Source organism: Mixophyes fleayi, chromosome 8 (assembly GCF_038048845.1).
Source record: "Mixophyes fleayi isolate aMixFle1 chromosome 8, aMixFle1.hap1, whole genome shotgun sequence".
Taxonomy (NCBI): domain Eukaryota; kingdom Metazoa; phylum Chordata; class Amphibia; order Anura; family Limnodynastidae; genus Mixophyes; species Mixophyes fleayi.
The window spans coordinates 36116097-36177049 of NC_134409.1; the positions used below are offsets into that span (position 1 = coordinate 36116097).

The window sequence follows — 60953 nt, forward strand, 5'->3', positions numbered from 1 at the left end:
ATCTTTTTGGACTGAGGGAGGAAACCCTGGCACATGAAGGAAACACACACAAAACATACAAACTCCACAAAGATAGGACCCAGATTGGAAACAAACTCATGACCACAGAGCTGTGAGGCAGCAATGCTAACCATTATGCCACCATGCTTTCCATAATAATCAGTTCTATAATTCACACAATGATGTTGGGAGCATGAATACATAAGTGTGATCCAGTGGCGGATCCAGGGGGGGGGGGGGGGGCGATCGGGGCGATCGCCCCCCCCCCCCCCCCCCCCTACCAGGGGCTTGCTGCCGACAGCTGCACACTGTGCAGGTCTGTTCAGCAGTGACAGTGTGCTGCCCGGCTGCTCTGATTGTGTTTTAAACACAATCAGAGCAGCGGGACAGCACATTATCACTGCTGAACGGACCTGCACATACTGTGCAGCCGCCGGCAGCCTTAGAACACAGAAAGGGGGCGGGGCCTAAATCGCCCTCCCCCTAAAATTGCCCCGGGTAGGACAAATGTCTGGGTCCGGCCCTGGTGTGATCTGAGGCTTAAGTAATTTTCAATCCAGACAGGTCATGTAAGCAATGGCTTCTATCACTATCATGATCAAAAATTATATTTTCATCAGCAATGAGCCATGTTTGAAACTCCATAAGGGACTTCTGGGTTAGATAAAATCATCTGTTATATAATGCTATCTGGAACCATATAATAAATTATAGAACCAATGCCAATGGTACAACATTCCATTAATGCATATAAAGACTTGGCGTACATCATAGCAAAGAGAATTTACCTCACTTGAAGCATAGCTTTTAAATTAGATATAATAGGCCCTTTAAAGAGCAGACTGTGGGGGTTGTCTGCCACAACATCGTTCTGCAATTTCCAAGAGAACACTATAAAGCAAATCTAATCCCTGAGTTGGTAGATTACTTGGTACAACTGCCATTCCAATATAATTAAATGGTCAATTAGTTACAGCATCAAATCTGTTGACAATGCTAATTAAACATATATACATCTGGAGTAAGGGGCTAACTGAGTTTCATATGAGTTGTTCACAGTAAAGATGAGCTACAGTTAGTTAAAAGCTGAACAGAACAATGAAACTGAAAGAGGCACATAGAATATAGAACGCAGTGTCAGAATGATAAAGAATCACAACATACTGCATACCATACAGAATAATTACAGTGGAAAGATTATATCCCACCAACCAAATAGAAATCTCCTCTTTGTTAACAGTACACAATGGTGGCTCTTAACAGTGCAAAAAGTGGAAAATGTCACATTTTACATTTAACCCTTTAGGGCAAACAGTATTAAGTATAAATATCCAAAAGGCTTCCAAGCAATAACCTATAGTGTTAAATGTAAAGCACTTAGGACCTAAAGTTTGGTGCCACTGGTAGTGTCTAGGAACGCTGAGTATTTATTTTATTCTGAATGTTATGAATATGCTCTTGAGTCCTCAACTTAAGTTTTCTCTTTGTCTTCCTGTGTACTTGTTACCACAGCCACTTTCCAGCAAATGTATGAAGTTTGACAATTCACATACATTAAAAAAAAATAATCTTCAACATTTTGAAATCCCCCTCTTACAGAAGGGACTTTCCTTTGCAACTACATGAGATCCCACTAAATGTAATCTATTTATGGTGTCAAATTGTTTTGTATGAATTTTAATTCTGAAGAGATATTTTTAAAATTAGGGTAGTGAGTTGGAAATACTAATAATTGTTTTTTTAGTTTGTGGTATCAAGTCTAGCGGGTATATTCACTAAACTGCAGGTTTGAAGAAATGGAGATGTTGCCATTCTAGTTACCATTTATTTAGTGCATTCTACAAAATGACAGCTAGAATCTGATTGGTTGCTATAGGCAACATCTCTACTTTTTCAAGCCCGTAGTTTAGTAAATATACCCCTAAATTTAAATTTTACCCCAAGGAGTCAAAGGGAAGTTATGTGGATCTCTTCTCAAAACCAGTGAAAAGGGATTTTGAGAAGTTATGTGTAAGTAGGTCTTCCTGTATGTCTAGTTTAACACTTAATGGAAAAGAAGGCTTGAAAAAACTAACTGAAAGACAAAGCTATTAAAATGAAATAGTGACACATGGTAGTGGAGACAGAAAGACTATTATGAGATTAAAATTAAGTGCAGATCCTACAGACATGTTTGTTTCCCAACTAGAAACACTTTTAGAGCAGTGATTTTTTACTAAAAAATTATATTTTTAAAGGCTGGAATCAGGATACAAGTTATATTCATTGGATGTGGAATTCATGTATACCTCTATCCAACATAAAAAAGGTTTAGTTGTGATTGCAGAAGTATTAAAAAAGGACAATGAATTGCTATGTTCCCAAAGGTATTCATTCTAGATTGTTTCAAATTTGTTTTAGTGCAGTTAAGTTTTTTTTTGTTTTGTTTTTTTAAATAATTCTATGCAATTATGTGGCACGGCAATGGGTACAGTTTTTTCACCCATCCATGCTAACATATTTTGGGGCAGCTGAGAACTATTTGTGATGTGCTTATATTTTGTAGAGGAACTGAAGAAAATTTTAAACTTTTATATTCCTACTTAATGAAAGCGAATGGAACTTGAAGTTTACTCATAAATGTCATAATATAAAAATGACATTTTTAGATAATGTTTAATTTAGACAAAAGTAATACTGATGAATTTAAAGGTTTGATATCCATACTTTTGTTTTAAAAAGTGGACAGCAACAGTTACCTACATTATGCCAGCTGTCATATAAGCTGTTTGTTTTAAAAATGACATGTATGTGTGTATGCAAGTAAGATAGACTACAAAAAAACGCATTGTATGTACAGTATGCCTTGAAAGCTTCTTGATTTACGTATTGAATGTAAATAAATGTCAAAAAAAAATCTTTGAAAATCCATATTTGTATTATTGATTACACTGTTAATAGTTGCTCATTTATTTTATAAGATAATAATGCTATATGCGTTCTGATGTAACCTTATATTGCATATACATTTGTCAGCATACTGCAGTCTGTTCTTTCTGTCTATGTAAGGCAAGTACCATTTAGGCAGAGTGTACTTAAATCTAGATTCAAATTGAAATATATAATGAGATCAGTTTTTTATTTGAATATGGTCAGAACTATTCTCAAGTTCTGTGCTGGACAAATGGCTGAGGCTTTACCATGATCGGGACAGTGCAGCCTTGTTTCACGATGGCTTTCATTTTGGTTTTAATATACCGGTGCAGGCGCACCTTAACTACGTCAGCCCCAGTTAATCTAAAGTCAGCACTCGCCCTCCCCGAAGTTTTAGACGAGAAAATAGGGAAAGAAATTAGTTTGGGTTGCATGTTTGGGCCATTTTAACAGCCTCCTATTCCCAACCTAGTGTTGTCCCCAGTTGGTGTAGTTCCCAAGAACGCTGAGGGAAAGTTTAGAATGACTCAACACCTTTTCTACCCCGCTGGCCGATCCGTGAACAACGCCATTGACACCTCCCTTAGCTCAGTTACTTACCAGTCCTAAGAGTCCGCCCTGGCCCTTGTGCAAGAATGCGGGAAGGGGTACCTTTTGGTTAAATTCGATTTCCACTTTCCGCTTGTTGCCCCTTCAGCTGGACTTGCATCGTTATATGACTTTTAGTCACCATGGCGGGTACTACATTGATTGCTGTTTACCAATGGGTTGTTCAATATCATGCGCCCTCTTTGAAAAGTTTAGTGGATTCTTGTACTGTGCATCCAAGTTGCAAGTGGATTGCGCACTATCTAGATGATTTCTTAGTTATCGCCCTGCCCGACTCTTCCAGATGTCAGGATACGCTGTTCTCCATTCAAGCTTTGTTTGCAGTGCTAGGTGTCTTCATAGCCGCGGATAAAACTGAGGGTCCTACGGTTCGTTTGTCATTCTTGGGCATAAAGATAGATTCGGTGGCTGGGCTCTGTAGTCTTCCCGCTGACAAAGTCATTAAACTTTCTGACGTAATAGCGGTTGTGGTAAGTTCCAATTCATGCTCATTGCGGCGGGTGCAGTCGTTATTGGGTTTGTTCAATTTTGCCTGCCGGGTGATTCCCATGGGAAGAGTCTTTTGTAGAAAGTTGCAGAGAGCCACGGCTGGTAGAAATAGGCCACACGCTGCCATTCGGTTATCCAGAGAGATCAGGGAAGATTCAGAGATTTGGCTCCCCTTCCTACAGGACTTTAATGGCAGGCGAATTTGGCCTACCCCTCCCAATGAGAATTTTAAAATCAACTTGTTTACTGACGCTTCGGGTGCGTTCGGTTTTGGGGCGTATCTTGACGGTCACTGGTGCGCGGAGAATTGGCCGGATATTGGCATCAGGTAGGTATTACTAAGAACCTTCAGGTCCTTGAGCTTTTCCCGATTGTGGTGGCAATAGAGCTGTGGGAGCCCGCATAAGGGGAAGGGATTTTCCTGGTGTAAGCCCTGATTAGTGGTGGGCTTCCAGGTTTTTCCTTGGGTTTTTTTACCTTCTTCTGGGTGGCCTGCTCCCTCATGTTTCTCCTTACCCAACTCCCTCCCCATTTCCTACGCGCCTGAATTTTACTATCCTTCATGGTGTTCTCACTTTCGTCAATACTGGGCTGTCTGGATGAATGTGGGTATCTGGTTTTCCTGACACTTGTTTTCTCTACCTGCAGGTGAAGGTGCTACGGCTAAGCGTGTTTGGATAATTTGGCACTCTTACGTTTTTTTAGCCTGCCAGCCACTCCAGGGCCAAAACAGTTTTTCCATCTCATGCTGGCACTGATATTTTATGGTAGACTGAGCCTGTGTTGGCCCGACTTTATGCCTTGGTTGGCGCAGCTTATTGGTCGGCACGCCTGAAATTTTGATAGTCCATGTGGGGGGTAATGATCTGGGGAAAGGTAAATCTCTCGAGCTAATAATTCGGATTAGAGAGGATTTACGTCAGATTAATGTGAGCTGGCCTACCATTACTATCGGTTGGTTCGCTCTGATTCCCCGTTTAGTGTGGAGAACAGCTATCCCTATTAAGACCATGTCGGTTATGGTTAGGAAGCTGAATAGCGGGGGCTGTGATAGATCATCCTGGGATTGGGACATGGTCACCGCATTTATTTAGAAGGGATGGTGTTTACTTGACAGGGGAGTGCATGGGTCTCTTCGTGGATTGGATTATCGAGGCGGCGGGGGCAGTGCTTGGTGGTGGCCGGCTGCGGCATCTGTGAGGCGCAGCGTGGTAGGAAGGCACTGCGTTCAGCGGCTGATTAGTAAGGCGATAGTGTTGGTTTCAATAGATCTGGAGTACTTGTAATGGGAAATCTCATATACAAGTTATATCGGTGAGCGCTCACTAGTGGCCGTCAAACATACAAGGGAAAAATAGGAAATGCTGCCACTATTCCCAAATGGAAGAGTATCCTGAAAGTACTCAGAAAACAAAATGAAAATAAAATATATGGGATGGGCGCAGAATAGGAAAGGGTGGAGGGAGGGAAAAAAAAGAGACTCAGAAATTTTGTGTATCTTGCAAATTTAAGCGGGTAATACCACGTTGTTTGGGTTCCACCCGTATTTGTCAATAAACATATATGTATAGTATAACCAGTAAATGGCTTAGAAATGTAGTTTGCATAGGGTGTATATCATTGCACCACATATATATTACGTGCCTTCATACAAACAATAATAATGTCAATGCCAACTTGTGGCTTTTCAAATAATAAACAATGTCCAGAAATACTCAGACTTCAATAGTCATATAACAGATCTGTCTTAAGTGGTGTTTCTACAATGTCACTCATATGATAGTAAATCCTCCTTGTGGTCTTGCATCCAACATTAATTGATGTACTGATCCTCAGATTCAATCATGTTGTGTAGATGATTGTCTCATAAGATAAACGATATAGAAAGGGAGGAGGAGAAAGAGCGCTAGATAGTGTAGTACATCAGACACAATTTATTGGTATAAAAACAACTTAAAAACAACTCACATTTAAGTATGGAGTACAGCACATCAAAATGTTTTTTTAGTCAGTGCCTCCTATGTGCGGGCTGGCGTCTACCGACCCATAAGAGTAATTTCCCGCTTGGTATGTCCGATTACGATGGGTACAGGGTTCCCGAACTTCCGGGAATTCCCGTAACGTCAGGAGGCGTGACTAAAAGATGATTGGCTCCAACGCGTTTCGTCACTAGTAGTGACTTCATCAGGGGGTGTGGTTTGGCCGCAGGTCACTGTCCCCTTCGAGGCAGCAGTAACTCTTTGGTCCTTCGTTGACGAGGGTCCCTTGTCCAGCTCGGTGAGGGGGGCCATCGTGAGTTTAGAGGGGGTAGAGTCACTCTAATGCTAATTTAGCGCATGCCAGTTTTAGGGATGAGATCCCCTGTTAGTGGATGTACTGCGGTTTCACCAGTTCCCACGTTTATTTGGTTGCATCAGCTTAGTAGCTGTCCCACAGTGCTCTTTCTCCGCCACCAAAGGTTATTTAAATTAACAAACTGTGACCTCCATTTTTTGCCAACCTTATACAAGTCTCTGTGTGTTTATTTTAGTTAAGTTGATAAGCTATAAAGGTTTGTGAAGGTGGGGGGACGTACACGGTGAGCCATTTTAATAAGCAGGGCAGACAACTGTATTAATGCTATTAATATTGTGTAATCAGTTATCAAATACGTACAGATAAAACAAATTGTGGTCAAGAGCTCTTCCCATTAAATAAACAAAGTAGCATAAATTTTAATCAAGATAAAAATTTAGTGACTCATTTCCTTTACAAAAGTGTCTTGGCAAAAGTTACAAGCGGATTAAGCTGGCTGCAAAAATGACATGTCAACATTTGGACATCTCACTTCCTCCTTCCTTTGACCAATTTGCTACCTTGATACCTTAAGGGATAATACAACCCTTGTGGGAATTTATCTAACATATTTAAATGTAAAAAACCCAAAAGTTTTGTTTTTTTTAAACCTGCTTTTTTAGAGTGTACCTAATTTTGCATGACTTGACAAATACTATGCTTCTCTGATGCTTCATAGGGCATTCGCTGTGTGTCTCATTGGCCTGAAGTCAGAGTATTTGTCAATGTCCAGACCCATATAAACTCCTGGGGGTAAATGTATCAAGGCCCGATTTTTTCAGCATGTTAAAATTGCGGCAAACCCGCAAGCTTAATCAAAAAGTTCTCAAATGTAATATGCTGCAAATTTTATCCTGATCTTCAAAATCGCTGGTCATCTCTGCGGTTTGCTGCGATGTCAAATACTCCCATGTTCACCTAACTCTCCTGTATTGTCCTTATCTAGCTGCAGAATTAGTAAACACATCACTGTTACACTGACCTGCCTATAGAGCCGGAGGTCCCGGCAGCTGTCAAATATTTAAAAATAGATAAAAGTCGGAAAAAAAAAGCGTGGGGTCCCCCGGCCGGCCACTATTAACCCTAGTGCTGCCAGCCTATTCCACAAAAGTACTACCCTGTGAAATCCCTGTCTTTTTTTCTTCTAACAATTGCCCATTTGGAAGAATAACAATACTGCTCGCCAGAGTGTACAATGTAAATTGTACAGTACACCAGGCATAACACATTAAACATATATTCCATGTGTTTCTTTTATAATAGAAGTTTCACTTCCCTTTTCCTGTATATTGTATAAATGTTTTTGAATCGTGACAAAATATGTGACGAATTATGACGTGAAATAAATGAATCACATATTTTCCACTGGGACTGTATCTCACTACTTTAAAAATACAGAAACAGCGCCGGAAAGAGAAGGGAATGCTTTTAATGTTGGGGCTGGTTGAGTAGCAGAGGCTTATATATTAAACGTAAACACTAAATTTGGGTTGGGCACAAGGAGGCTTAATAATTAAACGTTGGTGCTTTTAATTTAATGTATGTGTCACTCACCGGACTGTTAGTGTCACTAAGTTGGGACATGGATCTTTCTCGCTCCTGCCGGCGCCTCTCCTGAGCCGCCATCTTGACGAAGATTGCGCATGTGCAGTAACCCTGAACTGTTAATACCTCGCCTCTAGTCTCATTGGTCAACTAATCACCTCTCAGTATTTAAAGCACCTGTTGCCTTATTACCGTTGCCTGTTCTTGGTTCTCATTCCTTGAGACTCTGAGGTGTTTCCTGTTTCTGCTCGTGTTACCTGCCAGCTCTTGGACAAGTCTCCTCTCCTCATCGTTAGTGGAACTTACCCGCTGCAGTCTACTCTCACTACCTTCATTACCTGCCTGCTCCTGGACAAGTCTCCTCTCCTCATCGTTAGTGGAACTTACCCACCGCAGTCTACTCTCACTACCTCCGTTACCTGCCTGCTCCTGGACAAGTCTCCTCTCCTCATTGTTAGTGGAACTTACCCGCTGCAGTCTACTCTCACTACCTCCGTTACTTGCCAACTCTTGGACAAGTCTTCCCTTCACATCAGGTGGTACAACTTGCCTATTGCAGACCACTTACGTTTCTTCATTCCACGCCTGCACCTGGACAAGTCTTCCCTGCACATCGAGTGGTACAACTTGCCTATTGCAGACCACTCACGTTACTCCATTCCACGCCTGCACCTGGACAAGTCTTCCCTGCACATCGAGTGGTACAACTTGCCTATTGCAGACCCCTCACGTTACTCTATTCCACGCCTGCACCTGGACAAGTCTTCCCTGCACATCAAGTGGTACAACTTGCCTATTGAAGACCACTCACGCTCTTCTGTTACACACCTGCGCTGGATAAGTCTTCTCTACATATCTGTGGTGAAACTTACCAGCTGTGGACCATCCATGTTTCCTTGTGATATAGCTACTACTCTGTATGATATCTATTGGCTGGACTAAGTCTACAAGTGCCTCTGTATTGTAGCTGCAAGTCACTGACTTTTCCATTATAGTTTCACGGTGCCAAGACTCAGCATTTATACTATTGACATTCCTTTCCCCTATTCCACTGTATGGTTCCATCGATTCACCACACTACCCAGAGGTCCGTACTTCTGGTAAGTGTAGCTACATCTGGTGAATTCTGGGTAAAACTCCTAGTGCCCGTGACAGTCTGTCTGGTTGGGGTTAGAGTGGCCTAGTGTTTCAAACAGAACCCAAACATTCTGGCCAAGCAGCAACTGACCTGAAGATACCATCGGTAGCACCAGGTACTCAGAGCTGCAGAACAGGTAGGAGAGCGCAGAATGGGGGGGGGGGGCGAGGGGCTGCCGGTTTCATCTGTACTGTGCCCCATAATTTCTGATGGTGGCTCTCTATGTATGTTTGTTAAATTTGCTTCCTGTGCATTAAGATGTTTTTACAAGCACATTCAATCTGTGTTTTTTAAAAGTAATGCATACAAAATGGAAGTTGAATAAAATAGGTTACGCTTAATGCTTAGGATGTTTCAGAGTAAGCATTGTATTAACTGACAAATTAATATGTTATCATTTAGCAGAAGTTGCACACATTAAATAATCTATTAACCAGTATTATATTGTAACTTTATTCAACAAAATGTACCCCCCCAGGATGAGAATAAGTGTGGTAAGGCCTGCTTGGCTATAGGCCTGTTACTGAGGGATGTTGGGTGGGCCTATAAATGGAGTTGTGACGGGCACTAGGAGTCTTTACCCAGTATCACCCGCTGATGGTCTTATCAGAGCAGTAGAGTTGGTATATGATTCTCTGATGGCAGGGTGATAATGGAACTGGAAACAGCAGATGGTTAGAGAATGCTCAGAAAGTCTATGACTAGCAGCACTGGTAAACAATAGGTAACTGAACACGAGGATCCGGATGGACAAGGACACGTGAGGGTAGTCAGTGGTCTGCGCACGGCAAGTTGTACCACTGCTATAGTGAGAAGAATATCCAGGAGTAATAAGGAGGTGGAAGTCAGCGGTCTGCGTATAGCAAGTTGTACCGCTGTCTGTAGTGAAGGAATGGAATCCAGGTGAAGGTAACGGGGAAGTCAGTGGTCTGCGAGTAGCAAGTTGTACCACTGCTTATGTGAGAGGATATATGCAACAGGTGACACAGGGAAACCGGAATCAGTGGTCTGCCTCTAGCAAGTTGTACCACTGAATATATATGTGAGGAAGGACACGAGGAGATAAATGCTATGCAGAGTCTACACGGGTACACTGAACTTGATCCCACGTTGAACTGCACACAATGATAATAATGAATGAACAGCACTGCACAGATAAACAAAGTCACTCAAATAGTCCAGCAAAAGGAAACACAGTCAATAATAGCAATAGTCTCAGAGGATGGAAACTCCGGAGGAGAACAACTCAGTCCAGATGGATATGCAATACACCAGCACAGTCAATGAGAAGTATGCATACCGTGGTTCAGATGAGCAGGCTGTTAGAGATAGCTGCAGGGATACCTGAGCGGCAGGGAACAGGCGAGATGAGAAGTCCTTGCAGAATGGAAGCGGCAGGTAGGTGCAGCGCACTTGTAGGTAGGCCAGCAAGGACGACAAATACTCAGGAAGCAGTAGTATATCGAATAGAACAGCAGGAGACCACGGGAGAGTTGAAGCGATGTAGCAAAGCTGGAAGCCGAGGAGCGTAGACTCGATGCAACAGGCAAGTTGACACAAATGGACACACTGTAGAAGCAGTAGGCAGCGGGTCAGCTGACGGCAGGTAGAATGCAGACTGGAGCGCTGAGACGAGCAGACTCTGTAGACACGCTGAAGTAGCGAACAGGAATCAGCTGCTGGAGTCACGATGAAACACAGGAGAGTTTGCAGTAATCTATAACTGTAGATACACAGAGGCAGCGGATAGGAATCAGCTGCTGGAGTCACGATGAAACACAGGAGAGTTTGCAGTAATCTGTAACTGTAGATATACGGAGGCAGCGGATAGGAATCAGCTGCTGGAGTCACGATGAAACACAGGAGAGTTGCAGTAATCTGTAACTGTAGATATACGGAGGCAGCGGATAGGAATCAGCTGCTGAAGACACGATGAAACACAGGAGAGTTAGCAGTAATCTGTAACTGTAGATAACGGAGGCAGCGGATAGGAATCAGCTGCTGAAGACACTAGGAACACGAGGAATAGAAGTGGTCTGGAAACCACAAACGGCAAACAGGAATCAGCATAAGCTGAACACACGAGCAGGCACTGGAACACCTTCAGAGACTCATGAGGAATGAGACTCCAAGATCAGGCAACGTGGTATTGACCACAGGTGCTTAATATAGGGAGTGTTGCCTGATCAGCCAATTAAGTTAAAGGGACAGAACTGAAGGTTAAAAGGGACTGCACATGCGCAGTACCTCATAATAATGGACGGACACGGTTCCTAGCTACCTTAGAAGTAGCACTCACAGTCCGGTGAGTGATAGGAGTGATATTATCGGTTAAAAGTCTTGAACAACACAATATTCTACTTATAGTCTTGTGGTTTTAATCAATTTAATAAAAGATATGTGAAATTAATTAATAATAATTGCAATTATTCATTTTGATTTTAATGGTCTGTACTCTACATACAAAAGAAACCAGCTTATACTGAAAATACTTCAGCATTATATTTCCCATAACAATACATCGTTGATTATCAAATATCATTCCAAAAGATGTGTGACTACTGCGGTTTTTCTGTACAGTGGCCATCTATACTTCACAAAACTTGTGCATTTTTGTCCCTAAGTACACAGTGCCACACTGATTTTCCAAAACATGAAATATGAAGGCATTCTCTTTGAAGTTAATATTTTTTATAGTTTGTATTCGCCTAGAAGGTTCTCTGGATACCTAGCATATGGTTTTTCCTAATTTACACCTAGTAGTTGTTTTTACAATGCCTTACTTCGATAGTCTACTCTAATGTTAAGTACACACTAGATGTTTTCCACCAAATTATCGGGCCAATCACACAATAAATGACTGTTAGGTCCGATATTGCATTAGTGTGTATGCTCCCATGATCATATTTTGCCAAACTAAAGCACAACATTTGATTTCATAAACTGACTAAAAATCAATCACTATGAACGATGGAACGATGTCGGGCAAATCCTGCAGTGTGTACGCACTCACGACTGGCCATGTAGGCAGATCTCCATTAAGTTTACAGAGTCACAATATTGTCAGCAGATGGATATGACAGATGAAGAGCACAGATCTGAAGGTAAATCGTATAAAATCATGTAAGTGTGTACACATGAATCGGCATGCTGATCGGGACTTTGAGACTTTGATAACATCGTTAAAGATATCACACCAGGAGAAATTTTCTGTAGTGTGTATCCAACTTAAGTAGGAAAGGACATGACTAATCAGAGGGAATGCATAGCTGTGACCTGCACATGTTAAGTGAGTTTCCTGAAAGACCGTCTGGGCTCTGATGAGCTTAACCTATTACCGTCCACCACCACTTTTGTCCGAAGGGGAATCATGTACATTCATATAAATTAATCTAATATATCCCTCACCCTGACAAGGAGGAATTAGCAGTATGATGTAAATACGATACAAATAGATTGGAGAATAAAGTTGCACTGTTTAAACAGAATTAATCTTCTCAAATATCTCATCATAATCTATTTATATAGCACCATTAATTCCACAGCGCTGTACAGAGAACTCACTCACATCAGTCCCTGCCCCATTGGAGCTTACAGTCTAAATTCCCTAACATATATACAGAGAGAGAGAGACTAAGGTAAATTTAATAGCAGCCAAATAACCTATTAGTATGTTTTTGAAGTGTGGAAGGAAAGCGGAGCACCTGGAGGAAACCCACGCAAACACGGGGAGAACATACAAACTCCACACCGATAAGGCCATGGTCAGGAATTGAGCCCATGACCCCAGTGCTGTGAGTCAGAAGTGCTAACCACTAAGCCACCGTGCGAGCTATCAGGAAACATATATTGTGACAAACTGTATCTAATTTCAAAGGACAGTCCAAGCTTTTAAAGCCATGCAAAGTTTGGAAATGTTCAATTAGTTCCAGCTCTCACCAAACGTTCACTATAAATTATCTTATTCTTCCAAGTTCTATTGAAAAAGCAAGGGAGGTGAAAACCCATGCCAGCACCTTTTGAACTCACTTGATACAAGTTGACAAGGTTTTCCAGCAGACAAGTACAATTGTTAAACATGACGTGATATTTCCAACAAAATGCAATAGAAACGACTTTGAATGGATGGATATGCAGTTCCCCTTTAAGACTTATCTTTGCCAATGTCTGACCTTTAAATTCCAGGTGCTAATTTGTCTTTATATTGTAAATGCTTTTTGTTCTACCTTTCTATTACACGGGTTCCACAGAAGAAGAAACAAGTATAAACAGCAAAGTGGCCACACAGAAAAATCCCTAAAGAGTAAGATAACATGTTACGAGAGGTTCATGGCTCCGTTCTCAGAAGCTGCGTTTAAGGCAGAGGTTTGGAATTTCTCCAACACGGAATTAACCTTTTAACTTTGTTGAATGTTTATAGTGCTGAAACGCCAGCCAGCAATCTGTGCTTTGGGGATATAAATTTGATATAAATGATATGTCTCACCAGCATGCTGTTAATGTTTGTTATGTATCGTGCAGACAGAGATAACAAGCTGTATTACTTCATGTTTTGTGATTTTAATATGCAAGGTCGTTGTTTTCAAGCCCTTAAGGGACCTATAAGTATTCATTTGAGAAAGTAGACATGACTTATGGATACAAATGACCATAAAACACAACTACAAAACATCATAATAAGCCAAAGTTTTAAAATATTTTCTAGAGACACATTACTGCTAACCCAGAGTATCCACTCATGTTACGTGCAAAACTGTCCTGTTGGTCTTTGGAAGGCTACATGCAGAAAAATCTGAATTGGTTTTTTTTTATTGCATAGTTCAGTCAATATTGAAATACAGGGACATATTCAGAGATCAAAATTTCCAGGGACAAATCGTTACAGCCTGATACTGTCCCCGGAATGTAAAGATAGTTGGCAACTATGTAAGTACAACAATGCACTGCACTAAGTAGTAATATTCATTATAGATTCTATGAAAAATGTAGGCGACTATCAGACTCTATGAGGTATATTTACTAAACTGCGGATTTGAAAAAGTGGAGATGTTGCCTATAGCAACCAATCAGATTCTAGCTGTCATTTTGTAGAATGTACTAAACAAATGATAGCTAGAATCTTATTGGTTGCTATAGGCAGCATCTCCACTTTTCAAACCCACATTTTAATAAATATACCCACTTGGAGAACAACTGAGGGGTTTATCTATACAGACCTAGACCATACTTGCCAACTCTCCCTGAATGTCAGGGAGACTCCCTGAAATAGGGGTGATCTCCCTCACTCCCTGAAGAGTCTGGTATTCTCCCTGATGCTGAGCCAGTACAAGACGTGGTTGGCTTCGCCATCTGTGGCATGATGACACAGTTCTGAAATTGTGTCCTATTTCCATGTATTGATGCGGCCATGGAGGTGGCCATTTTCATGGAGACCAAGATTTAAACAAAGACTGACAGGTAAGACAACATGACTTCAGTAATGGAGACAGAAATGTAAAAGACACTTCAATCTCTAGAGATTCATTAGCTGCTTTTCTTTAACGCATAGTTGCCTACTCACCCGGAATGTCCTTGAGACTCCCACATATCTGGGAGACCTCCCGGGAGAGCAGGGCAACCTCTCGGTTCTCGCTCCGGCAATAGATAAGTGGCGGGGGGGGGGGGGCCTTAACTACGCAAGCCCCACTCTCGCACACCCACCTCCCCCGGGATCTCCCTGAAGTCAACGAGGAAAAGTTGGCAAGTATGACCTAGACATGAAACCTAGGAGATAGACAATATGGAAAAAAAAACACTGGGGGATTTTTGTCCAAAACAGGGACAATTTGGAAGTGTGAAAATTACTATTTCAAGACCTACTTGACAACATATGTAATTTACAAACCAGAAAAGTGTGAGACCACAACACAAATGCTCTTTTGTGTCATCACATGACTAATGTTACACAAGATTTATGGGAAATTGTTTGGATTTGTGCCAAGATGGTGACTCCTGCACCAGATCGTACACCAGCCCATGGGAGGAGCAAAAGGACTTCTCCCCCATATCTGTGGTCCTGGAGATTGGATCTTGTCCCTATACTTATAATGGGACAATCATTTTATCATAATTTGTTCCTTCAAGATGCACTTCTGCTGGAAAGCGCATTTCTAGGTGTAATTTGACCAACGTTATAAAAATTTTCAAACACGCAAAAGTGACAATAAATTATTATTTATTACCACAATAAAGTGGTAATAAATTCACTGAACTCCCACGAATAATTGAAGCCATAAATGAAGCTACTCCGAGAAGCATTTTAGGAACAAGAGCAAAAAGTTCAACAGTATAAAGGAGATTTTGACTTTTTATCGTTTACACGCATTAAAGTAGGTGCACTTGCACAAATAAAAAAAAATGGGTTTTTTTCAGTTTGTAAATTGCCATTTCTTCCCTCAGTGTAACTTGCACATAGTGGATAGCCTCAGTTTGATAAAAAAAAATGTAGCCAGCCCCTTTGAACTTATAAGATTTATGCACATTCCAAGACAAATTCTAATCTCTGTCTGTGATTTTCTTCTCAATGTTCTCACCCAAGGCAGAATTTAGCATTGGCTACAGTAGGTGTGCGCTTAGGGGAGAGATGGCCCTCCAACTGCACATGTACACAACTTTTTGTATGAGAAAAGGAAAATGCACTCAGTACAATTAAAAAAAAATAACAAACCAAAGCAATAAACTAAAGTAAATATGAGTTTATCTAAGGTGTGTCACTATATTCTGCTTTGTGACAAGACTGTCAAAGCTAGAGACAGTCAGGGCTTACGGTGCCTGCAAGTTTTAATTGAGCACTTCATCGCTGATCTCTTAACAAGTTGAAATCATTGTATTCATTCCTTAATCCTTAATAAATTTACCAGCCAAAAGCATAGCAAAATATAACAGTACTAAAAAAAAGTACAAAAAAGATTTGTCATCTCTGAACCTATTAGTTCTATAAATTCACTATCGAGATTAAATTAAAATAGAATGAAGGAGATGTAATCTATAAGTCAGAGATCATGATACAAGACACATGATTATCTTCTTTTATCAGCAGCTTGAATGTAAATATCAAACATCCAAGAATTCCTTAGTGCGTGTATAATATTCTGTCCGACTGAAGTATCAAAGTGGCTTTTTTCATCCCAGATCATGTACACTTGCAGAGGTCTTTATGTCAACCCCCCCAAGATTAATCTGACTTCCTCCAACGTTTATGTGTTCTGAGAGAATATTTTACTGCCATGAGAACATCTGTCTTCCTATACATTGAGCAGATTGCATAGCACAGCATTCAGCAAAGGGGGAGAAGAAAACACATTCCTATAGCTTATTCAGTAGCCATCTCTGGCTGGTACTGTCTTGTTATCTCTATAATAGCACAAAGCTGGCCTGTATGGACTTTTAAGACACATGGAGGGGCCAATAGCATTGCCAAAAATCTGCTTCATGTCAAGACACATACATCACCTGTCACCTGACCACCCTCATCACTTAGAATGGTATTCCAGGATCTCAGCTTCCGCACACAGAGCAATTCCTGTACCTCACATTAAAGTCTTTGATTGCCGCTGGGTGCTATTGTGGAGACTAAAATAACTTGGTGGGCAATATGTGGTTGAAATGTCACATACATGTAATATTCCAGACTTTATCTTAAAACAATCACGGTGGTATCCTGATTAGTCAATCCTTACTGTTACTTCCTAAACTCCTACCCGCAAGAATTCTCCCACTTCGGCTGCTCATCCCTTGTACATGCCAGAAATTCTTGTTCCCACGATAGCCTACTATCTAAGGCTGGATTACAGCAAAGTATATTGCAGTGAGAATAGTGACTGATATAATTAAGGAATTCAATTAAGAGCAGAAATAACAAAAAGATAACCAGAGAAATCTCTAAACGTTTTCTGTGCACCAGTTTTTGGAAATTTTCAGTCAAGTTAAATAGAATTCTATGAACACAAAAGTTATATATATCCCCTTATGTAAATACATAGATCATCATCATCACCATTTATTTATATAACGCCACTGATTCCACAGCGCTGTACAGAGAACTTATTCGCACCAGCCCCTGCCCCATTGGAGCTTACAGTCTAAATTCCATAACACATACACACACACAGACAGGCACAGAGAGAGACTAGGGTAAATTTTTGATAGCAGCCAATTAACCTACCAGTATGTTTTTGGAGTGTGGGAGGAAACCAGAGCACCCGAAGGAAACCCACGCAAACACGGGGAGAACATACAAACTCCGCACAGATAAGTCCATGGTCGGGAATTGAACTCATGACCCCAGTGCTGCGAGGCAGAAGTGCTAACCACCAAGCCACCGTGCTTGAGCAGTGGCGGGAGAGACAATCCTTGTGAACAACAGTTAGTATGAGCAACATACTACAGTATAAATTAACAAACTCAATTCCAATACATTTGGGCTGTTGCTCAAACATGGTCGTGACCACGTTAAATCCACAGCAGCTACAGTATTCCCCTATGTAATGGACACGTGGGAAATCACCTGACTGACATGCAGTATTTATGGAGACAATCCTTACGAACAACAGTAAGGGGCCTATTTCCTCCGATAACTAGATTTTCTATCGCTGAGCATTGTAGCGATACAAAATCTTTTTATTGGACAATTTATTAATAAAATGGCACCAGGGCAGCTGAGTAATACCCAGCTCCCCAGAGATACTGACTGGCAGCGGTAGGATGAGTTTTACAGCTTGCCAAGCCAGTCCTGGGACCCTCTGTGCATGTTTGAGCAGGCATGCAAACTGGAACTGGAAGCTCAAGTCTGAGCCTCCAGTTCCAAATGCCACAAAAAAAATGTAAACGTTCAAAAAGAAGAAAGAAACGGAAAAAAAAAAAATTAATAAATAAAAAAACATTTAGTCCTGTGGGCACCTCGCGCTAACACCAACCTGAGATAGCAATCAGAGGACAGCAGTGGTGCTTGTACAGCTCCCTATACTCTGCATGGAATCTTCACCGGAGGCCGCCGGCGATGGCTAATTGACTGCGACAGCAAGCCATAGACATTACAAGTTTATAATAAATAGACCCCTTGGCATGAGTGACATTTTACTACATACATGATCAATCTCAATTCCAATAAATACAATCAGTAGACATCTATATAAAAAGTAGATTATATTTTATTTTTTATAAAGGACTTTTCAGAATCCAAATCCTATTTTTCCTATGAAAATTAAAAAATGGGGACTACATAGTGAAATGTAATCTGTAGTTTTAGCTACTTGAAATGGAAACTATGTATCTTGCATGCTAAAAACTCAGGGAAATCAGGATTCAAATTTGATCCTGAATCTTCTTATAAATCCTATTTAGATGTATGTGAAGCCATCATTGCTAAGTGTAATTAATACGTCACACTTACCACACAGAAACGTCTTTTGTCTTTCTGACTCATTAAAATAAATAAACGATTTCTCCTTTTGTAAATAGTCCAGATTACTTTTCTTACAAATGCCTCTGAATTTTATTATACTATTAGCTGAATTGGGAAATAATAGGGAATTGCAAATCGAAATTAAAATATAGTCAACAAGACATTCTTCCCTAATTTAAATAGTTGTAGAGTTCAATTAAGTTTTAATATTGGTCCTTACAGAGAAAACTAAATTGGAGTCCTAGTTCCATTTTTTTTTTTAAAAAAAAAATCAAAATACAACCTTTACATACAACTTGTTAGGATGGAAATGCCAATTAGTAATGATTCTAATGATGTCAGCTATTACACGATCTATATCATATACAACATATCATTGCTGGCATTATGGGAGGCCTGTCAAGTATAAAATAAAATAGTAAAAGGAAGCTTACAAAATAAAAGTAATACTAAAAAAAGTTTTTTGCAAAAATAAAGTGTATGCAGTTGTGAAAAGCACAGCACTTATTCTACAAGAAATGTTCTCAGCATAAAAGATAATTTGTCTTTTATTGTCAGTCTTCATTGTAACAGCAATTCAATTTATGACAGCTTTACTGCAATTCACACAATTCTGTTTAAAACAGCTTCAAACAAACAGTTCATAAATATAAAAGTAATACTTTATAAAAATGGCAGGCGTGCATTCATTTTAGAGTTTATAACAGTATATTATTTTACTTAGTAAGTTGATAGAATTTTGGAGCTCGATTAATGTAGAGGCTACTGCAGCACTAGATCCTTACTAGATATGACCTTAATCAGCACTTATGTTTTTCAGATTTGGTTGTAAGGCTACAGTAGTCACAATAGCAACTCATTTTAATTAGGAGAAATAGATCTACTATGCTATGTATCCTCGAAACAAACAAGAGTCATAATCTGGACCCTGTAACAAACATTAATTCTACAGAGTTGTGCTGAACAATAGATTTTTAGTTGAGCTTTTGTAAGGATAGTTATGTTTTACTTTATAATTTCCAGATCATGTATAAGGATTAGTGGGGCTCATTTACAAAAGGGCAAAAGTGCAAACGCTCTGTGCAAAATGGACTTTTGTGATGCAAACTGCCTACACTTAAGGTGAGTTTCAACTGATGCATATAGAGAATCAGTCCACATTTTTGCACTAATAAATGACTGTTAATGACTGCAGAATAATATGATTTAGTTTATTATAAATGACTAATAACATAGCTTTTTAAAATGGGGATTGGGACAGAACAGTTGTATTTTGCACTAGTGTTTCAGTAACCTATAAGAGATCAGTGTACTTTGCAAACATTTTCACATCATAGCCTATGAAATACCTTCCCATACGCATGAAGGGGGTCATATTTCACAGATTAACACTACATTTTCTACATTTTCTTTTTCATAACTCTGTTCTATGCAGGAGAGGTAAAGGGAAAACAAACATAAAATATGTTGATAAGAGATCAAATAGGGGGTAACGCAGTCTGCTGCATAAGAACAAAGAAAAGTATATCAGAGATCAACAATTGGTAGCAAATCATCGCATGTAAGCATGAAACAAAATAGACAAATATTTACAAATATCTCTGAATAAGGTCAAACAAAATATCTGAGTTTCTAGTTAAACACTAAGGGGCACATTTATCAACACTCGCAAAATATGAAAAATAGTTTTCAATCCTTATCGCATTGATAAGGATTGAACTATTTCTTATATTTATTAAAAAAGCAACACAGGAATAGCAGTTCCAAAAAACTGCTGTTCCTGTGAAGTGGAAAACATACTTACCACTGATTCTTCGTTCCCGAAGCAGTATGCTGTCAACGGGGCTCCTCTTACTCCAGTGCGCATGCGCCGAGTGAAACCCTCGGGCATGCGCACAGACATCTCCGCTCCGTCTCTGCAACTATAGTTGCAGAGAGCGAGCGGTGAGTGAGAGGGAGGGATCATGTGATCCCTCCACACATGCGCTGTCCAGCTCTGCTCTTCGTTTATGATAATGTATGCCAGCTGAAGCTGGCGTACATTAACATGACAAGTTTACGGAAAAAAAAAAAATTCGGAACTTGTTAGATTGCGGCCGGGAGCAGTCACCATACTGTAAAATGGTGACTGCTCCCAAAAACGAAAAGGAATGCAAAGCAGCAGATATACACGATATCTGCTGCGATGCACTCTTCTTAAATATGCGGAGGACACAGAGGGACATTCTTTTAACGGTAAGTGCACGATAGTGCACTATTATTATTTGTTAAATATGCCCCTAAGGGTCTGATTCATTAAGGAAAGGAAAGCCAAAAGAATGAGTAACTTTGAACCTTGGCAAAATCCTGTTGCATTTGGGGCAGAGGTAATTTTAAAATGTGATGGCAGATTTATAGTTGGGGTAGGGCATGTCCTAGATCAACTTTAAATTTCAGTGTAAAAATAAAGTATTTGTGCACTAAATGAAAAAACAGCCAGTATTTTCCTTATGTGCAAAATAAAAAACTTATTTGCACCCCTTGCATTGTAACATGGTTTTGCCATGGTTCAAAGTTACTCATTTTTTTGCTTTACTTTCCTTAATGAATCAGGCCCTATATAGATTTTACTAGATTTTTAGCTGTTTATTTGCACCACTCATCTAAGAGAATATTAAGGGAGTCTCTTGCTGTTGTCAATACGAGGATGTGAGAGGTCCAATTAGAAGCTGCAACACCCTCCCACACACACCCAACTCCAAAGCAGCTCACAGTCCCAGTTTTCAGCCAGAACCTGGTATAAAAAAACAACTGAATGGAGCAGTCCCCTGGGCTCTGAAGGAGGGGGACATGCAGCTTTACCATGGACATAGCTCCAAGAAAGATTCTATGGACCATTTTCTTTCTTCAATTTGTACCTTTGAGTAAACTTATCCCATTTAAAAGTATTCCCATAAATTAAATGATGGTACCATGACTAAGTAAGGTGCTATTTTAAGAATAAGTTCTTTTTTGTGATTTATTTATTATTATTTAAATGGACATAATGGACACACTGGTTAGATACACTCTCTAGAAGAGTGTATCTAATATTATTTGCTGGTGAAAAGTCCTTTCTTTAGTAGGAGTGGGATCATAAGCACTCCTCTACCCATGTCTAGCCCCCATCAATCCTCTGCCCAGATGTCTGAAGGATTTCAATCACTGGCTTGAATAGATTTTAGTAATGAAGGATACTGCAACCAGCCTACATAGGTCTGCTTGTACAGAAAATGGCTGATAAAAAGAGAACAAAATCGTGAGATAAGTTACCTAGCAAATGTAAATGCAATGTCAAACATCGCAGGTTTTGCATTTATCTATGCATTTATTAATGTTATTAGTGGCCCTTTTATATAACAAGTTTTGTATTTTAGATTTAGTAATCATTTCAAGGAACACTAAAGCCAAAGTAAAAAAAACAAGCAAAAAAAAAAACACTTACATAGAGAGCACTCAAAAAAGTGTTCACTAACCTTGCCCTCTGAATCCCCGGCTCTACCAATAAGGCTAGGTGCACACTGGAGATTTTTCAGCCAATTATCGGGCCAATCACCCAATAAACGACCGCTCGGCCACATACTGCATTAGTGTGTATACTTACACAATGAACAACAGTCGTTCCAAAGTGCAGATTGTCATTTCATTTGGTTGGTCGCACTGTTTAATAATCTTGGGCCTGATTCATTAAGGATCTCAAATGCAGAGGATCCTTATTTCAGTCTCCTGGACAAAACCATGTTACAATACAAGGGGTGCAAAAAAGTGTTCTGTTTTGCACATAAGTTAAATACTGCCTGTTTTTTTATGTAGCACACAAATACTTGATAGCTTATTTGTACACTGAAATTTAAAGTTGATATTTGTGTGCTACATGAAAAAACAGTCAGTATTTAACTTATGTGCAAAACAGAACACTCATTTGCACCCCTTGCAGTGTAACATGGTTTTGTCCAGGAGACTGAAATAAGTATCCTCTTCATTTAAGATCCTTAATGAATCAGGCCCCTTGTTCCAATCACCTTCCGATCATGTAGTGTGTTTGCATTCACGATCGCCATCTCCATAGAGTCTTTAGAGTCATGGTCTTTTCAGCCGATGCCGGCAATGAACCTGTCCTGGGAACTAAATGTAGAGAGTGCTGTAGATGGAATAATTCATTAGTTCGTTCTCAGACTGAATATTTAGTTTCAGAGTCACAGACAGTGGGAGAACTACCATTGGTGTAACAGGTGCGGTGCACCGGGGCCCATGGAGATAATGGGGCCCGCTGCATGGCAGATGCAGCGGGCCCCATTGCTGCACAGAAAACTCCTCCACGGCTCTCTGCACCAGGTCCACAGCTCGCTAATTCTGCCCTCTAGTCACAGAAGCTAACAAAATTCGTTATGACATGTGGATAGCTATAACAAGGCGGTTAATCAGTGTGACAGGAATGAATGAATGACTATTGTGCTGTCATTCTCTAATTGACAATAGGACCAGATGAAGAGCACAGATCTGAAGGCAAAGCATGTATTGTGTATACATGAATCGCCCGACCTTCAGTTTTAGGTACAATCGTTGTAGATAACAGATTGGTCACAAAATTCTCCAGTGTTCACCTAGCCTAAGGAGCAATAGGTAAACATGGGAGCTTATACAGGAGCTGTTTATGATCTATTATTTTCTCCATACTAAGTCTAAAGCCCTGACCCTGGACTACACTGTCAACATGAACTGACAGCGGGTACTTACAGGAAGGAAATAACAGCTGCCTTGGAGATCTTACATCGAAAGAGCTAATCCAGTGGATTCCAAACTTTTTCAGTTCAAGGCACCCTTAGGGTCTCCAAAAATTTTTCAAGGCACTCCTAAGCCAAAATAATTACCAAGTAGTCCCCCGCCTTGCTTACCACTGACCTTGGCACCCCTGTAAGATCTCCAAGGCACTCCAGGGAGCCTAGGCACACAGTTTGGGAACCACTGAGCTAATCAATGGTATCACAGATACCTAGTACCTCTGAATCTGGACAGCAGCTTAATCTTCTCAGTTTATGTGAGTGGTGAGCATTTCATTTTTCTGAAGTCAAAACAGTGGAAATGACTGTTTATAATAGCATGTAACTGTCATAAGAGTATTTGCAGAAAACTTTGTTAACCTCCAAAATGATAATAATAATTAAATAGTGTAAATGCTCTTGCCATTGCTAATGTCGTTGTGATGATTGGCCACACCGTGGTTAACAGATTTCTGAATAACTTATATACATTCTTCCCGCAAGATCAAACTTGAACGTGGGCTTTGAAACATCAAGGCATATAGATAGTGAATAAAGTATAGACAGTAAACTAGACAGACAGTCTACAACTTCTTAGGTGAAACTATGATAAAATCAATAATGTGATAATAATATACGTTATATTGACAAAATAAAGAAAAAAGAAAAGAAAAATCAAGACGTTCTAATTGTTTGCATGCAATGGAAATCATTTATAGTGCACTCAACAAAACAATGTGTCTTTTGTTTAATGTTTATGTGACAGTTATCCATAGTTTATGTCTGACATTGTCTATAACTTATTTGTGAAAGCAATATTTAACTAAGTAAGCCAGGTTGAAACATGTTTTACTTAGGAGGTAATAACTTGAATATTCTGTGGGAATCTCTATGCATCTAGTCTAACCTTGTTCATTTCCCACACCTTCAACAGAATGGCAGGTTCAATTATTCTGCCAAATAACTTCAATGAACATTCCTCCCTGCTTCACATACAAATATATCACCTATCTTTTTTTTAAAACAATATACGATACATAAATGTGAAACCGGAAACTCCATAAGATTGGATTTAACAATAGGTGAATCAAACCCATATATTGTGTTAGAAAACAATGAACATAAATAGCATAAATTCTGATATTTATCTATTGTATGTTCATCAAATGAAAGCGACAGTTTCACGTTTATGATTACAAACTGTCTTTATTCATATCCATTTAAGATTTTTATATGAACTGCAAAATATTGGTGGGCAAAGCCCATGGGTGCTGGGGCCATTGGAAACTCCATCGTTACTGCAGGGGTCTAATCTGACACTTATAGTACCCTTATCCTGTTTCAAAAAAGTGTATTCAGTGTGAAAAATATTAAGCAGACTTTATTCCAATGAACTGCAATAGGTAGTAACATGTCACCACTGGATGTTAGTGAGCAAGAATTTATTTTGTTGAACTGGTTCTAGAATGGAATGTTTCAACTTGTAAGCTATGTTGTTGTGTACAGACTGCTTAATCATCCAGAACAGAAAATCGGAATGCCAAGATGCAGGAATGTGCTTGTCCATTCTACCGCCTGGGGCGGCAACTGAAATTGTGCCATTTTCGTCCCCTGTACAAATTAACAGAAATATTTGCATATGAGTTTCCAGTTCAAAAGACAAATATTGGACTTAGATCTACCAACCAGGTATATATTATATATTTTTTGTAATTAATTTCCTTTGTTTTACTGCCCTCAAGACCTAATTGCATAAGTCAGCTGTTACAGTTTACATTATTATGGGCACACAAATTCGATAAGTTGTATAGAAACCACTAAATACTTTCTTTTGATAAATCACATGTATCATGGGTCTTAATTCTAAGAAAATAAGTATGCTAGATAGAAAATATTACATTATATATTACATACTTACAAGTGATAAGAAACTACTGCTGAACATAAATACTCACAAGAGGTACTAGGAAAACCACTGCTGAATATATAACATAAAGACAAGAGATACTAGGAAAACCACTGATGAACATAATACATATTCACACAACATACTTGGAAAACTACTGCTGAACATATTACATACTCACAAGAGATACTAGGAAAACCATTGATGAACATTAAACATACTCACAAGCGATGGTAGTCGTATTTTCCGTAGCTTGCGGTTCCCCTGCCATAATGACAACATTGAGTATAGATCGAAGAGGAGCGAGGTGGGAGCGGAGGAGGCCAATAAAGAGAAGTTTGCAGTAGTCGAGATGAGAAATAATCAGTGAGTGGACAAGAGTTTTGGTGGCATCCTGGGTGTGGAAGGGTCTTATACGGGTGATGTTGTGGAGCTGGAAGCAACAGGATTGGGCAAGAGATTGAATGTGAGTGGCGAGGAGAGGGAGGAGCAAAGAATGACACCTTGGCAGAGGAGTTGGGGAACAGAGGAGATAGTGATAGAGAGGATGGAAAGGGTTGAGACTCTTGGTGGAGGGAAGACAATGAGTTAACTTTTGGCCATGTTAAGTTAGAGAAAGCATAAGGACATCCAGGAGGAGATGGCAGAGAAGCAACTGGATACCTAAGAGAGGAGGCAAAGGGAGAGATCAGCATATTAGAGGTAGAGTTGAGTGTCATTGGCATGGAGGTGGTACAGGAAGCTAGAAAGAACTGATGAGTTCACCCAGGGAGGAGCGAAGTGCAGAGGGACAAGGACAGAACCTTGTGGGACTCCCACAGGAAGGATGGATGGTGGGGAAGAGAACCAGAGAAAGAGCAGTTCGTGAAGTAGGATGTGGACCACGAAAGGACAGTGTCAGTAAGGCTAATGGTCTGCAGGGTGTGAAGTAGGAAAGAGTATCCACAGTGTCAAAGGCTGCAGAGAGGTCCATAAGGATAAACAGGGAAAAGTGGCTCCTGGATATGGCAGACAGCAGATTGTTGGTGACTTTAGTCAAGACAATTTCTGTGGAGTGGAGGGGGCAGAGGCCAGATTGGAGAGGATCAAGGAGGGAGTTGTGAGAGAGGTAGCTGCTGAGATGGTTGTAGACAAACTGCTCAAGTATGTTGGAGGCAAAGGGGTGACGAGAAATTGGGCAGTAGTTAGAGATTGAACTGGGGTCAAGATTGAATTTTTTAACAATGGGTGAGACAAGCGCATGTTTAATGGATGAGGGGAAGATGCCAGTAGAGAAGGACAGATTAAAGAGGTGAGCAAGGTGTAAACAGGCAGTGGGGGAGAAGGAGTGAAGGAGGTGAAAGGGGGTGGGATCCAGGGGGCAAGTTTAGGGAGGAGAGGTTAATTAAAGAGAATGGACTTTGTCACCAGTAGGTGATGGCTGGAGAGAGAGGAGGGTGGAGTGGTAAGGGTGATAGGAGAAAGAGATTTTGGCCTCAATTTTGGAAGCAAAGAAGGAGGCAGTGGCAGTAATGAAAGATGGGAGGGAAGGCGAGAGGGTGGAAAGGAGTGTGTTGAAAGTGACAAAAAAGCATCTGGTATTGGAGGACTGTGAAGTGATTATAGAATTGAAGAAGGATTGTCTGGCAAGGCAGAGGGCTGAACTGTAGGATGAGAGGATGAGCTCGAAATTAAGCAAGCCTGCCAAGAAGCGAGATTTCCTCAAGTTCTTTTTTACTTTGGAGTACAACTATTCTCTTATAATTTAAAATTAATTTCAGTTTATAGCTCTCACTGTCAAAATCGTGCACCCCTAAAAAATGTTTTGCCCTTTAAAGGCCTAATGCCCCAGTATTCACGCTAGTTAGCCTATCGCATAACCTGACCCTGGCTAGTTATTTGTGTTGTGCTTTCCAGTATCGTGTGGCTATGGAGAGAGATAGGAGGAGGGCAGAGGCTGTGGAAGAGAAGAGTGAGATTGAGCAGGAGGGGGAAGAGGAAGCACAGAAGGAGTTAGAGTAGGCAGGAGAAAGGATTCAGGTTAGGAGGAAGAAGCAGTGAGAAATAGTAAGTTCTCACTTGAAGAGAATTTTGTTATAGTGCATAATATCATCCCCTGCTATAAGATTATTTTGGAAAGTCAGGAAGCCCAGACTCCTCTAGGGTGGAGATTGCTACTATGGGGGGCAAATATGTGATTCTGTCCATGCAATGGGGCCCTTAAAGAGGTCAAGCAGAGACTTAAGGAAAAGATAACTGAAGAGAGGAGGACTACACATCCTATGAGGAGGAGCTACAACATATCCTTCCCCCAGAGAAAATTGAGAGGGTGAATGCGCAGGACACTGATGCTCCTCCATTACAGCAACAAGCTGGTTTTAATTTAAAAAAAATAAATTTGTTCATAAAAATGCAAATGCCATGTACCATGAAAGATGTCAACATTTTTATTATTCCAGAAACAATTTTGCTTTTTTTGTTGTTGCTATTTTCTCCACTGTGAACATAGTTTAATTGATGCACAAATATATGATTTTTTCCTCACATTTGTCGTCTAATAGAGTCACCACAAAGGACAGGTTCTCTGCCTTCAAGCAGTCAGGATGCCCAGGAAGAGCAAGCTGATGAGTACGACCTGGTGGAACAGAAACAAATGTTTAGGATGTGATGAAGTAGATCATTCATTTTACAAGCTACATTTGCACATAGCGAATAAACAGAAAACAGGCTAAAAATGATTATATTATTATGTTATATTAATATGTTATTATACGACTGTCCTCCAGAGAAAATAACAGAAATATAAACATTTCCAACCCCTTCACCCTCTGACCAGTATGTTTTTGTCGCACTAAAAGTTGCTCCTGTTTCTTGGTGTTGCTGTCAATTGTCAAAGTTGAATAATTGGATGAAAGAAAGTATATTGATTAACATTGTTTTACCGTGCAATTGCGATCAGTACGCCATGTGTCATAACACAATCGTACAATAACTAACGTACGCATAAACTTACACCTACACATTCACTTGTACATAGTTCATTTTTCTAATAGTTCCAACCCACAGTTGTTTATGAACTGATGTTATTAGTTTATAGTTAGATATTATCATTTTATATGCACTATAGTGAGATCTAAGGTTCAGGATACATGAAAAATATCATGTTTGGTGTCATTCTAATCCCCTATTTATCCTTAGTGATTTGGTTCCATCAGCTAAAAGATCGCACCTTGTGTATGCTAGTTATGGAATACAGGCAATTAATGATCAGGATGGTGTTGTGTGTACAATGTAAATAGACCAGTTTGAACTAGCTTTCGGCGGGAAGATTGGTATGCATGTGATCGGAGAGCTTAGCCCCACCCTTGGAGGGTGTCGTTTGAACTGACCTATGAACTACACTATACTGGACTGTCCTGAAGCCTGAACCAATGGAAACATGGCAAGTCATCTGTATTGTATTTACTGTAACACCAAATGTATATATATTGCTCTCTGGAACCAGCATACAGTCTCTTTGACCACAGACTTCAGGAATGAATGACTGTAAGCTGGATCCAGCGGAGCGCGGTGTATGCATCTGCTGTACTTATTTATTTAACTGTTATTCTTTTGCTTTTGCTAATAAATCGCTTTGTGAGTTGAAACCACACAAATTGCATAGACAATGATTATTGGTAAACGATAACTTTAATACAATGTAGACATACAAATATGTATTTTTACCACATGTATCGCCTCTTATAAGAGTTAAATGTGGATGGTACTATAGGATGTCAAATCATAAATTAAAACATTTGTAAACATTATATGGCCATAACAAAAATGTATTGGCAGCTTCACTAAGGAAACCACTTTAAGTTACAACAACTTTCAGATTTAATTTCTCTACAGAACATCACAACACCAACATGATGTTAAGCAGGCACTGATGTCATCTCCTGGAGAGCAAGAAGCGAACGCGTTTGTTACCCTAAACCTATTAGAGGTACAATCTCTACCCCTCCAGCAACAAACCACTTAACGAGCTGCAGAGTCACAGCAGCAGCCGCCACGGCCTCCCCCATGGATCCAGGACTAGAAATGGCACAGTCAACAGCCTATTTTCTGGACAGAAAAAGAAACACACATATATTAACAACACAATATTTGATTGGGTTAAATAAAAAAATTGTTGTATTGTGGAAAACGTTTCTGTGCTTTATTTATAATATATTTAAGGTTTAAACCATCTCCAATGGTGCCACGTGAGAGTAAACACTACTTTCTGCACAAACAGCCTCTATTCTAAAAAAATAAACTCATATGTGTCATTGGTAACACACAGCTGACACATGATTCATATTATTATAAACTACTTACATGTACAATAGTTGTCAATTAACCTTTCTCTAGTCTGCCTCCCCCCTCTGTAGTCTGAACACCACCAGACGGTACACGGACACCTGCTTGTTCAATGTCTACTGCAATAGCCAATGGTCTATGTTGTTGTACAGCCAGATAATGCAGTAGACAGAAAACCAACACAATATCGGCCACCTTTGCAGGGAACCTGAACTTTAATAGTATATAAGCTTGTGAGCAGGGCCCTCTCACCTCATTGTCCGTTTTACCCAGTTTGTTTATTACTGTGTTTGTCCTCAAATGTAAAGTCCTATGTTGGCACTATATAAATAAATGTTGATGATGATGAATAGTCCAAAGGTACGTTCACATAGAACAATATGCTGAGCAGGAGTCTCCAGATGCAGCCAAGATGTCATTAGCCAGGGGTGACACGCAAATCCTGAAACACAAATGTTCGCTTACATTGAATGCACATATACAGCAGTTGGCACATGTGAAGCATATCAAATAAGGATCATGTTAAATGACAATATTTTACACACCCAAAAACTTGTCAAACAAGACCTACCTGCCTCAGGATATAGGCGTCATGCCATGACCAAGGATAACCAGGCAAAAATATCATAAGTATATTAACATCACAGACCACCTGGACATTCAGGGAGTGGTAGTGGTGGTGATTGATGTAAACCTCTGCCCTGTGGTGAGGTGGTCTCAGACCAATACGAGTGCAATCTATGAGAGCCTATAGAAAACTAGCTTTATCTCATGCCACTATGATTCCTGCGGGGAAAGCAGATATATGTATGCAACATATCATATATCTCTTTTCAGGGCCTTTAACACCTGGGAAAAATCAAGTCTCACCTGCACATAAAGCATGAGAGGTTAGTGAGGTTGAGGAGAAACATTTACACTAACTCCCAATCAGAGAGGGAATCCAGGTTCAAACACCTGACAAAACAGGTGGTCTGTGGGGCCTCTGCTGAGCCTGGGACTGGTGTTCCTTCTCATCCGCCTCCCTCTTTCCTGTCCCAATCACAAGTAAGGCAGCATACATGCTGTAGCATGAATGCACCAGATTTCCTGAAAACACCATTATCAAACTAAGGGATAGATTTACAAACTGTATAAAAGTAAAAGTGGAGGTGTTGCCCATAGCAACCAATCAGATTCTAGCTACCATTTATTTAGAATGTATTAGATAAACGATAGCTAGAATCTGATTGGTTGCTATGAGCAACACCTCCACTTTTTTTGTTTAGAAGGTTTAATAACTCTACCCCAAAGCCACATTTTCTAGCAGTATTAGCCTTTTGTAAGTCCTCCTAAGACCGACACTTTAAGCAAACCGCTTTTTAGTAAATCTAGCCCCAAATCTTATTTTATTATTGTGGGGTTTTTTTTCCAATTCTAAAGCACTAGGGGGGAATGCTGATGCTATAAAATAAATGTTAATGTTAATGATAATTATTGACGCATGATCAACATGTCAATATTGTTCAATTGTTTTAACTTTTGTTATGAATAAAGAGATTACTCCATAACAAGTTTAGCTTTAATATAATGCTTGTTTATTTAGTTCTAAATTCTTTTCCTCAAAGTGATCTAATTATTCTTTCCACTGAAGCAATTCCGGTCCACGTGGAGGATGGTGGAGCCTGAGTGATAGGACTCCGTTTCTGAATTGTAACAGACAGGGGCATATTCATTTCTCATTGGAATTTATCACGTCATGCATTTACATTTTAAACAGTCTAATAAAATTAAATAAAATAAACACATGTTACTGTTTAAACTTTTAACATTGAACACCAATTGTATCTCTTTTTCTGAAATCTTCAATACATAGGTTTACACTAAATCTTAGCTATTGTCTATGTCTGCGGTATCTAAAAATCCAGACAGCTATTTAATCACAACTAAAGTATGCAGAGTGTTGCTATATTGCATTGTGATACCGAGCGAGTCTTTAACAAACAGAGAACAGCAATAGATTCTCTCTATTTAACAAAGCTCTAGGACCAGTGCAGACTCTCGGCACGTACTGCCAATTTTACAGCCAGGGCTTAGCACCAGTAAAAATGGTTTAGTGATATTTTGTGTTTAAAATTTTGTTTTCACTATTTATTATTATTAGTTTACATATTTTTTTTTTATATATTTAATTTTTTGCAAAAGCGGAACTGGAAGCCTGGACTTGGGTGAACTGCCAGTGCTGGGCAACACATGCATAGAGAGACCCTGCGCTGACCTGGTGTGCTGTAAGATTCCTCTTACCTCTGCCAGCCAGTGTCACCAGGGAGCTGAGCACCACTCAGCTGCCCCAGCGAAATATTCTTGCTAAATTGTGGGAAAGAATTGCGATAAGCAGCAATAGCAAATCTTCCATATTGCGGAGTCTTCATCAATAGACTACTAGATCTGTACAACATTAAGGTTCAATCTCGATTTCCAGCTATATAAAATAATATATACATGCAGGGAACCTTGTTACACCAACAGACAGATTTAGTAGTGGAGATGAAATATTACATATTTGTATGCAGTTTAGTTCATTCTAGTGATTTTTGCATTTACTGATCTCAGAAGAGGTACAAAACACCATGCCCCTTTCCAAAAATAAGAATCAACATTTAGTCACCATTAAAGGAAATCACAAGTGCCAAGGTGTCACATTTGACCAGACAGATTGCTGTCTAATGCCATCAGCTGTTATGCACCCCTGTGGGACACTGTACATAGAGTTCAATTTATTTTAAACAGAAAAAGGCAAAAGTAATAAATATCTCTCACAGAACCTCAACTCTCCCGAAATGTCCGGAAGACTCCCGGATTCCGGATGGGTCTCCTGGACTCCCGCAGAGTATGGCAGCCTCCCGCTTCATTATGAAGTGGGCAGAATTATATCCAAAATGCCCAGCATTTGGCGCCATCACGTCACAACGACAGGGTCAAAAAGACACAATTTTCTGAGCCCCGCCCGCTTCACGCCCATCTCCCCCAAGCAGCTCCCACACGAGGATTGCCATATGTTGGCAAGTATGCCTTAAATTCCAGTGAAATTTAACTAACACCTCAGGTATGCATAATACATTTTAAATGTCATTATTGAAAACCTGAAACTGGCTGCTTGATCACAATCTAAACTTAAAGTATGCAATATGCATCTAATCTACACTAACTGCTAAGCAGCATATCATACTGCAATTAACACGTGTTACCACTGTAATATCTATAGCATAGATATCATGGTTTGTGCACTGCTGAGACAGATTACTGTGTAAATACTTAACTTGTTGCATGCAGACCATGCAATACGTTCTATGATCATTTCCCTGTTTTCTAGACCCCTACTCCAGATGTCCTCTGTTCAACCAATCCCAGCTTGTTGCTAGGTAGAACATACAGCCGTTTTGTTTTACCTGGAATGTTGGAAGGTATGTACAATTTGGTCCAATTAAACTTAAACACTGGCCTGTAATGTTATTTGCTGCTACAAATTAAACTACTACCTGCTACAGCCCCGGGTTTGTCACATGAAGGCATTGAAGTGAACCACAACATGTCCATTTACTGGTTTGTGAATAAACAGTAGTGATCCTTGAAATTGTTTCACAGTGGTCCTCATACCGGTTTTTGGACCAGTTCTAAAATTCTAAAAGTCAAAATTAACTCTTAAAGTTTAGATTAGACTAAATATTTCAGCAAAACGTATGCAAGGTTTGACCATGTACGGTCTAGTCCAGGGGCAAACGCAGGATTTGTAGAAGGGGGTTTCCACACCACGCCACCAGTGGGCGTGACCAGCATGCATGGGGGCGTGGTTATAATATTAGACAGTTCTTGGCTGCTCTCCAACTCTTCTTATCCCTATAAGATACATGGGCAATGCAGCTTGCACTGCAGAGCCGTGAGAAGCGGGGACAGGGTCCAGCCATCTCAATTATACAGCGCCCCATGCTTGGAGGGGGGTTTCCAGGCACTAGGAACCGCCCCCCCCCCCCCCCCCCCACACCCTCAGTTTGCCTATGTAGTCTGTACATATGCTAGGGTGCTTTAGCTTTTTAATGATTTTTCATGTGAACAGAGACCGTTTGAATTAAAAAAAAACTGTTAAAAATACTATGAGTTTTAACCATTTCAGCTCAAATAGGCAACATTTTATAGTTTAATTTAACTTCAATTTAATTTGAGGACCGCAAAAAACATATTTGACGAATGTCAGTTCAGGATCATTGCTCAAAAGAAGGGAGGCTGTGGAAGTTGAAACAGGTCAAACTGAGTGATTGTATTGTGAACAAGGCATTTGAACCAGCAAAATTCAATCAAATTTCAAACAGCTTCAAATCATTTGAGCATTTCTATTAAACAGTATAGTTAGAGGTAGGCAACTTGCCAACTGATCATACTCACTTCCAAGAAGTCTGGTAGATAGATCCTGAGCATGTAAGAAGTCTGGGTAGATCACAAGCTTACTTCAAATGCTAAAGTTTAAAAATGTATTCCTTCTTATGTGTATATTCATTTTGGAACAGTTAGATCAACTAATGATTCACCACTTGATTTTTCACTTTAATACTTACAAGTAGAGTAAATCCTGAGGAAATTATCTCCAGCAGTTTCAGAGGTCGGGAAATTTTAGAAAACTCTTAACATCATGACAATTGTCTAGGTATAAAAGTGTAAATTTGTGGTGTCTATTCTGTTGGCAGACCATATGACTACGTACACACTGGCATTAACACTTTGCGTATATATACATTTCTAATGTGCATTTAAATTCCACTGCACTGATATTTTTTAATGCTTCTGGTTCAATGTCAACGCGTCAGATGCGTTTCTGCGTAGTTCAAAATTACATCAGTGCAATGGTTAAGAAGCATACTGGTCTACTTTGGAGATCTCCCATTCGGAAGGGGAGATCTCCCTGCTGCCTTCTGGGGGCGTGGCCACGTGAATCACGTCCTTAGGCCCGGTCCCTTTTTGACCCATACCAATTGTGTCCTATTACAGCAGAGGGCGGGGTCAGTAGGACACGATTAGCCACACCCCCACCCACTTCACTAATGTAGAGGGCAGGATGCAGGAGATTGCCCTGCTCTCTTGGGAGTCGACAACTATCCAGTACAGAAGTATTTACATATGCATTTTGCTTGAATCAAATAATATGCTTCCTGTTTTGTCACAGGCACATGTTTCAAAAACACAGATTGAATGCACTTTGAAATGCATCTAAACACACATCAAATGCATATTACACACAAACATAAATATGTATATGTAAGCCGCTGTCACTGCGTGTAGGGTGGGGTGCAAAGGTTACACAGTGCACCTCCTTCTCGAGCCCTGGCTATCTGAGGGGCATGGGTCTAAATGACCAGGGGCACATGCAGGTGTTTCTTTGTAAGTAGTAGGATACAGGTGATGTCACTTTGTGGTGCAGTGCAATAAAAGTCACAATAATTTGGGCGCCAGACCATCTCTATGACAAACTGAACTCTCTATTTACACTCCTCTTCCTCCAGCACGATAATCATAATGGCTGCAGCAATAAAGAAATATATATATACAGCTCCTTATTCTCTCCAGCACAGTTCCTAATGTTATCTAGATGTAATATAACATAGTTCACAGGTCTCTTACACTCCAGTACTCCATACTTCACTGCAGTTCACCCCTTCTCTGCAGGGGCATTCACATGGATGCTAACAGGCAGGCAGCTTCTCAATTCAATTCTGACACACACTGTGTAACTCTCAACTGCAGTTCACCCCTCCTCTGCGGGGATGATTTCTCCTTCGGGCTCTGACACTTCTCTCTGTGTACTCTCAGCCTCTGGCTTTGACACTTCAACTACCATGCCTCTTGCAGCAACACTCACTCCAGGATTTCTTCCATGCAAAATGTCCCCCTTCTTACGATGAAAAAAAATTAACAAAATGACATACAACGATATAATACAATAGTTTCTTGCAAAATAAAAAGGAATAAACAGCTGAAATGCTACACTTATGAACTATCAGTTTTCTGTCTGCTGCGAGGGCATGGATAATGGGACACTTCTCAATATGAAATTGACTCCCGTAAAGTGAACAAATCAATATTAGATTTTACATGACATTTTAATATACTTCAGGTGCCAACAACACCCCCCCCCCCCCCACTTCCACTGTCATGTCAGAACTAGAAAGTATTTGTAAATTAGTTGTTTATGACCTCTGTTCAATCACCTTTCAAGTCAGTTTTTCTTTACACTATCTTAACTTCTTACCGGAATGTCCTACAAAAAATGATATTACCTTCACACAACGGTTCATAAGCTTCCTTTCATTTGCACGTCAAAGCAGGATCCCTGTATGTATGATATTTGAGAAAATATGATATTTTCCTCTTTCCTTATTCCCCATCATTCAAACTTATCCCAGCTATTCAGTTAGCCAGTTAAGGTGTCCCGAGATATCACAAAATCACCAAGAATGTGTGGGGTCTGTTTTTGTTATCGGTATAACCGTAAAGAGAGATTTCAAGGGCTTTAACGACCCTTGCCATAAATTAGTATTGGGCACTCATCTGTAACTACGTGTATCCATAAAAAGTTCATGGGTACTGCAGAAGAGTTTTAATACCAAATCAAGGAAATAAAGTAATTTAGTCTCCCCGTTTCAGGTTAAAACCCCTCACTGGACTCAGAGTTCATCTGAGCTACACCAAGCATTACTATGAATTTATTCCCAAAACGGATTTGCAGTTTTATATGACTGGTAATTAGCTTGTATGACACCTCCTGAATCTAAATAAGGCACATTATGATTTGTATGTGTTATTGGGGTGGTATGTGCTGATATAACATACAAGCACTTCTCCCCACATCCTTTGAAGCTGTTCCTAGCTGTACATGGACTGCTAGCAAAGTAGCACTATTGAACTAACTTTACCTGCCTCTGTACATTAATTATGATCCCCAATGCTCATCACACAGACTTCTTCAGCTCGTAATCGACAGTGCAGCAACAGGATATCTCAGAGGTCAGAAAGATAAAAGATTAGGTTAACAGGACATATACATGTGAGCCTAAGAGCATTAGAGCACTAGTCCCCTGATGAAAATGAGTTATAGTCTAGAGTAAGTATAACATTAGTAAACAGATGATTTGCAGTCTATAAATGATAATTAGATGCAGGGGCGGACTGGGAAATGAAAGTGGCCCTGGAAATTTTTTCGAAAGTAGTCTCATGTAGGCGGGACCAAAAGCACTGTAGGTGGGGCCAATATAAAGTATGTAGGGTTAGTACACCTTTAGCCGTAGCCACAGCGGTATTAAGCCAGGACAACACCTGAGATGGCGATAACAGAACAGGTACCACTGAGATACTTGTTAAATGTGTGTGTTAGGGAATTTAGACTGTAAGCCCCAATGGGGCAGGGACTGATGTGAGTGAGTTCTCTGTACAGCGCTGCGAAATTAGTGGCGCTATATAAATAAATGGTAATAATAATAATGCTTCCGCATGCCAGCAGTAACCCTTTGAAACAAGAAAAAGCCCTATTGAATTTTTTAAGGCGCTTTTTGCCCTTTAATAAATGAGTCCCCCAGTGCATGCAAATCTCCAATGATGAATCCCTGACCACCAGTGTCTCCATTAGCACATACACTAATTGGGTTTTCAACATGATGAATAAGACCTATAACATAGTAAAAGTTTACTATTGAGACACTCAACAAAAATGATTAATATCAGAATTTTTTTTTACCTGCCATCCTTAGGTTCATCTAAGTGGCGTTGGACACATTTATGCTTCTTTTCGTCCACGTCACTTCTGATCCGCAGCCACCAGTACTGGCTCTGCCTGCCACTGTCCAGCAGAAAAGGATGAAGGAAAGACATAAATAGGGGAGAAGTGGAAGATGAGGGGGAAAAGATGTGGTGCAAGTGTGTAGAGGGGCAGATTGAAAAGAAAGGGGGGGCAGATGGGATGGGGGACAAAGGGAGAAATACACACAGAGGGGGAGAAATAAAGGGACATGCACCCATAATTTGGAAACAGACAACATTTAGGGGAACCTGGTAAAGAGAAACACAAATGGGGAGAGAGAGTCAGCGTCATTTTGGCCGCACACCCCCATGACAAAATGTAAATTTCGTCATGGGGGCAGGGTCAAAATGACACAATTGGCTGCCCCCTTCCATCCTGCCTCCACAAAACCTCCTCCAGAATCTCCTGGACATCAACAATTCGCAGTTGGCAAGTATGATATAGGGGATCAGATCACATGCCAGCGACTCCAGCATTAGCAGACAGCAGACACATAACCTATAATCTGCAACTTGTAGCTGGATGCTGTACCATGCAGAAAAAAATCCTTTCAGCTTATTAACTACTTAGGTGGAGTTTGTGGCTTGTACAGAGTTCACTAGGGTCACTGTAACTAATATGTGTTTTAAAGTGATATACTATTATATAGTTTTGGACATTTATTGGGATTTAAATAATTTATTAATTGCTGACCTATTGAGCTATTAAGCACCTGAGTCAGCATGTAATCCCTTTCCATCGCCCAGCACTACTATTTTCTTCTCTAATGATAACATTTTTTATTTCAGATATATGTGTGTGGAATCACTCTATTGTTGTCTTTTGATATACTTCAGATGCTGTTATTGATAACATTTAGATTTATTTTTCTATCTCTATTAACTGGAACTATATAGTTTGGTGTTATTGGATTATATTTTGCATCAGGGCCCAGGGATCCATTGATTTATTTATTTATTTAACAAGTGTAATATCTTAGCATTTGCACAAGGAATCATTCAGCTCAGATTTTCAAACCACCACTTCTAAATTCCCACATCGACCACTGAACATGGGATAAAAAACATATTGCAAGCACCAGTGTGTGCGTAGCCTAAATCTGGTCTCACAGGGGAGAGAGTGAATGCTGAACGCCATTGTCTAATGTGGGAAGAACATTTCACCTTGATTAAAATGTGCCCCTATGGAAAAAATTTCCAGCTTCATTGTTCTAATGTTAATAAGGCAAGGTACACTTAACAGTGTTTTGAGCTGAATATTGGGTCAATCGGACGTTAAACAACCGTTCAGCCCGATATCGCATTAGTGTGTACACTGAAACGATTAACTTTTGTCGGCACCAAGCACATGAAATCGTTGATCGAGATTTTCAAACTGGCTTGAAAATATCATTCAGTAATGGAGCAATGTCATGTCGTTCCAATTCTGCATTGTGTATGCTCTTACGATCAGGCTCTCCATGGAGTTTATAGAGTCATGGGGGTATATTTACTAAACTGCGGGTTTGAGAAAATGGAGATATTGCCTATAGCAACCAATCAGATTCTAGATATCTTTTATTTAGCACATTCTACAAAACAAAAGCTATAATCTGATTGGTTGCTATGGGCAACATCCCCACTTTTTCAAACCCGCAGTTTAGTAAATCTAGGTCATGATTTTTTCATCCGATGGTTATAACAGATGAAGAGCACAGATCTGAAGGTAAATCTTGTAAAATATGTATAATGTGTACACATGAATCGGCATGCTGATCAGGACTTGTTATTGGTAACACATCGGGAGAAAATTTCTTTAGTGTGTAACTAGCATTGCAATGATGAAAATAACCATGAAGCGAAAAAATTCACAGGCGCTCAGAAAGCCACCTCACTAGGAAACAAGAGACCAACCCTCCCTTGCTCTAATATTAGAACCAAAAAACAAACCTAGTGTTGGGGCTAAAATGATAAAACGTTATCAATGTAACACCAATATAGAAAGACCCAATAATGAAACAATACATAACAGATATTTCTGTAACAATAAATTCAGTGTCAAAAATAAAAATGGAAGTGTCCATTGAATATCAAGTTGATGTATCCATATATAAGATAAAAAAAAACAAGAAAAGGAAAAAAAATAGGTTATGCTTCTAAGCATCCAACTCCCAAAGATGAACGGGAATGTTCCAAACTCAAAAAAGAAAGAATATAAATATTCTTTCTTTTTGCATTTAGGGTTGTGAAGAGGTGCTTGATCTTATTTCAATCCATAGGAAAAAGGATTTGAGTACAACACAGAGACAATGGATTGGGGGAAGCCTGACTTGGCAACGTGTTCAATTATAGCACCAAACATAGGGAGTGTATTTACTAAACTGCGGGTTTGAAAAACTGAAAATGTTGCCTATAGCAACCAATCAGATTCTGGTTATCATTTATTTAGTCCATTCTACAAAATGATAACTAGAATTTGATTTGTTGCTATAGGCAACATCTCCACTTTTTCAAACCCGCAGTTTAGTAAATATACCTCTAGAAGTCAGTAGGTGAAGGTTTGGGCTATTTTAGGTCAGCTTATGAAGAGATTGAAAAGCATGAGGTTGCAGTCCATTATTTACAGGAGTATATACTTATAATACCATTCCTTGTATATTATATGATTTATTATTAGGAGGTCTAATATTGATTTAACAGTGGTTATGTATACATTTTAAATGTACATTAATTTGCAGGACTTCAATTTTAAATATTTAATGAGGGTTATTCATTATTTAGAGGGCTATACAGTCCTCTATGTAAACCAATATTAACTTAAGGGGTTAAATAATAATTTGGTTAGTTGTACAGCAATCTAGCAACTATACCATTATTATTATTATTATTATTATTATTATTATTATTATTATTATTATTATGATTATTATTATTATTATTGTTGTTGTTATTAACATATTTTTTTATCTCTGCAGCTCTATACAGTTGGGAACAGACAGCCACAAAACAGACTATAGAGACTATGTGGAGTTTGCATTCATTTTTTTTTTTTTTGGGGGGGGGTATGGCGGGTTATCAAGTTAGTGGAGTTTATTAATTTGCCAGACTAACTATTCGTCATTTCAATTGCGTCAATACCATGCTGTCCTTTTGTGAAACCAAATTGCTGAAAAATGTACTTTACTGTATGGGGAAAAAATCACATTAACTAATTAGATTAATTTAGTCTGCACTAATTTGCAGACTCTGATCTCTCAAAAAGCAAATTCCACGTGTATTGCTGGTGTTCTTCTTAATTATAATGCTAAAGCACTGTACTGAACACTGAGTACTCACAATGCCATATCTACAAACCCTTTGATTTTCGGTTTGTCTGTCACCATAGTTTCAATTATTCGGTGTCCTAAATTTAGTAGTGTATCAAAAAACATAATCTGGACCTATATTGAGAACAGAGGGCGCCCTCTACCGACAGAGAGCTGGAACAGTAATCAGAGGCAGACGGTGATGAGTAAGGTCCGGAATCCCCGCCCATGTCTTCACCTACAGACGCGCACAACTCGCTCCGTGTGTCCTGGCTGTATAAATACTCCGGGAGCTACAACAGGGTCACTAGCAAATCGCACAAGATACTCTCAGGAGGACAGAAGACACCGTGCGGAGAGCGACCTTAGATTTACTTTATCCTCCTCGGTGGTTTTTTATCTGCTAATAATTCTAAGGATTGCACAGGGTTACGTTCGGGGGTTTATCTGTAATCACTTATGTCTGGATTATATCACATAATGCACTGCCTTCAGTCTATCCTGCTTTGTGCCGTTTTATTCTGGCAGAGGACCCCAGCTGCAGGTAATCTACCCCTCCTAATAAGAAATATAAACCATTTTTACTTTTTTATTTAGAATTTGAACTACTATTGATAATTCATTTACATTATATGAAATGTATGGAATAAATAAGACATAATCATACAGGTTATGTACTAACTGAATATTATATACATCATATTATCACATGATTGTGGACAGACCTGGCCTTAGCAATAACATTACTGTTTGGTGTGTCACATAATCTTGGGGATGTTTCCTTTAGATTGTAAGCTCTTTTGATCAGGTATTGCATTCTTATTATCTTATGTGAATGTTAAACTCATGTCATTATATTGTTGTATGTGTACTGCTCAATCAGTTGTACAAAGTTGTAGGAGCTTTATAAATTAAAATTAATGATCATAGTGGAAAATACAGGTATTAAGGACACTGTATATTGTATTATAGCATTGTTAGGGGGCTGTCCAGGAAAGTGATAACCTAGATTCCACACATAACAGTGCTATGTATGAATCCAAAGTACACTTGTAACTCTTTGACTTGTTGCCAAATTTGCCATATTCAAGGTCTCTGGGACATTAGCTGAACAAGTATCTTACATTGTTGGAAAGTTGACACATGGTAATGTTTTAAGTTAAACTCGCAGGAAGTGTATTACAGGCATATTATGTACAAAGGCAGATGACATACTCATTGTAACCCAATATGGACACAGCAATTCCTTTGTAGGCTTTTTACAATGTTAAAAACAAGCACATGGGCTACAATGTTTACAGTAATAATTTAACTTAAGCCACCTATTCCCAGCCGGATGGCCTGGTTTAGCTTTACTGTGACCCATTATAAACTTATTTGTAACTGCATGTGTTTTACATTTCATTGTCATCTTAAATATTTATATAGTGCCAGCAAGTTCTGTAGCGCTTTACAATTTGTAACAACAGTAATAAAACAATACTGGGTAATGCAGACAGACGGAGAGCTAAGAGGGCCCTGCTCGCAGGCTTACAACATTTAATTGAGGAACAGAAGGCATACAGGGACTTGTGACACAAAGCATATTGTAAAGTTTCAGTTCACACAGGCATATATGGTTGTGAAAGACAGCCTGCAGCTGTCAGACTGTACTTTGACCTCAAGAGCTCACAATCATGCCTACTCTGAAAGAAAGCTTTTACAAGGCATCATTATCAGTATATCTACAGTTAAGCCTTAAATCCAGCAAGTATTTAATTAGGTTCATAGTTTACTCTTTTGTATTTGTAGAATGATGTGTATTTGTGCTAAGACCACAAACAACTTAAGTATTTGATCTTGCATTGTTCTCAACTTGTTATATCATGCAAGACAAACAAGAACTACACATTGTGGCAGTTGTATTAATATAACAGATGGGAATTAAATGTTTTAGATCAACCCCTCCCACCCAAACTGGCAGATTCACGGGGTCCTTGAACCACACAGCTGCCAATTCATAGATACACCAATGACCCTTGTAGAACGATTGTGTGAAATGAGTGTATATTTTTATGTTTCTATTTTATTATGCATGACTCTAATCTTTCAGTTAGTAAATGTTAATTTATATCTTATTGTGTTACTTTGCTTTTAATGCAAAAAGTATGAATCATGCTTTAGGCAGGTTTGGCTGGTACTTAACATTTTATATTCTTTTTGTGCAGAAGTAAACTTTCCAACAGCACGAGACATAAATTGGTCATCTATCAACTTTAAAACCATTGTAGAATGGAACCCTAAACCTACAAATCATACGTACTCTGTTGAAATAAGAGAGTGAGTATGAAATATCATTGTCTCATATGTTATATGCTGTTAGTATCTTGGGTAATGACTTGTCTATGCACCAATCTTTATTTGTATGGCAAAATACAAAGTATTTAATGTTGTTTTTCATCAATATGCACTACTTTCTTTTAATTTGTATACCACTGCTCCTCACAGTGACCATAGAAGGAGGCACTAGGTGGTTTTGTTCATGTGTTTAAAATTATCAGCATTTTTAGTTCTTATCTTTTGTTGGGGCAGGTGGGTTCTTTTTTGCTTTTCAGAACTTTTTGATGATAGGCCCTCAGATAATTGATCCAAAACCTATACTTTAAATGTCACCCAATTGTTTTAAATACCATGGAGATTTAAAAAAAAAAAAAATTCTGTTCGGATAATTGTTGTGATAAATGGTAACTAAATGCATTTTTAATGGGCCCTGGCTAATAAAACTCATTATACGTTTGAGAAATTTCAGTAGTTGTAGCAGCCAAAAAAATGTAATTCTGGAGCCTAATTACCTTCAATGAAATTTTTAAAAAGCTCAGCTTAGTGCATTCTTTGAAAATGTTTGGACTGGTTCTAAATGATATTGACCAATATTTATTACTGTCTATTAGATAGACAGCATTTTCCACAATCACTAGTTTGTTTGTTTTTTTGTTTTTTTTTGTAATATCATTTTACTGTAACGTTCGTGCCTGCAATATGTTATGCCTTTAATTGCATACAGTCTGTTTATCTTATTAAGCTGTAGAGATCCTCAAATAGGGGCCATATTAGCAGTTATGTGCTTGCTCAAGGTGTGATCCTATATCACTTGTGTAAAGATACAATACCAACATCTACAGTGTTCTTAACTTGTCTCTTAAGCTGATCACACTTCTGAAAAATTATCCTGAAATCTAATCATGTTGTGCCCCCAAAATGGATTGTGCATAACAATTATTATTTTACATGCTATTAATAATGTAGGACTCTTAGGATCCTCAAGATCTTAAAATACAAATTTTGATGTTGGGGTGGGGGGGGATAAGAAGTGTAACTTTTTATTATAGCACAAGACTGCATTTTTTAAATAAAGTGCAGTGTTTATAGTTTGTACACTAGATACATTGAGGGTTTTCATTACACCATCTGTTGATGCAAACCTAAGCCAAATATGGCAGCCCTCTGAAGACTATGTACGTAAAATGTGAAAAAACAAAATTACTTTACCCCAAAAGTGTCAATAATTCTGGGCTTGCTAAACCCCTTTCATTTTCATTAACTAACTAATCCTCACATTGAACTTTACGGCATATTAAATATTATTTTAATGATTGCTTATGGTAAAATCACATGTCCTTGTCGCTAGGTTTCTTAGAAATGTTGGGCAACCAGTTTTCTTTTTCCTCACAATCATTCCTGGCTTTGGTTTGTGGGGCGTGAAGCATATTTTCTCCATTATTGTATGTACAGTCAGATGTGGTGATAATGGTGGACGTATTGACGTGTTAGCTGTGCAGTATCGTGCTTGTTCTTGCATGCATTGAAAACTACTTTGCATAAAGTCTTACATTTAAAGGAATTCATTCCCCATCAAGGCAAAAACATGTGATAAAGACCATTCCATATCGCACTGTATCAATTTAATGCTCTTAAATGACATAAAATGGAAGAGCTGCTGGCATATTTACAATGATTTATGCAAATATTTCTGGACAACAAATGTGTTTTGGGTAAAGGTATGATAGAGTGGGAAAACATTTATTAGTACAGAAAACACTTCCTGTTTTTAAGTATTAGGGCCACGCAGAACCTAGAATAGCTAATAACCAAATAATTTGTACTGAAGTATTTGAAACATGGGCAGTGGGGAATATCTTGCTACAGGATGCTGCCTCATATCGGGTCATTTTGTAGTTTTGGTTCAGTAACCCTAAAGTCAAATCCACCACACACAATGGAGGCAGCCATTTTGTGAGCTGCACATATGTTCTTGTCAATGCTTCCTAACAGTTCACAGGGAAGCAGAGGCATCACTGGTTCAGAGGGAATGAATAGCTTGGTTCAACCCATAAAATATCTGCTTCCACTGGGTTTGGGGAATATACTTAACACTTAAATTGTTCAAATATTATTCTGTTTGTTTATCACCATGCTGGAAACCCTTGCGCCTTGCCAAATCTGCAATATATTTCTTACAATTTTAACATTGATAAGGTTACTTGTTGTTTATATGCATAAAGGAGTCAAAACAAATGGTCTGAGGCTAAATAATAAAGTTTATAGATGTTTAAGTAATGGAATGCTTCTGTTTTTTTAGTTCATTTTCTGACTGGGTAAAGAAGTGTCACTATACAAATAAAATAGAGTGTGACGTCACAGATATCGTTCAAAATGTCCGCAACCAATATGATGTCCGGATCATTTCAGACATCTACTCAGAAGAAATTATCACTGAAGAATTTCCTTATGCTGAAGGCCCTTCTTTCACACCGTATGAACAAAGTACGTGACATTCTTTAAATTCAGCTTGCTCCTGATTGCTTTCATGAGCTGGTCTTCCCCCTACCCTTTGTTTTCATGTCTGCGTTTATTTTGTCTACCTTGCATTTCTCTGTTTTATGTAAATCCCTTTTTCCCCATTGTCCAGTACTATGGCACATTACAAATCGCCAATAAAAGTCCTCATCACCATATCTTTGTACTAGTCCGTTTACTTATATTATTTATAGTTGCTTTGTGTTCCCTGGCTATCGTGCTACTTTTTAGCCAAGTCTATTTAGCCCTAAAACATTTTTGACCAAGTCTAAGGTCTCTTACTCATGTTTAAAAGGATGGCACTCACAATGCTAGGTACAGCATTATTGAAGCCTCTACCTCTAAGGGGTATATTTACTAAACTGCGGGTTTGAAAAAGTGGGGATGTTACCTATAGCAACCAATCGGATTCTAGCTTTCATTTATTTAGTACTTTCTACAAAATGACAGCTAGAATCTGATTGGTTGCTATAGGCAACATCTCCACTTTTTCAAACCTGCAGTTTAGTAAATCTAGCCCTGAGTGTTTTGGTTTTGTTTTTTTTTTTTGGGGGGGGGGGGGGTTTATGGAGTGTAATACCTTGGCACAGCCTCTGTCTCCGTTCTGCTATTACTGTTAAGGAGCAATGTGTTGCCCCCTAACCTTTCTAATAGCAGCAGCATAAGTCTATTGAAAGCACAAAAGTGTTATTTGTTCAGGATATTTTTATACATGCCAAATTATTTCCTATTGTCACAGCTTACCATCCTTTACATAATCTTTTCTTCAAAATATTTTGTTGCATTGATTACATTTTTTTTTTTTTTTTTTTTTTTTTTTTTTTCATTAACTTTCATTTTTAGCAATTATTGGAAAACCAAGCATTGAAAGTTTTGACTTCAACAAAGACCACACCCAACTGACAGTTGTTGTTAAAGATCCTCTGACACCTTACAGATCTGACAATAACACTTTTAAGACTATTCGGGATATATTTGGAGTTGACTTTAAATATACTGTGTTCTACAGGAAGGCAGGCAGCACAGGAAAGGTGAGTACAGACACTTGGTGAAACATCTTCTAGTTGCCAAATTGCCTTGTATAGGTCAGGTATTTTGAGTAAAGATATTTCTGTTTGACAAGGTGTTGGTTGGGGCTGGTCAACATATATCTAGCTCTCCAGCATTTCCTTAGGTCCCAGCATGCATTGCAACATGTCCAGGCTGTATAATCTCCTAGTTCTGGGCTATTATATAGTCTACACTTGTCCCCTAGACATACTGGAGACAGCCCTTTCGGAACCAATATGAAACAGAACAGAGCCTTTGTTACCTAATGATCGGTAACATAATTGAGACACAATATGGTGGCAATCAAATAAGTGAATTAAGCTTATCCGTTCACTAGGAGCATCAGTGATGATGTTGGTTTATAGTGAATTGATTTCATGAATATTTCATACAGTGTATAAGCAGATATTTTGTTTTATTTATTCATTTTGCCCAAATAAAAAATACTAATTTAAAAATACTTTTATCGCCTAGATTTTCAATATCGAGCATAAGATTGACTCAGTAAAGCTTATTTCTTTAAAAAAAAAATACTGTAAACTTTAGAGCAAGTTAAATGATATATAGTGAGAGAAGACTGGGCTTGTAGACCAGCGTATGTTTTGTAATGATTTGCTGTCAATGAATGTTGAAGTCTTACAGATGGTTATTCCAATTATCTTTGCAGAAACAAGAGTCTTCTGCGACCAATGAAATCGTAATAAACACCGAGAAAGGAGAGAGCTACTGTTTTTTTGTGCGGGGAACAGTTCCATCTCGAAAAATGAACAGGGACAGCCAAGATTCTGATGAAAAATGCACCTCGACGGGAAATAGTGGTATGTATCCAAAAGACTGACTGACTGCTGTCGTCCTTTCTGTTCATTTCGCTGCGGAATTAACATGTTTATGATGTGGCTGTAAGAGTTCTTAAAGCGGGAAGTTTGAAGCTTTTTTTTTTTTTTTTTTTTTTTTTTTTTTTTTTCCCCCCTAATGTTGTATGTAAGGGTTTTGACATTTGCAAAGCTTTTGAAATCCCTATCCACTTGTCACCTGAATGCAGTGGCGGATCCAGGGGGGGGGGGGGGGGGTTTATACACAATCAGAGCATCCGGGCAGCACACTGTCCCTACCTGTCACTGCCGAACGGACCTGCACATAGTGTGCAGCCTCCGATGTAAAGGGGGCGGGGCCTAAATCGCCCCGGGTAGAAGAATTCTCTAGATCCGCCCCTTCCTGAATGGCACTGAAAGTGTCCTGTAATTGAATGTATAATTGTTAGTGAAAGCTAAATTAGGTGTAAGCAACTTGGTTTTTCTCCTCATAAGGTCAGTGTAACATTTGCCAACACCACTTTATGATGTCCGTTTGACAGTGTTTTCATTACTCTGGTTCAGGAGTACGACCATCTTTCTACTGTGGGAGCCTCTGAACCTGTGTTTGCAGTGTGTTATATGCGCCTCTGAATTTACTTTTACTTTCCAGCTGTCAGTGGCTTTTCAACATCCGCTGGATTTTTGTGCCTCTGTGTAAGTTGACTCCCCCCAGCCATGACTTCATTAGACATGTGGGAGATGGGTCCGCTCTCATTAATGCTTTTTAGCCCACTCCCCCGGCAAAACGAGTCAATAAGTCAAATTACTTACAGACTCCCCTCTGTTTTCTATAAACTCTCGCCTATTTCACTGTCTCCCATTTTACCAACACATTACTTGTAATGTGTTGTGACTTTGTCTGTCACTGAATTGTAAGAGGCATTGTTAATTACTAATCATTAAGCATCAGCACCATCCCTGAACAATTGGGTTTTTAGTATGGTACAACAGTTGTCTTTAGGCCCCATTTGCTGTATTTGGACTAGGAAAGTTCAAACTGATGGACACATATTTATAGACTTTCTCATTGTGCGTTACTGATCTAGAAATTACACATCACCCATGTACCGTGCAATAGAAGGTGGTACTACTGTAAAGGGTGGGAAATTCTCTGTTTGACATTGCATTTTAAAATAAGTCTGTTTTATAGCAATTACTTATTTTTAAAGTTTCATAAGCAGCTTTCAGATTACCAAATTGGATCTAGCAATAAAACCTTGTGTCTTTAGTAACTTGAGTTACATGTGTATTATTGTACACTTGTCACCTCTGAAAGCCATGATAAATTTATAACTCCCAATATTGCTAGGCAGATGTTGCTGGAAATGATAGATGATAAAATTTGAACTATGTTGGAGTTCCATAGGTTGTGGGAACCTCTACTTTATTATACTCTACTGAATATACTTTAAACCAGCAGCAATGCGCTCCTCTTATCAGGAACCACATTGAGGGACATAAGGCGGCTATTCATGCCTAAAGCACAGTTATTTGTCTATGCTTTAGCAGTTAGAACCTTACAAAACACCTTTTGACTATGCACAGTGGAGGCAGCCATTTTTTTTTTTATAGACAACAGGTAGACTTTAATCATCCCTTATCAGAAAACTTCAAGGACTGGTTTTAATGCTGCTGTGTAGAACATCTGCTACTACTAACAGGTGGAGCTTTAGTGAAGAAGCGAATAACACAACATATGTATCTTCATTGTACATGAGATACATATATTTACCTAATATCTCTTGCATGCCTGCGTAAATATGTTTGTTTTGAGGATTTTTAAAACCAAACCATGTCTTTTTATTTCTCTCTCCAGAACTTGACCTTACTATTGTGGTTGCTGTAGTTGTAGCAGTGGCTCTTATCATCATCATTTTAATTCTGTCTGTGGTCCTGTACAAATGCAGAAGGGTGAAAGAAGAAAAGACAAAGGAGACAATGCCATTGAATGATGTTTAAATCCCTGCTGAGCCCCATTGTCTGCATTTACTACTGCAAAATGTGACTACACCGTGCACAGTACCTGCTACTCCAGAGAGTAGTGTAGGAATTGTTAGTTTTTGTGAAACTAATTGGTTCAATCATTTTACTTGTTATAAGTACAAATTGTTTTAGTTTTGTAAAGGGCAATATGTTTTGGTTTTTCTTTGTTTGTTTGTTTTTTGTTTTTTTTTATTATATGAATTTTTAACACTAAATGTATTTTTTTTAAAAAAAAAAAATATTATGCTTGAATCCAGGTGGACACTAATCATTTGCCTGGAAAATAGAAAAAGGAATTATTAATAATGGCACTCGAAATAATGTGACTTTCAAAACACTACCAAGGTACAAAATTTATGCAATAGTAGCTGTGGCATCTTAAGGTACATAAGGGGCACACAGTAAATAGATTTTTCTACTACACAACAAAATATCTGTGAACCAGTCATATTCTGCAAAGCACACAGGCTATATCTGCTTTATTATGTATTTTGTATCAGATGAGCAAGTGTGGTTTGTAAACTACATTTATTTCTGCTCGCAGACATTGTCTGCCTTTCCTGTGCATGGTTCATTGGTGGGCAACCTGTTGATCTGAAGTTGGGGAACTATGAGTAACAGCATGTCCTGCTTAAACTTGTAGTTCCTCAACATCTGGAGAGCCTTAGACTGGCTTAGTCCAATTGGAAAGTTGTAGTGACATTAGACTATATCAGAGCTTACTTTTGGATGCCTCTAAATACTTCCTGATAATCAATAGGAAAACTGTAGTATCGCAGAACATGATGGCAAAGCATATCATTGGACAATTCTAAGTCATTCCTGACAGCCAGTAGGAAAGCTGTATATATCAAAGCATTCTATTGGATGTCTATAAATCATTCCTGACAGCCAATAAAAGGCTTACAATGGCACTACAATATATCACCTGTTCCATTAGATGCCTCAATATGTAACTAGACTTTTTTTTATTTTAACAAATATTTAAATCAAGATGATAAAAATGATTGCAACCAGAAAGAGATAATAAATATGACCTAATGGAAGACAAACGCCATGTCGGCTAGTAGCTGGTGATTGAGAAAGAGGATGCCAACAATGTAGAACCAAAGAGACCCCTTATACACTGCTGCTGTAATATATCACTACTTCATCTGACCGTCACTGCCTTACAATAATATAAAGCAGAAGTACATTTTGCTTGGGATATTTGTAGTTTGAATACTAGAGACAATGCACTTATCAAAAGAATATTGTATTTTTATAAATGAACTTGTGTATAAACTTTGATACTGTCATGTTTGAGGATTACTATTTTATAAGATGATAATCAAGGGTATTATTTATATAATATATGATTTTTCTATGTGGATTATGGTTAATATTGAGTTATATTTGTATATAATGAGTAACTTATTTTTATAGAATTTATTGTTGAAATAAAGGTGAATGGGAAATCAGACTGAGTCCTGGATCTAATTAATTCATTATACATTTTATTAGACATGCTGTTTGACTCCAGATTAGAAATGCAGGTTTAGTCTACTTCCACTAAGTATATAATTGTCTTGTTAACTTACACATAATATGTTGATGACCTAATACTGCAAATAGTTGTCTGTTTCTTTTACTGGCTATTTTTGACCCTTCATTATATCTGCCATGTATCATCCGCAAGACCTCACAAGAGCAACAAAAGTACTTTGCAATAAGTCCTCTTCAATTGGCCTTGCGCTAATATTTAATGATGTCATAACATCGCTAGATCAAAGCCATATTTATTTCTGAATAGATTAGCAAATAATGTCAAGACTCAGGAATTATACTGTCACTACACTTGCAGACTAATCAAATGGCAGTCTTAGCGTTTTCCAATATTAGAACCTGTTTTTTGGGTCTCTTTTTAGGTTGTTGCCTAGGGCCTAATGCAGGTATGCACCGTAATTTTGGCACTTCAAATTTAACATTAAAAAAGTCAATAAATTAAAGGGGCTGCCACCTCTCCATGTAGTCCTTTTTACTGTTACATGAATGTGGTCCTCTACTTCTTGCAAGACAGGAAAGAGCTGTCGGACGCAGAGGATTGAGCTCCTCCCAGCTATTTAAACCGCTAGAACAGTGTTATACATGTGCTTCAAAACAACAGTTCTCTCCTTCTTAATTGTCAGCACAGTTGGATGGCAGTATATTAAGGTAATGTTGAGGAATGTCTAGACCAAGGTTCGGCAACCTCCAGCTCTGGCAGCCATCTGATGCGGTTCGTCCGGGTGTCGGTGGCAAAGGGGGTGACAGCGCTCTGTAAAGTAATGGGAGCCGGCAGAGGAGAGAGAGCACTCCTCCCCCGCCGCAGCTCCCTGCTGGCTGAATGACGCGGACGTGACCCTAAGGTCGTGTCGGCATCATTCAGTTGCCAGAGAGCACGCCGAGGAGGAGAAGAGAAGGTAAGTAAATATAAAATAAAAAATTGGGGGGGCTACATTATATAAAAAAAAAGGGACCTATAAGAGGGGGCTCCATAATAAGTGTTTTGTGGCTCCCAAGGTTTTTCCCCCCTCTGGGAAATGGGTTCCAACGGCTCTTTGAGTGTGTAAGGTTGCCTACCCCTGGTCGAGACAAGCTTATTGGGGGGAGGTGCTGAAAAGTGGACAACTCTTTAATTATTTACAGATGTTTTTATTTTGTACAACACTATTCTTACAATACAACAATAATAAAAAAAAAAAATCTAAAGCATTCCTGTGATTCTTCTAATGCCTGTGGAATGCAGTTAAAGTCTTCCCACGATGTGTATACTGCTTGCCCCTATCCTGTGGCTAGGCTCAAACAGCTGGAAGTTCCATCTTGCCCTGATTGACATGAAACTGGATACTTCAGGGATAGCAGTGAGGTCAGATATTACAAACGTGTAGTTGTGCCTCAAGGCACGCATTGTTAACGACCAGTGATGTGGTATACGGTGGTATGCCATACTGACACTTCTACTGCCTTCATTGTAAAACTGTCATTACATTTACTTATATTCACTTCTAAATATCCACTTCAGATGTTGGTTAAGACCATATAGTGATCAATAGATTTAGGTTTCCAAACATGATCATGACATCTACAAACTGATGAGGTTGAAGGAAGTGGCAAGGAGCACAGTGGCCTAGTGGTTAGCACTTCTGCCTCACAGCACTGGGGTCATGAGTTCGATTCCCGACCATGGCCTTATCTGTGTGGAGTTTGTATGTTCTCCCTGTGATTGCGTGGGTTTCCTCCGGGTGCTCCGGTTTCCTCCCACACTCCAAAAACATACTGGTAGGTTAATTGGCTGCTATCAAAATTGACCCTAGTCTCTCCCTCTCTGTCTCCTTGTCTGTCTGTGTGTGAGTGTGTGTCTATGTTAGGGAATTTAGACTGTACGCTCCAATGGGGCAGGGACTGGTGTGAATGAGTTCTCTGTACAGCGCTGCGGAATTAGTGGCGCTATATAAATAGATGATGATGAGGATGATGAAGGAGCACTCTGTATGACTGCATGAAAATCCCTCCTCCTTCCCATTGTAATTCTACACAACCTCTATAGACCCAATTTCAGCACTTATCAGCAACTTGACACAAGGCAGATTTCAAATGGGCTCTTTTTAGAGCTACATATTTCCAGAAAGAAAGATAAATGTGGCCATCTGTGTCACAGTCCTGTAATGACCCATTACATGCAATTATGTCCCTATTACAGCTACTGCCCTCTTGTGTGGCAGGAAAACAGCGTTTCCCATTGAATGTAATGTACCAGTGCACAAGCATCTCTCAGCTTCAGAATGAATAAATAAATGTAGCGGTCAAAAGCACCTTTGAGACCTTTTCAGTCACACCTGGTTCTTCTCAGTTGCTCACATCCACGCTTCTAGGTGGTCTCAATGTGATCATTATTATATTAGAATCAGGATTTGCATTTTTGTTTCATGCCCCATCTCCATCCCTGTACAAGGTAAATACATGGAAATCATATAGCCCTAACTGAGGCAGTGGCTTAATGTTTCTGATAGGCAAATAGTAAATCATTAATATACAAAATAAAAATAAAGTGCAGAGTGCCGCACCTGAAATTCTGCCATCCTGGACCGCTGTTTCAGGGTTTTCTACAAATCCTAGAAATCTGAATTCACGTGAAAAAAAAGGTCAATGCACTTGGACTGTAAAGTCAGTATATGAGATGACATTTCTATGTATGTGTATATATCAATTCATAACTAGGGTTTACACTCACATGTAAAATATGGTTAATGGTTAATTCTACAGTACATGGAGAGTATTATGTCTCTTATATATTAACTAGCATATTAATTGTATTACATGTTAAGGTAATTCTTACATCTATATATGTTTTCCACGCAACGACATTTGTGAATGCCTTCATGAGTTGAATTGCAAGATGAGTTAGGGGCAGTGTTTCCTTAAGGACGGGAGACCAGTTTAGAATGCTGTGGTTTTCATCCACTTCATAGAAGAATCTCTCTGTTGTAGCATTGGCACAACATCCCCTATTCACTTTAATGTAACAAGGAGGAAGAAAAATCATTATCCGACATTGAATCTGATACTCGGTGTTAGGTTGGGAATTTAAAGCGGACCTGGAAATATTGCAAAAGAGATAATTTTGTAGGTGAGACCAAATTGTCAGTAGTAAGGGCAATGCATGTGCCACCATCACACAGGAGTGGGCATGACTTTGCTTTAGGCTGTCTTTCACCCCCTTCCCCTTGCAAGTTCCATGGCAATGCTGTGTGCACATGGCTCTACCCTCCACAAGCAAAGCAATAAGAAGAGGGACATACATGTTGTATGGCCCTGCAGTCAGGACAAAGTCCTGATTGTATGGGACAGATCCCCAAAATCAGGAGGACAGTCCTACCCGAAACCAAACAGCTGATTAAGCTGCTCCCTCCTACCTGTTCTTGCAGCTTTCACTACCTGTTGCTTCTTCTGCTGGGGTCTTAAGCGAAGTCACTGCTTGTCTGGATGATGGACTGTTGGGTCCTTGTTTGGATAGGTGCATGCAATATGGAAATACGAACAACGAGTGAACACTCTAGATCTTCCTACCCCCAACCAGCTCTGACACTAAATAATATTCACATTTAAGAAATAGGTCTATTAACATTCATCTTTAATAAAAAAAAAAGCCTTTTATTCCCAACCAACCAGCCCCAACATTAAGAAAAAATATATAATTTACATTTGATAAATAGACCTATTTCCACCCAAGCCCTAACACTAAATTAATAACATTCAAATATAGGTCTATTTCCTCGTAACCAGCCATGGCATTAAATTAATAGGAGTCACATTTAGCAACTGCCGTCCTTTTTCCCAACAAGTCCCACATTCAAATAATATCTCCAGATCATAACAGCTGTAAATTAATAGGCCTGACCATGACTCCACCATTAAATAGGCACCATCCTCAGCTAATTATTACATTATTAGCCCCTACAATCACCCCAACTCTGCATGAGCCCCAATGTATCCAGGTACACCCACTCATGAGCTACCATACCATGGCTCATGCACAAATGTTGAAGTAATCACGGTATATAAAAAGCATAGCATTTGACCATGTTAGGATCCCATGACTGCTAGTGCTAGGGAAAGACTTGCCTTTATGTGCAGGTAAGCCTTTAGCCCAGATAGAAAAGCATAGCATTTGATCATGTTAGAACTGACCAGAATGGGAAGACTTTGGCGTGAGTTGGTCAGCTTAACATATATTGCAATATGTGGAACTAACATTCCCTGCTTTAATATAGAAAAGTAGTTAGTACAGCATTAATTATGTGTTTGGTTGGGTGCAGAGTATCACTGCCTTTTGTTATATATATATATATATATATATATATATATATATAATTATATTATTAATAACTGAAATCAGTTTTTACCAGGTGCAGCTTAACTCTGCTAAATGTGTGGTCATTTCGTGTAAAGTGTTTTTTCTTAATTTATTTTCTCAGAAGTTTGTAAAAGATAAAAAAAAAAAATCCAAATGCAGATTAGCTAGTATTTTATTTAAATTACAAAATAAAAGTATTAACAAGATGGAGGTTTATGCCAGTTTGAAACTGTTGCCTCTCCTAGTTTTATTTACTATAATTGTGATACCATTAGTTACATGATGGATCTTGCAGCAATAACAATAATTATATCATTGGCAGACACAGCATTTTTATGATCTCATTGAACGAGAGGAAATCTAGGGACATAAAAAGTGAAGAAAAAGTGGATTTTCCCTGATTTATATTAGGGGTCTTTACTCCTAGAACTTTGTCACATATTGTATTTACAACCACATTGCAGCCAAAAATAGCTGTCATAAAAATGATAGATATGATAGATGTTAAGAAAGACATATATGAGATAGATAGATAGATATATAGTGAAATTTGATAGATCGATAGATAGATAGATAGGAGAATTAAGATAGATAGATAGACAGATAGTGAGATGAGATAGACAGATAGATAGTGAGATGAGATAGATAGATAGTGATATGAGATAGAGAATGAAATTAGATAGACAGATAGATAGATAGAGGTATCAGATAGGTAGATAGAAAGATAGACAGAGAGTTATATGAGATAGATAGGTAGATAGGTAGATAGGTAGATAGATAGATAGATAGATAGATAGATAGATAGATAGATAGATAGATAGATAAATAGTGATATGAGATAGATGGATAGATAGACAGAGAATGAAATTAGATAGATAGATGTATCAGATAGATAGATAGATAGATAGATAGATAGATAGTGATATGCGATAGAGGTATCAGATAGATAAGATGGATTTTACTATTTTGTAGTAAGGTATAAAAAAAATATTTCTTTGTAAAATATATTATATTTTTAAAGCATATAGTGGTGTAAACAGATACAACTGCCACATATATATGAAGGTATGTTATCTACTTTGTCATTTGACTGCACTTATTTATTTGTACTTCATTGGCCTTTTAAATATATCTGCAGCAGTGCATAGTCTTGTTAGCTAGATGTGTATAAGAAATGCCTTTTATAATCCTCCATAAGTGGCTCTAAGCAACATCTGCTGAATTACTCATTCAGATTACTGTACAACTTAAATCCCATCTCCTCCGAACAGAGTCTGATCATCAGAATATATTCAGTTCTCACCAATGCCTGATATATATATATATATATATATGAGAGAAACACACTTAAAAAGTGGGAGGCACATATAGAAACTGTTGTAATTCCTACACCGTTTACCTGATTTGGATGTAAATACCCTCAAATAAAAGCTGAAAGTCTGCAGTTAAAGCACATCTTGTTAGTTTCATTTCAAATCCATTGTGGTGGTGTATAGAGGCCAAAATATGAGAATTGTGTCGATGTCCCAATATTTATGGACTTGACTGTATAATTGTTTATTGCTGCGGCCATCTTTCTTTAAGGCATACAGCAAAATGCCGAACACTGTTTGGTTAGGCGGCCATATTAAAAGAGAGCATAAAAGTAATTTATATTCATTACAAGTTATGCCTAATATTATGATATACAAACACATGCAGGTAAGTAATACATAAAACCCATACATAATAAGATATATATTTCATTAATAGAATATATTAAACACCAATGATAAAATCCGGTGATCCTATATCTAATAAAATTATAAAATTAATCAGAGCCATAGCGAACTCAATCTTAAAATAAACTTTTTGGCATATTTAGAAATTATAAAGACCATCACAGACACGAGTTATCAAACTAGCTAAAAAGCAGTAAAACAAATATAAACATAATAATAGGAGAAAATTGCTCCAGCATTTTTAAAAATATGTTTAAAAATATTATATATATCTATATCCCATAGTGGCTTTATAAAATTCAATAAAGTTTGTATAAAAAACATCAGAATAGACACACAGGTAATAAAATAATAGGCAATAAAACCAATATGTAATAAAACTCCATAGCGTTAAAAGTACATATCGATATGTGTCTGAGAATGTACTAAAATTACAAGGGTACAATTTTGTATCCTTTAGTAATACTATACGGAGTGAGGGTGTTTAATAGGAAAATCCAGAACATCTCTCTTTGGGATAAGTACGTCTGGATATCCTCTCCTCTAGGGCCTAGGAGAACATGTTCTGTTGCCTTGATTGTAATAGAACTTTGGTCCCAAAAAAGAAGAGTGTGATTAGAGTCTATTTTTTCCAAACTCCCTATAATAATTGAATCCTTCTGCAAATAAAGCTGCACACATTTAATTTTTATTGGCAATAAAATGTGGTAGAATTTGTTACTTAAGCCACAGGTCACAAGATCATAGATACAAAATCGTCCCAGGAATGTCTTGTAAACTTTCTGGTAGAATACAACTCATTTATCTTATTATGTTTCAGCTCCATTACATAGATTCACCAAGCAAAAAATCTCAATTAAAAAACAAAAGCAAAACTTTGAATTGAAATGTCAACGTCAAATACATTTTAATAAATCTTACTGAGCTTCTTGTGTATTTTATGTTGGATTCTCTTGATTTCTTCTTCGTATTATTATTGTTATTATTAATTTTTACATTTTTATATTGGTTGTCCTACAGATCTCCAAGGTAAGTCTGATTTACTAATGTCACTGAGCAGGCTTCTTTCGTGCAATGCCCGTTGCCTTCAATATACAGTTCAGTGTAAAGTGACAGTACATTTGCAACTCTTGTTAGTTATTTTATTAGAAATCAGAATAAAGTTTTGTCATCCGTGGGTAACGTCCAATAGGTAGCTGTCCCGGTGATGATTGCACTTACCGGTGTCTGGCTCTCCCCTCCGGTCACTATGGTAAAGTTACTTTACGCATTCGCAGAGATATACTATGCAATAGTGACCAGAGGGAAGAGCAGGTAAGCTGATCCGAAGATCCCTCTACTGCACTACTCAGCCCATAGGCTTCAATGGCTAACGCCATTGGGCACAAGTTCTGAAAATCTTTGTTAAATCACACAAAATAGCTGTCCCCATAGAAACCCATGCGATCTGCTTTTGTGTATGATAATAGTGGGACTGGTCCTATAATTCTAAATAACTACCATCCTTGAAAATATGATTATCCCCTGAACATGGCAGTTTTCGGGGGATTTAAGGCTAAAGGGACCTTAATAAATAGACCCATTAATTGTATGCAACAACAAAACATGTTTTATGTTCATCACAATGTGGACAAACATAAAACAATGTAAAAGAAAATAAACACATTTTGCTGGGATGATTTACTGGGTTTCCAGAACTTCAACACATACCAGTGGGGGTGTATACAGTGGTATTCCTTACCGCCACTTCTACTGCCTTCATTGTAACACTATTAAAATTCTATTCACTTACATTTTCCATACCACCGCTTCTAAATTAACTTCGACACATATAATAAATAAACAAGGAATAAGTCCACACAAAACCACCAGATATAATTTAATAATAACAATTAAGGTAAGAGATTGTATGTTTATGAACTTATAATAAAAATAATTAGCCGCTATAATATTTGATGGAGTGATTTTTATATATTTAAATACATTTCTAGTAGCACAAAATATAAAATTATGCCGGCACAGTGGAGTCTACAAACTAAATGTTAAGAGTGTTAAATGAAATGCAGTAATAGTATAGAAAGCAGCTGAACTGTATTACAAGATAAGGCAGCTGTGAGACCCATCCTGTAATCATGTCCCTTTGCTTAAAGTGTTATATTCTGGAATTTCAAGAATCTCAAACAAGCATAGTTGGGAGTATTTTGTTATCCAAAAGATTAGAAAGTAACTTTTTTGCACACCTCATCCCAATACATTTGCTTTGGTTGGGAGCTGGGCTGTATTTAGAGTTCATGCTGTCCTATACATATGTGAAAGGTAATTAGCTTTACACTTTTTGAGGCCTACAGAAGATTTTATAGCAGCTGACACCAAAAATACCATTACCTGAAGCATAAAGAAAAAAAATTATATGAGTGAAATCATTAAGCACGGTGGCGTAGTGGAGAGGGAGAGGGAGAGGGAGAGGGAGAGGGAGAGGGAGAGGGAGAGGGAGAGGGAGAGGGAGAGGGAGAGGGAGAGGGAGAGGGAGAGGGAGAGAAAGAAAGAGAGAAAAAAAAAAAATAAATTGTAAGAATACATTAACAAACCAATGGACAGAGGTTATATTTTACAGCAAACAGCAGGGCAGAGTCACTATCCCATACCCCCTTACTGAGTGTAAGAGCACAGTCCCACTACTAAAAATTTCCCATGTACCCCACCAAAGAGGTGCAGTCACAGGAAAACCACTGCCACACGGACAAACTAATGCTCGTATACACTTTATGTTCAACAGGATGGCCATCTGAATAGATCACGGATTGTGACTACCTTAATAAAAATAGAATATGGAAAGAATGGTGCAAATTCAATATGATTCCTTGGCCACATGTAACACTATATGGTCAGTTTGGTTCCTTTGCTCAGCACATAAGACAAGTGATTCTGTCATTTTGTTTGATGACATTAACATGTATGTATCTTCCTAATGTTTTAGTTGTACAGTTTTATATTAATAGCTAAAAGTAATAAAGATGCAGTATAAGCAAAAGTCTTTGTATGTTTACTGGGGGTGTAGTACCAATTAACGGTACTGACTACCCTGAAAGAAGAGAGAACGAAATGAGGAGGCCGATTGACTACTACACCGACCTGTAATATTATGTTCGGGGTTATGGGTGTTAGGGGTATTAGGATTAGGAGTTCGAGTTAACCCTAATCCTAACCCCTAATATAATACTTACAGGACATAAATGACAGGGGGGGGGGGGGGGGGGGTCCATCCAGCGCCGCTTTAAGCCTAGTCGCTGTGTCTGATGACGTCATTTTCTCCTGTTGGAAAGAGAGCGACTGGTGATGTGAAGTATTCTTGATTCCGGTAAGTAGTTTTTTTACAGGTCGGTGTAGTAGTCAATCGGCCTTCTCATGTCGTTCTCTCCTCTGTCAGGGTAGTTAGTACCGTGAAACTGACTAACACCGGTTTACTGGGCAGGTGCGTCTATTGCCATTTGGAAAGCAGAATAGGATAATAATAATTTTACGTATATAGCACTTTTATCACAATAGCACTCAAAGCGCTTGACACACAAACAAAGTACATACAATGACACGGAACAGAGCGTAAAGATGGCCCTGCCCAATAGAGCTTACAATCAAAGAGGTGTGGGGAACACTTGATACATAAGGCAGCATAAGGAATAACAATTGTTGCTGCTGGATGGGAAAATTGTGGGTGGCTATTGTTGTCCAGTAGCATTATCAGGCGATATTATAAAGTAATCACTGTGCATAGTACATACATGGATTATTTTTCTGCCCAAATTCATCCCTGAATACAAACACTGGGGACAATTTGCGAGCCTTTTCTAAATGTTTTCTTTTGTAAAGATCAACACAATAAAATTATCCATCCATTTATAACTGTGTCCTGGTTACAGCCTGGAAAAGTAAACCATGGATAAACCTTGTGTGTTTAAGTGCTGCAAAAATGCCGGAGTAAGTATAACGTATAACAAAACAGTTTAGATAGCTTTTAATTAAGTTTTGTTTTTTCAGAACTTTGAGCCTTTGAC

The 60953-nt window shown here is 38.7% G+C and overlaps 1 protein-coding gene across 3 annotated transcripts; it reads left to right on the forward strand.

The window, feature by feature from the left end:
- Positions 1-40852: 40852 nt before the first annotated feature.
- Positions 40853-50765, forward strand: LOC142099162 (tissue factor-like). 3 transcript variants are annotated; one of them, XR_012678484.1, is made up of 7 exons: positions 40853-41126; positions 42790-42901; positions 45201-45385; positions 46262-46449; positions 47136-47286; positions 47845-47976; positions 49139-49193. XR_012678484.1 is itself a non-coding variant. In XM_075182342.1 (7 exons), the coding sequence occupies exons 1-7, from the start codon at positions 41042-41044 to the stop codon at positions 49166-49168; spliced, it is 795 nt and encodes a 264-aa protein (XP_075038443.1). In that variant the 5' UTR covers positions 40853-41041; the 3' UTR covers positions 49169-49290. The 3 variants fall into 3 exon arrangements, 2 of the variants coding, with proteins under 2 accessions (XP_075038443.1, XP_075038442.1); XM_075182342.1 differs by having other exon boundaries at positions 47933-47976; positions 49139-49290; XM_075182341.1 differs by lacking the exon at positions 47845-47976 and having other exon boundaries at positions 40854-41126; positions 49139-50765.
- The last annotated feature ends 10188 nt before the right edge of the window (positions 50766-60953 follow it).

Coding starts and splice junctions, on each gene's coding strand:
- LOC142099162 (XM_075182341.1), top strand. CDS start 41,042: ATGTCTGGATTATATCACATAATGCACTGCCTTCAGTCTATCCTGCTT. Junction 42,902..45,200: donor TACTCTGTTGAAATAAGAGA/GTGAGTATGAAA, acceptor CTGTTTTTTTAG/TTCATTTTCTGACTGGGTAA. Junction 45,386..46,261: donor TTTCACACCGTATGAACAAA/GTACGTGACATT, acceptor TTTCATTTTTAG/CAATTATTGGAAAACCAAGC.